The sequence below is a fragment of the Cajanus cajan genome, chromosome 10 (assembly GCF_000230855.2).
Source record: "Cajanus cajan strain Asha chromosome 10, NIPB_CcT2T_4, whole genome shotgun sequence".
Taxonomy (NCBI): domain Eukaryota; kingdom Viridiplantae; phylum Streptophyta; class Magnoliopsida; order Fabales; family Fabaceae; genus Cajanus; species Cajanus cajan.
This window is the reverse complement of record NC_138526.1, coordinates 27,051,548-27,123,636: the sequence shown is the minus strand read 5'-3', so window position 1 is coordinate 27,123,636 and position 72,089 is coordinate 27,051,548. Positions and strand designations below refer to the sequence as shown.

Below are 72,089 nucleotides of genomic sequence, written 5' to 3'. Positions count from 1 at the left end.
GAACGTAATTACCACGAGAGTAGAGATTAATTTTAATTAAACACGTCCTCGTAGCCTGAGAAGGTGCAAGGATTAAATTAGGTTAAGACTACCTTCAAGATGGAATAGAATTAATTAATGAAAATAATAATTCAATATTGTTGGAACTCTTTGTGCGAACCCTAGATTCCCGGAAATCTCCTTATCTTATCTTAAAGTTTTATCTTATTCATTAATTGCATTACTATCTCTTTTACCATCAAATCTGATCTTATCATCTCAAAACAAAAATTCAATCTGTTTTAAAATTCAAATTAAAATACTAGTAATTCTAGGTCAAACACGTAGTCCCTGTGATTCGATATTTATTACTTGACGACAACCGTACACTTGCGGTTTTCCATACATCAAGTTTTTGGCGCCGTTGCCGGGGACTACGTCTCTTGATTTAAATTACAATTATTTTAATTCGAATTTTTAAATAAAAAAAAAATTTAAATAAATAAATAATTTTTTTTTTTAGTGTTTACTTCTCCAATTCAGATTTCACGGGTCACTTTCTTTTTTTTTTTTTGCAGTGCCTCAGGGTTAATGCAAAAGAGATCTCTACGTCTTGGGAAACCAACACCACTTGATCCTGAGATTGAAAGAACTCTCCTGAGAAGGAAAAGAAACCTTTCTAGAGAATTTGACATGGCTGCACAACGAGATAATTTACCGCTTCGGGATTACTCTGCACCCGTAGCTCGTGGGATACCTGGAGGGGAGATGCAAACTGGAGCTACTGTACCAGCTTCTCTGGTGAATATGCTCAAACAGAACACCTTTGGAGGACTACCATCAGAAGATCCTAATGACCACTTAGAGGGGTTCTTGGAAATCTGTGAGACCCAGCAATTTGATGATGAAGTTTCTGATGGAATGCGACTCCGCTTATTCTCACTCACCTTGAGAGATAAGGCAAAGGTGTGGCTAAGAACAGTGCCTAGAGAAAAGATAGCAACTTGGGAATTATGTGAAAGAGCTTTTCTAGAGAAATTCTTTCCTCCTTCTAAAACTAAAGAATTGAGGAAGAAAATCACTAATTTCCAACAAGGCACTGGAGAGACTATTTATGAAGCATGGGAGCGGTTCAAAGGATATCTTCAAGCATGCCCACAACATGGCTTCAACCGTTGGCTTACCATCCAATTTTTCTTTGAAGGATTGGACCAACAAAGCACCATGATATTAGACTCAGCAGCTGGAGGATCTTTCATGGGGAAACCTATTAATGACTGCATGATTATTTTGGAAAATGTAGCCTCAAATCACAGCCAATACAGTGAAAGAGAAGTCACAACAAGGAAAGGAACTCCGGGGCGATATGAAGTGAACAATATTGAGTTACTCTTAGCAAAATTTGATACTCTTAATCAAAGATTAGACAAGATGGAAAAAGCTAAGGTTAATTCAGTGGCTACAAATCAAGTATGTGACCTTTGTAGGGAACAAGGGCACACTGCAGTAGATTGTACCTCAATTTTTACTGGAGAAAAAGAAGATACTACTGAACAGGTGGCAGCTTCTCATAATTTCTATGACACTCCTCGAAGAGAGAAGAGTAATCCATATTCCAACACATACAACCCTGGTTGGAAGAATCATCCTCACTTTTCTTGGAAGAATAACCCAGTTCAAGGAACTAGCAATCAGCAACCTAATTTCCGTCCGTCCAATCACTTCATTAATGGGGAAGGAAATCCAGTACAGACACCCTCAATTCAACAAAGTGTTTCAAGATTAGAAAACCTTATGGAGAATTTTGTCACTAATCAAAAACAGACCAATGATTCAATGGCAAATTCTATTCAAAACCTTGCTGTCAAGGTTGAGAATATTACTCTCCACAACAAGATGCTGGAAAATCAAATTGCACAGTTGATGCCTAGTTCAAACAATTCTCCAGGTAAGTTCCCAGGTAAAACAGTTGCAAACCCAGCTGAAAATGTTAATGCTGTTACTTTAAGGAGTGGGAAGAAATTAGACAGACCTGTGTCTAATCAAAATGATAATATTGAGATTGATGAAGACGCTTCTCCTATGGTTGAAAAACCTGAAAAAGAGAGATTAGAAAAAGAAAAAGTATCTTCATCAAAGCCTCAAACTGTTTATCACCCTCCAATTCCTTTTCCTCAAAGGTTAGCAAGGACTAAACTTGATAGACAATTTGAAAAATTTTTAAATATGATCAAACAAGTGTATGTAAACATTCCATTTGTAGAAGCTCTACAACAGATCCCTACATATGCTAAATTTCTTAAGGATCTTTTAGCTAACCGAAGGAAATTGGATGATAGAGAGACTGTTACATTGATCCATCATAATTTGCCCAAAAAACTTAAGGATCCTGGTAGTTTCTCTATACCTTGTCTCATTGGAAATCTAAGGTTTGAAAAAGCCTTATGTGACCTTGGGGCAAGTATCAGTTTAATGCCTTTATCAATTTGCAAGAAATTAGATATGGGAGAATTAAAGCCTACAGCAATGTCAATCCAGTTAGCAGATAGATCTATAAAATATCCCATAGGAATTTTAGAAGATGTTCCAGTTAAGATAGGTAAATTTTTAATTCCGGGAGATTTTGTTGTTTTAGAAATGGAAGAGGACAAACAAATACCAATCATACTAGGTAGACCATTTTTGGCTACAGCAGGCGTGATAGTAGATGTCAAACATGGAAAATTGTCCTTATCCATTAATGATGAAACAATGGAATTTAATATTGCTAAATCTGTTAGACAACCTTCTCTTGAAAATATTTGCTGCAGGGTTGATATATTGCCTAAAGACATGGAGGAAGAAGTCATGAGATCTATTTTGAGGGATCCCTTGGAGAATTTTCTAGTTGGAGGAAAGCACATAGATCTTGAGGGGATTCAACCTAATTATGCTTGCTTGATCGATTCAAGTCCCCCGTGTAAAGAAAAAGATCCTCTAGTAGAAAGTCTTCTTGAGTCTTCAACAGATTGGCAAGAAGAAAACTCTCCAAAGTTAGAACTTAAACCACTTCCTTCATCTTTAAGGTATGAGTTTTTGGGGGCTAATTCCACTTATCCAGTCATAGTAAATTCAGCTTTAAATGAAAAAGAAACTGAAAAACTTCTCAATGAGTTGAGAAAATTTAGAAAAGTTATTGGATATACTATGGCTGATATAAAGGGAATTAGTTCTTCATTTTGTATGCATTGCATCTTCTTGGAGGAAGGATCCAAACCTTCTGTTGAAGCTCAAAGAAGACTAAATCCCAAGATGAAAGAAGAGGTAAAGAAAGAAATTTTGAAATTATTGGATGCTAAGGTAATTTATGCTATATCTGATAGTCCTTGGGTAAGTCCAGTTCATGTGGTTCCTAAGAAAGGTGGGATGACAGTAGTTAAAAATGATAATAATGAATTAATTCCCACAAGAACTGTGACTGGGTGGCGTATGTGTGTTGATTATAGAAAATTAAATAATGCCACTAGAAAGGATCACTTTCCCTTACCTTTTATTGATCAAATGCTTGAAAGGTTAGCAATGCATTCATACTTTTGTTATTTGGACGGATACTCCGGTTTTCATCAAATCCCTATTCATCCATTAGACCAAGAGAAAACTACTTTTACATGTCCCTATGGTACTTTTGCTTATAGGAGAATGCCTTTTGGCCTATGTAATGCACCTGCTACCTTTCAAAGATGTATGACTGCAATCTTTAGTGATTTATTAGAAAAAGAGATGGAAGTTTTCATGGATGACTTTTCAGTTTATGGTATTTCCTTTGATGACTGTCTATTAAATCTAACTAAAGTATTGCAGCGTTGCTCTGAAGTGAATTTAGTCTTAAATTGGGAAAAATGTCATTTTATGGTACAAGAAGGAATTGTCTTAGGACACCTAATATCTGGGAGAGGAATTGAGGTAGATAGAGCAAAAATAGAAGTAATTGATAAATTGCCTCTTCCAATTGATGTTAAAGGTGTTAGAAGTTTCTTAGGGCATGCCGGTTTCTACCGAAGGTTTATTAAAGATTTTTCAAAAATCTCTAAACCATTATCTAATCTACTTGTGAAAGAGGTACCTTTTAACTTTGATGTTTCTTGTAAGAATGCATTCTACAGGTTGAAAGAAGCTCTCACTACAGCTCCTATTCTGCAAACTCCTGACTGGAGCCTTCCTTTTGAAATCATGTGTGATGCAAGTGACTATGCTATAGGAGCTGTATTGGGACAAAGAAAGGACAAGAAGGTTCATGCTATATACTATGCCAGCAAGACTCTTGATGAAGCCCAAGCCAATTATGCAACAACAGAAAAAGAATTGTTAGCAGTCGTCTATGCTTTTGAAAAGTTCAGATCTTATCTTGTGGGGTCTAAGGTTATTGTTTACACAGATCACTCTGCCCTAAAGTATCTTTTTAATAAAAAGGATGCTAAACCTAGGCTCCTCAGATGGATTATCCTTTTACAAGAATTTGATTTAGAGATTGTGGACAGAAAGGGAGTAGAAAATGTAGTAGCTGATCATCTCTCTCGACTTCCACAAGACCAAGCAACAAAGGAGGAACTCCCTATTAATGACAGCTTCCCAGACGAAAAGCTTTTAGCAGTTGTTGTGAAAAACAGTCCCTGGTATGCAGATTATGCGAATTACTTAGCATGTGGAGTCCTTCCTGAAGACTTTAATTATCAACAAAAGAAGAAATTCTTTAGTGACCTTAACAGCTTTATTTGGGATGAACCTTACCTATATAAGAGGTGTAGAGATGGTATCTACAGAAGGAATATCTCAGAAGAAGCAGCTCCTCACATCATTCACTCATGTCATTCTTCCGCATATGGAGGGCATGCTAGTACGTCAAAAACTGCAGCTAAAATTCTACAATCTGGTTTTTACTGGCCAAACTTATTTAAGGATACCTGGAAGATGGTAAATTCTTGTGACCAATGCCAAAGATCAGGGAATATATCCAGGAAACATGAAATGCCATTAAATGGGATTTTAGAAGTAGAAATTTTTGATGTATGGGGAGTAGATTACATGGGACCATTCCCAAGTTCTAAAGGTTACAAGTTCATATTAGTTGCAGTTGATTATGTGTCCAAGTGGGTAGAAGCGATTCCCGCTCAAACGAGTGATTCAAATACTGTCATTAAACTCTTCAAAAGAATTATATTTCCAAGATTTGGGGTCCCAAGAGCTGTGATCAGTGATGGAGGCTCACATTTTATTGAAAGAAAGTTTGAATCTCTCTTAAAAAAGTATGGAGTCACTCACAAGGTTGGTACACCTTATCACCCTCAAACAAGTGGACAGGTAGAAATATCCAACAGAGAAATCAAAAAGATCCTTGAGAAGACTGTATCTACAACAAGAAAGGACTGGTCTTTAAGATTAGATGAAGCTCTTTGGGCCTACAGGACTGCTTACAAAACACCTATTGGCATGTCTCCATTTAGGCTGATTTATGGCAAATCTTGCCATCTTCCTGTAGAGCTAGAACACAAGGCTTTGTGGGCAATAAAATACTTCAACTATGACCTAAAGGATGCTGGAGAAAAAAGGAAATTGGAACTCAATGAGCTTGATGAAATCAGATTAGACTCATATGAAAATGCTAAGATTTACAAAGAAAGAACAAAGAGGTGGCATGACAAGCATATACATAGAAGAGAATTCAAGCAAGGGGACTCGGTGCTATTATTTAATTCCAGACTCAGATTGTTTCCTGGAAAATTGAAGTCAAGATGGTCAGGGCCTTTTACAGTTCAAAAAGTATATCCCTATGGAGCTGTAGAAATCAGAAACGATAAAGGCGACATATTCAAGGTCAATGCACAGAGATTGAAGTTATATTTCCATGGGGAACACTTAGAAAAATTATACTCTATGGTTCTTCAGGAACCTACTCAAGTTTCTTAAAAAAAAAAAAATAATAATAATAATAATAATAATAATAATAATAAAATAAAATTTCAGAGTTCCAGAGAGAATCACGACCGTGATTCTAAATCACGGGCGTGATCTTCTCTGGAAAATTTTTGGAAAACCCCAGAGAGAATCACGACCGTGATTATAAATCACGGGCGTGATCTCCTCTGTTTGAATTTTTGAAAACTCACAAAGAGAATCACGGCCGTGATTTCCAATCACGCCCGTGATTCCCTGCTGACGCTCAACAGATACAACCCGTGATTTTTGAAATTCCCCTTTCCCTTATATATTTTTCCCCCTCCTTTTACATTCTCACTTCTCTCAAACTTACGAATTCTGCCCATTCTCTCTTTTCTTCTCTCCCAAACCCTAGCTTCTCACTTCTTCTTCCTCTTCTTCCCTTTTCCTCCCACATTCACTCCTTCCGTTCATCCATGGCTCCCAAGCGCACCCGTACCGTTGGTTCGTCCTCCACCGCTTCCGATACCCACAGTTACGAGGAAGAAGCAAGTGAAATTCTGCACCTTCCTCCGAGGTTCTATCGGAACGATGAACAGCGTGAGCGGAACGAGGTATTACGCTTCCGCACTATCCATCCTACCAGGTATCTCGACTTCCCATTTATTCGTAAGTTGGGTTTACGTGCTGATATCAATTTCATGTTAACTAACATTGGGTGGACAACCTTTGCTACCATGCATAATGATGTTGTTTATCCTCGACTAGTTCTTGAGTTCTTGAGCTCTCTCCACACGGAAATATTATCTGGGCCAAATTGTTCTGAAGGTTTGATTTCTTTCCGTATGTTTAACCAAGAACACGAATTAACCCTGGCTCAGTTCAATAATATTTTTGGATTTCCCACTGGAGGGAGCACGAGAACCCCAAGTTCTTTCAACCCTGGTTCTTTTTGGTATAGTTTGACAGGTACAAGTAATTGGGTCGCTGGAAAATGTAATTCCTCTGCTTTCCGCCATCCCGCCATCCGTATTATGCACCGCTTTATTGCCTCTACTGTTTTGGCCCGAGGTGATTCTGAAGGAAAGGTTCGTTTGAGCGACCTTTTACTTTTATGGGCTATGATGGAAAACAGAGAGGAGCCTATTGATTCTGGCAGTCATTTGGCACGACAGTTCCAGAGTATTTCCAATACCAGCCACGGTGCGATTGTGAATGGCGGCCTCATTACCACTATAGCCAAACACCTTGGCTATCACGCTTGGCTGGACCAGTTAGAACCACTCCCTGGAAGCCGTACTATTAATTTTGCTACCTGCTCTTCTATGAACTGCATTGCGAAAGATGAAGATGATAAATACTACTTTGTAGTAACCCAGTCGGGAGTGCACCACCAGTTACCAAATCCAACATACACCGTGAAGAACCGGGCTACACGGCAGTTTCCACTGGAGCCATTAGAGGACCTACCTCCAGCAGCTGAGGAAGCGGCTCCTGCAGATGAGGAAGCAGCTCCTGAACAACCCCCTCTACATCCTGGACCTGAGGTGGACAATGCTGCTATCCTGGCAGCTATTCAATCAATGGATAACCGGCTGAAACAAATGGATGAACGCCAGCAACATTATAATTACATGGTTGATCAAATGTATCAATGGCACATTCAACGGTATCCAGATGATTTTCCACCACAGTGAGATCTTTCTTATTCCTTATTTTACTCTGATGCTTAGGGACAAGCATTCCTTTCTGTTGTGGGTTGGTTGCATATTCATGCATTTTATAATTTTGTCAAAATAATCTATCATGCATTCATTAGCTCTTTGCTTCGGGACAAGCAAATCTTTAAGTTTGGGGTTAGGAGGATGTACGCATTTCATTCATTCATGCAAAGTAAAAAAAAATAAAAATAAAAAAAATAAAAAAAAAAATAAAAAAAAAAAAAAATCATGCATATATACATATTCAGTTAATCCCAGCTTGAATTTGTGTTTGAAAAGTAAATATTTTTAATGAAATTGTTCGTCTTTGAAAACACTGAATGTGATGAATTGAATCTTGAAGTCTCAAAACAAAAGGTTGAAAAATTAGCTGGTTTTGTGGCTAGCACTTGGTTCTTAGTATTGAGGCTTGAAATGATCGAGAATTATAAAAATAGTCTCTTGAAGATAAATTCTTTTTAATTCGTGCTTAAAAGCTTTTGGGGGGTAATAAAAAAAAAAAAAAAAAAATCACCTAGCACCCCTTTGAGGTCATAGGTTAGAGGGAGAATATTCTTAACCTTAGAAAACTAAGGGAACTAATTAGCTACTGGGGAATTGTTTAGTAAAATAGCTAGACCCCCTTTGAGGCTACGTGTTCTTGAAATTATCATCCTCTCTACACTGATTGGCTACTGGGGAAATGTTTTAGGTGAGACAAAAACAAAAATAAAAATATTACCCCTATTTGTGTCACAAGCATTGAAAAATTATTTCTGTTAAATTATCTTCGTTTGACTAATGAGCTTTACAAGATTTGACATCATGAAACTCTTAGAAACTAAGAGTTGGCGCTAGTAATGAAAGATTAAGATTCTAATTGGACCTTGTGAGACTAAGAGTGAAGATTTTAAATGCTCAGTTAATTCTTGATGATTTTTTTTTCAAAGTGCTAATTATTGTTTGAGGACAAACAAAAGTTCAAGTTTGGGGTTATTTGATGTTGTGTATTTTACTCGTATTTTAGCACTTTAATTCACAAGAATTCATAGCATAATCATGCATATCTTTCATGTTTTTAATAAATTTTTATATCATTTTCCTATTTTATGCTTTTCTTGGTATGTGTTGTGTTTTCTCTGAGCAGGATCAAGATTTAAGAATTAAAGAGGAAATGCTGAGCTACAGGAAAATCACGGCCGTGATTCTAAATCACGCCCGTGATTCACCAGAGAAAATCACGGCCGTGACTCCCAATCACACCCGTGAACGCCACTGACCCTTCATAGATGTGCTCCAGAGAAGATCACGGTCGTGATTCTCAGTCACGGCCGTGATTCACTTCGCGTCCCAGCTTTTTAAGTTTTATGTTTTATTTTTATTTTATCTTTGTAATTTTTATCTTGGTAGTTTTACCTTTTTACCCTTTTAGGTTATAAATTAGATGAGGTTAGCCTAGAACGGGGATTTTTTGTTTCGGAGACAATTTTTTTTAGTTTTTGACACTTGGAGAAGGTTGGGCGCCTGTGCCATCGACTCTAAGGTTTGCTTTTCTTTTATTCTTCTTTTCTTGGAGAACTACTATGAACTCCTGTGAGTAGTTTCCCTTTTTCTGGGATCAGGGCTTAGCCTCTGAGAACCTCTTTATTAATGCATTATTCAGTTTCTTAATTTTATTCCAATTCTTGATCTGTTCTTTTATATTTTATATATGAACTTTAATATTATTGTTTTCATAATAACATTAATTAAGGATGAACTGAGAGGAGAACTTGATTATAATTATGATAAACAATTAATCTTAATTTTCATAATCATAGATAATTAGGGATGAACTGAGAGGAGAACCTAATTATCGGAACCTAAAGGAACAGACTTGAGTGTTAAATCACGAGAGTTGATTTAAGCTTTCGAGGAGCAATAGATTAACAAAGATCTTAATGGGTTTAATTGAACGTAATTACCACGAGAGTAGAGATTAATTTTAATTAAACACGTCCTCGTAGCCTGAGAAGGTGCAAGGATTAAATTAGGTTAAGACTACCTTCAAGATGGAATAGAATTAATTAATGAAAATAATAATTCAATATTGTTGGAACTCTTTGTGCGAACCCTAGATTCCCGGAAATCTCCTTATCTTATCTTAAAGTTTTATCTTATTCATTAATTGCATTACTATCTCTTTTACCATCAAATCTGATCTTATCATCTCAAAACAAAAATTCAATCTGTTTTAAAATTCAAATTAAAATACTAGTAATTCTAGGTCAAACACGTAGTCCCTGTGATTCGATATTTATTACTTGACGACAACCGTACACTTGCGGTTTTCCATACATCACTTAAGCTGATACTTGCGAAGCCGGTTGAATAGTTTTCTCAAATATTGGATATGGTCCATTTCGTCCTTCGACTTTGCGATCATGTCGTCCACGTATACTTCGATTTCTTTGTGGATCATGTCGTGGAATAACATCACCATCGCTCGTTGGTAGGTGGCACCCGCATTTTTGAGTCCAAAAGGCATCACCCTGTAGCAGAAAGTGCCCCAGGGTGTAATGAAGGAAGTTTTCTCGCGGTCTTCCTCATTCATCTTGATTTGGTTGTACCCAGAGTACCCATCCATAAAGGAATATAGTGTGTTCGTGGCTGTATGATCCACTAGTGTATCGATGTGCGGTAAGGGAAAATCGTCCTTTGGACTGGCACGATTCAGATCCCTGTAGTCAACACAAACTCTAACCTTTCCATTCTTTTTAATGACTGGCACGATGTTAGCCAGCCATTCGGGATACTGGGATACAACCAAGAATCCCGCGTCTAATTGCTTTTCGACCTCCTCCTTGATCTTTAAAGATCACTCGGGCTTGATTCGTCGGAGCTTTTGTTTGACGGGTCGAAACCCTTCTTTCAATGGTAACTTGTGCTCGACGATGTTAGAGTCCAAACCGGGCATATCACGGTACGACCATGCAAATACGTCCTTATATTCCCTTAACAATTGGATCAATTGCGCCCTTATTTCATCACTGATATGGGTCCCAATGTTGACCTCTTTTATCTCTTGGCCCTGCCCCAAATTCACGGTCTCCAATTTCTCTTGATACGGTTGGAGTAGACGAGCTTCTTGATTTAGCAGTCTTTGCAGATCCGGAGAGATGGTCTCCTCATCACTGTCCAACTCAACCCATTCACCCTCAACTTTCGGATCCCCGTCGGAGCGAACAATCACAGACATAATTGTTTTATTGGTTCTGTTTTTGGTTTAGAATTATTAATGTTAATGAGAGAAAGGGAGAAAAGAACAAATGAGAGAATGATGTGTGAAAAATGCCTCTTTATTGATATGTATAAAAAACTGTACAAAAACCCTTATTTACATGAAAAGGGTCTCATGATCTCGGGTACTGATCATGAGTCCCAAAAAGAAAAGAAAAATGTGGAGGGGCCCTATCGTGGCTTGCTCTTCTCTCTACTCCTGCTTCGGTAGAGGGTTCTTGCTCACGTCGGGCGCTGTCGAATCAAAAGTGACCCACCCATCATCGATAAGGTCTTGGACCTTATATTTGAGAGTTCTACAGTTCTCCATTGAATGCCCCGGTGCCCCCGAATGGTATAGACATTTGTCTTGCGGATTGTACCAATCGGGGTAAGGTGGATCAATTTTCCTTGGTGGAATGTAAGCTAGAAGATGAGCTTGTACTAGCTTCGGCAGGAGGTCGCTATATGTGGTCGGAAGTTTATCAAACTTCTTCACAGGGTTGTACTGCGACTTTCCCGACTTCGAAGCGGAGGAAGATGAAGAAATATTTATGGCGTTGACTCCTCCCTCCTTCTTCTTCCCAAAGATCTTCTTAGCTTCAAATGATTGGGAAGGCTTAGCTAGCTTCCCACTTTTCAGCCCTTGTTCCACTCTTTCTCCAATGGTGATGATGTCCGAGAAGAGCGTTGTCGTGTTCCCTATCGTCTTGTCATAATAGGGACCGGTCAACGAGTTTATAAATAGGGACACAGTCTCCTTATCCGACAGCGGGGGCTCTATTTGTGCTGCCAATTCCCTCCATCGTTGGGCGTACGCCTTAAAGGATTCATCATTTTTCTTACTCAAGGCTTGAAGATCGGACCTATCGGGTGTTAGGTCGATGTTATACTTGTAGCGCTTGAGAAATGCGTCGGCCAACTGCTTCCATGTAAGCACCTGATTCCCATCCAGCTGCATATACCAGTTGAGTGCGGTGTCAGCCAAGCTCTCTTGGAAGCAATGGATTAAGAGCTTTTCATTAGTGGCATATGCAGCCATCTTTCGGCAATACATGGTGAGATGACTTTTGGGGCAAGTCGATCCCACATACTTTGGGAGATCGGGCAGTTTAAATTTGGGAGGGAATTGGATGTCCCTCACTAAGCACATGTCGACGGCATCTTTGATATCAAAATCATGCCCCTCCATAGCCCTCAACCGGTCCTCGAGAGCGTGGAATTGTTCCTTTGAAATCTCGGGCTCTCTAATTATAATCCCCGCCCCAAGGGGTACAGCTTGCGGAGGCTCTTGCTCTTGCTCCTCCTCATGATGGGACTCATGGTCACTGTGTTGAGCCCCGTGTATGTTTTGGTGACGCATGAGTTCCATCATTTGCGCCATTTGCTCCTTGAGCTGTGAGAGCTCGGTTGTAAGCTTCTTGTTTTGTTCCTCCAACGCGTCCATTTTCTTGAGTTTCTGCGCGCGCGTGAGGACAGAGAGATGACCAGCCACTTTCTAAAATGAATGCTTAATCTAATTAGTTTATTTATGGAATGAATACACTCTTGACATGAGCTTGATAACCTTCCATCTTTAAGGCGCTGCCTTTTTAAGACGGAGGTTTACCACCCTCCTTGACTTATGATCTCTCCCCAACGGAGAATCTCAATAGTCATGGGTCTCTTTCACTCATGTCAAGGGGTATTGGTGAGCCTAAAATGAATGGTTATGAGGATGCATGATGTCTTATTGGTAATGATGCACATGCTCCTCACTTTTATTATATTTTCACACATGGTCTTTCCTCTCATGTCATGACATTTTTCATGCATGGGGGTTATTCTTAGACCTTATCACGAGGTTTATTATTAATGCACAAACAATGTCACATAGACCTGTACACAAACAATTTACTCATCCACGAACAGTCACGAGCGAATCACGAGGTAGGGGTATCCTGCAGAAAAGTGCATATTCAAGGAGGTTCTAACTGTTCTCACCGGTCTGAGGCCCCCAAGGTGCCCCCATTATAGGGACCCAATTCCTCTCGTCGTAAGTCGATGGAAAGCTCCAACGCACTGTCGGACTCAAGTTCATGGTTTTCACCTTGAGTGATGTTTTCCGACAACGGTCTACGGGCACCTATAGACCCATTCGACAACCGGCCGTACTAACATCCACTCCCTATGGCTTTCCACTCATGCCCCCGGGTATAGAGGGAACTGTTGTGTGCAAAGGTTTGTGTGCAGTTTTTATTTCAAACAATTGCGAAAATTTAAACATCCAACAGTTATTAAAGCCAATTAGGTAAAAGTATTATCATACAAGCGAGGGGTAACGAAGTAATTTTAAACTATTATTTTAGAAATAATCCATCACTAAATGGGACTGACTCTCGAGGCTTCCCCAGTGGAGTCGCCATCTGTCGCCACCCGCCGAAACGGACACTGGCATTCACGACGATGGTTGGACTCTTTTTAAGTTTGGAAAAAATGATGGATTGTTAGAACGACTTATTCTCAAACTGAGACCTCATCGAACTAACAATTTTTATTAAATGACTCTCACCAATCCATGTTAATCCCAAGCGGGACCCTCCATGGATTAGTGGTTTTCGTAAAAAGAAGGGTTCTTGGAGTCGCCACCAATATTTTACTCAAAACATTGGAAAAAGATATAAGGCAATTGATTTTCGTAAATCAACTTCGGCCATTACAACCAGAGTTGGGTAAGGGAGTCGGTTACGTGCGAGGAAGGTGTTAGCACCCCACAACGCCCCTTTCGGGTTCCCTATGACGGATTATTTCATAAATAATAGTGTAAAGTTACTAAATTACCCCTATTTATTAGAAACGATTATAAGTATAATATTTACATGATGAAAGCTTAAACGTGCAATGCAACAATCAAAAAGCGGTAAATGAAAGCGGTAAAAGAAAGGATTTGGAAAGAAACCTTTGAAGCGTGCTTTTATAGATTCAAAAAGGAATTAGGAGGCTTTTTGGCGCTCCTTCCCACTACACGTTCGCTCGCTCCTTTCCCTAAAAATAATGTTTACTATGGAAATCAAAGAGATTTCCCTTCGACTTGTTCGAGTCTCAAGCTTCAAGGCTCATGACTCAAGAACTTAGTCGGGTTGGCTCTCAGAGAGGTTCCTAGGGCAGAGAATAGCTCAAAAACCCAAGAATCCTCAGCCAGAGGGTCCAGAAGTCTGGAAAAAGTGTGTGAGGACGTGCAAATGACGTCCTATTTATAGGATTGGGGCGCAATACGGCCTGGGAGGTCAATACGGCCCGTACTGGGTTTTTGAACTACAGTACGGCCATATTGAATTTGGTACGGCCGTACTGAAGTTCAAAAACTTCAGTACGGCCGTATTGATTTCACTACGGCCCGTACTGAGTTTTTTTGAACTACAGTACGGCCGTATTGAATTTGGTACGGCCGTACTGAAGTTAAAAAACTTCAGTACGGCCGTATTGAGTTCACTACGGCCGTATTGCAGTTCAAATGGCTCAGTACGGCCGTACTGAACCTCTGGGAGGGTGTATTGAGCTCCAATCCTCGCACACCCTTATTCTAAGCTACTCTAAGACTTCTAGACCTACAGAGCATCATCCTAGGGTCTTCCAGGAGTCCTTCCGGCTGACTTTCCTTCGGTCTTTGAGAGTCTTTGAGCTTTATTTCCGACCCGGACAATTTTAGGGGTCTACAAAGGAAAGCTAGTTTTTGGCTGTGTTTTGTTGGGAATGAGTTCATAAACTCATTTGTGGGTTGATGGTTTGATGATTTAGGGCTAAGATTGAAGAAATTTGTTTTCGGGTTTTTTGGAGTTTGGGTGAAAATTTGGGGTTTTGCTTGTTTGATGGTTGCATGCTAAAAATGAGGTGTTTTTTGTGATGTTTGATGAAAATGTGAGCTTTTGGATGGATTGCATGTTGGTTTTCTGGTTGATTTTGCAGGATTTGGTGAAGTTTTTCGAAAGTTATGGGTTGCTGCTGAGCTTCGCGCTGAGCGCCATTCTTCGCGTCGGGCGCGTGGCCACCTGGAGGCTCCATTTAGGCAAGCTTGTCGGGCGCAAAGATGTGTGCGCCGGGCGAGTTTGAGAATGAGAGCCTCTAGATGGCCCACGCCGAGCACGACTTAGACTGCGCCGGGAGCGATACCAGTACGTGACAAGATTTTGGGTTTCTGGCATGGCACCGGGCGCGACCATTGTCGCACTAGGTGTGGGGACTCCTTGGGAGTCTCTGCCATGGGGGCGCTAGGCGCAATTTGAATTGCGCTGGGCGCGAGACCTTGGGAGGTCTTTGCCTTCCTCGCACCGGGCACGGGTTTGGGCACGCCGGGCGTGTGAGACTCCTTAGAGTCTCTACCTGGGTTTGCGCTGGCCGCAATTTGTATTGCGCCAGGCGCGAGGGAGCCTTGGGCTCTCTGGATGGGTCACGCCGGGCACGGGTACTCTTGCGCTGGGCGCGCTGGCCCCTGGTGCTCTCTAGTTGTGCCACGCCGGGCGCAATCAGGAGTGCACCGGGTGCGGAGGTAATGTTTCATTATATGCTGTTAAATGTTGTTTTATGCCGAGTATGAGATGTAATTGATGAATATGCTGAGATGACTAGTTGATAATGCTGAATTATGATGTTGAGCTGTATTAGCTGTTATTGCTGTAAGTCGTGCTGTGCTGTATGCTGATATAAACTGTTGTAGGCCGTAAGGCTGAGTTGTTGTAGGTCATAAGGCTGAGTTGTTGTAGGCCATAAGGTTGAGCTGTTGTAGGCCGTAAGGCTGAGCTGTTGTAGGCCATAAGGCTGAGCCGTTGTAGGAGATCTCCGAGCTGATATGCGTGACGACGCATTGTATGTTTTATTTCTATTTATGTTGTATAGCTGATGAGTTGTATGCTGATGTTGTGCTGATAGTTGTAGCTATTTATCATTCATGTATGATATATAAATGTATGCTGAATTCTTTTCACTAGCTTACCCTTTGTTGTTTCCATGTGTTTGGGTTGCGATGATCATACGTTGTATGGGTGCAGAGCAGGGTTAGGTTGGTGAGTTAAGGAGGGACTGTAGCTGGCAGTTGAGTTGATTCCTTTTGATGTTTTGTTATTATAGCTACCTAGTGGGGTAGTGATGGATGTATTTTTGATTTCTTTGATGTTTAGCTCAGATTGGACCTTGTATATATATATATATATATATACTTGTTCTTTCTGTGTGGCGCCTTTTTGTTGTGTTGTGTGTAGTGACCAGCCGGGTCGTTACAACTTTCGTCTCGTTCTTGACTTATTCTCATATGATGCCTGTTTTGGTCTTGCGTCTGATCCCCAAGGTTTAGCTGATAGATTCGTCTTGTCTTGTATTTGATTTAGGCTTGAATCAACCTTAGTCTTGATACTAGCTTTGCTATCGTCTGATGTCTTGTTCAATTCGATTATGCTTGATCACACTTCGTTTTTCATTTTTGCCTGAACTTATTGTTATCCATCTGAAACACTAATGCACATGTTAGGAGTAACAATATGTATTATATTTGTCATATTCAAAACCTTGGTGAGAATTGCGAATGCGCTTCGTTTGACTTAACAACAACAATTTTTTTTTATCTCAATTTGCTTTTAAGAAGCAAGAAACTGAAGAAAAAAGGAACAATTATCAAACCCTCAATGTTGGCTTCTCTTTACAAACTGAAGCTCCTCAAGCTTGAATCTCAACTTTTACAACTTCAACTCAATTTCAAGGGAAGATCTAAACATTCCTAATGATGTTATAAGGAGAAAATGTATTTCTTGGCTCAATAGCTATTATTCCTCTAAAACCTTTTCAAAACTTAGATAAATGAACTTATAAAGTTCATGTTTTCTGAAAACCTTAAATACCTCCACTATTATAGGTCAATCTTTACCTCAAGTCAAACATCTCTAAAAAATCTAACTCTCAAAGATTCTTTAATCCTTAGAATTCTATAAACAACTAAAAACACAACATAATAACATAAATCATCATACAATATCTAAACATGCTTAAGACTAAACACACAACATTACAATATAATTTATATATTTAAAATTAATATTTATATATATATATATAATTATTATGAACTTTAGTTATATATAATAAAAATTTAGCTTGTAAAATGCTAAGGTTAAAGTTCTTGTTTATAAATAAATTTGATAAATAAAAATTAAATTAGATAAGTAGTTAAACAAATATCTAAAATCATTCTCATTAAAAAGAAGTGTCTCTAAAAATATTTTCAACAAAAAAAAATTCTTTAAAATAACACACTTTCACATGTAAATTGCGTTAGTATTTATTATATTGGGATGAATTTAAACTAATAACAACATTCTAGAGTATGTTTAGATTTTAATTTCGAACTTTTAAATCAAGTTTTAACAGCCTCATACGTTTTAGGTAAAATTACAATAAATCAAAATTTTCTTATAATTCGACGAAATTATGATTTAATATTTTTTTTAATGAATACCCAAATACACCCTTAAATTATTTAAACAGAAATCTGTTTATTTGAGAAATTTCATTACATAACCTGTGTTTTTTTTTTTTTTTTTTTTTACAATCATAACCTTTGGTGTTAGTATTTATTGCTCTCTTTAACATGTCATGCATACGCGCACGTTTGCTCAGAGTATACTAATTGATAAATATAATATTCTGTTTTATATTTATTCAATAGGTCAACATTATGCCTATTAATTTATTTGTATGCTAGGTTGTATTTTAATTCACACTGACGCCGATCTGTTCATTTATTGCCCTTTTTCCAATAGTCTTATCGAGTTCACGTAAAGGTCAGATATCTATTTTAAAATGAATCTTAATCTTTGGAAATTTTTAAATTGACATATAATAATATAACATATGAAAATTTATATAATAAATTATTATATGATGTTAAATTTTTTTAAAGATTTATAAATTTGATTTGTGTATCAAAAATTTGAATTTAATAATTTAATCGTTAAAATTTAATATAAATTACGAGTTAATAAATATAATAAATTTATCAAGATTTATTATTTGAGTAAGTGAATTTCTCTATAGGCATATATATATATATATATATATATATATATATATATATATATATAATAGATCTGTTTATTCTAGGAGTAAGTCTATCTAGACTTACTCCGTTCAATAACTCATATTTTACATCAAATTTTAATAATCTAACCGTTAAATCTAAAGTTATTAATTTATACATCAAATTTGCAAACTTTTAAAAAATTTAAAAATTATTTGATACTTCATGTCATTAATTCAAATTGACCGATAACCATAAAATCATTTTATATATTGATTTGAATTAATGAAATGAATTATCCAATGGTTTTCAAAATTTTTAAAAATTTGCAGATTTGATATATGTATTAAGAACTTTATATTCAATGGTTTAATCGTTGAAATTTGATGTAGAACATGAGTTATTGAACGAAGTAAATCTACGTATACTTACTCTTGTCTTGGAGTAAACAAATCACTCCTTATATATATATATGACTAAAATATATTTTTAATCTTGATAAAAGGAATGTATTTTGATTTTAGTTTCTATAAGAAAAATTATTTATTTTCATCCTCTAAAAATTGGAAAAGTTTGTCCTTAAAGAATGAGTAAATTTTGGTTTTACTCCCTATAATATATATATATATATATATATATATATATATATATATATATATTGTCATCTATCTAAAACTTAAAGTAAGTATATTTGGCTCCTAATGTTCACTTTTAAGGTAAATAAATAGCTTTTATTTTAAGTATTCATATTAAAGAATTTAGAGGTTTCGCATACTATCTTGATTTTAAATGTAGTTGTGGGTATTACCAAGATGATCACTTAATCTTATAATTAAAACAAAAGTAGTTAACATTGATCACATAATACTATATTACTAGGAACTAAAAACAACAATTTCAATTTTAGAAGGACAAAAAACAAATACAAAATTTTAAAGACTAAAATAAAAGGTAGCTCATTTATGGAAACTAAAAATATATTTAAGTCAAATATATTTTTACTAAAATGATACAACAATTGTGATACAATCATTTTTGTAACAACCATCAAACATGTATATTAAGTCATTAATAGATATAGAGTTATTTTATCCTAATTAATAGTCTTAAGTTTGAGAACTAAGTATATAATTGCATTAAATACTTAAAAGAAGAGTTATACATTTCATAATAGTCATACCCAACTTAAACAAGATTATTTTTTTTTATAAATGTGACTTATACAAAAAATAAAAAATATTATTAATGTAACAATATTTAATAAGTTGATAATTGGATTCTTCAAATATTTTTGGAAAATTTATTTTTGGCCATTTATATAAAAAATATTTCTTTCGATTTCAAAGATAGACAAAATAAAAACACAATTTTATTGGTCTTAACTTTTAAATATAAATAAATATCAACTAACTTCACTTCATTAATACTATTATTTTCAAAATACTTTTTTAATTGATGGATTATCATACTAATAAAGTATATATAAAAGTAAATAATATATTTAAATATATATATAATATTTAAAATTAATATAAATAAATATTTTTAAATATATAAATTATATTTTAAATTTATAATAATCTACGTAATATTATTTGAAATTATTGATAATTTATCTTAAAAAATTAAAATAGAAATAGATAAAATTAAAAAAAATCTTTAAAAATCTTCTTATTATATAAATGTGTTGTTTAAAAATGTTATTATTAAAGAAAAAATTCTTAAAAATATTCTCGATAGTCATTTGTGTTAAATATAAATAAAAAAATATTAAATTTCAAGAAAAAATAACTTAAAAATAAGTTATTTTAAAAATTAAGTTATATTAATTAAATTACTTATTTTATTTTACTTATATTAAAAATAAGACAAACACTTACGAGATGTTTATGTTTAGAATATAAATAATAAAATATATAAATAAAGAAAGAAATAAAGAAGAGATTGAGAGAGAGTAATTGTATGTAATGCACTTATCGAACTTGTGAGTAGTGACACGTGATTGAGCCAAGAACTTGGGACAATGGGACATAAAAAAACGTAAGAAGAGAACCCTGTGACAGGAGAATCGACTACAAATCCGAAACAAAAACAAAAACAAAAAATGAGAAAACGACAAATAGACGCAAAAAGAGAAAAGAAAAGCCTCAGAAAACCCACACTTCCAACGTGTCTTTCGAGGAAAGGACGCACCACTCCTCTTCGTTCAAACAACGCACAACAAACTCGCCCTTATGGGACACGCTTCCCTACCATCACCCTCACCCTAATTTTAGAACCCTCGAGATCATGACCGTTCGTCTGTGCATGATCCATTATTCAACTAAAACATTTGAATTTTTAAATACCTAAATTATTCCTCGTGTTCTACCTACTACTACTACAAGCGATCCATTCAAGTGTAATTATACAGAATAAAAAATTATATAAACTTTAAGAAAATACTTTTAATTTGATGGAATTTCATGTTTATTTTTAAAATCAATCTGATTTAATTTTAACAAAACTTAAATATGAAATTATTATATAGTGTGTACTTTTTTTTCATGGATTATCAGTTATTTACTTGAATTATGGTTTATTCGTATTTTAGCATGTATATAATAATTGATTGATTTATAAGGCTAAAAGTTATAATAAAGATAAGTTTTGAATATATAAATTATGTATAGATTTATGATGATATATACTTTATATTGTGATATGCTTTTTAATTATTATTAATTTTTTATGATATTATAATTTAATTTAAAAGTAAAGATAAAATGATAAATTGTATGAAATTAGAAAATTTAAAAAATATTCTCATTGAATACAATAGAAAAATAAATAACCTTAATATAATAAATAAATTCAAAGTTCACGCAGGTAGAGAGAATCATATTTTAATATAAACTAGATTTAGCAAAAATAACAATTACAATAAAAAAAATTAAACTACTCAAAGTAAATAAAGAATTAAATTCTAACTAGTCTTAATTAATTTTTTGGTGTCACGCGTCCTATTATAGCAAAATTCAATATTGAGAACTAAATATCATCACTGACATCCTCAACATCATGTTGATGATTACATGTAAAAATCACAAGAAGACAACATAAAAAGAAAAGGGAATGAAAAATATCTTATTTTGAATCACGATGTAGGAATGCAAACGGGCTAACCAAACATAAGTAACACATACAATATGATATAACATACACAATTACACATCATCATATTTAACTCATTCATAGCAATGATAACATAGTAAGTAATAATAGATAAGATTATAATGCATATGCAATGGACATGGATTACATGTTATCATGCATGTGATGTGAGTAAAGATATTACATATCACACTTGTGCATTACCGCTACCAACATACTAGAGTAGTCTAGAAGTACATACTAGGACACACCCTCTACGCACCTCCACTAGAAGGACATACTAATAGGGTCTCGTTAGGATAGCTAAGTCACGCAAAATACATCACATGCTCATGAGGACATAACTAAGACTTCCAAATTGAGTTATCCCCAAGGTTGGTTTCAAAGCTTTTACACAAGAGACCCTCCCTGGTGATGTATTTTCATATCGTACCCTTAAAAAACACTTTTTATGCACATGATGCATATCAAACAAACTCTATGCATAATATTCACATGATCTCATTAATTCATTTCCAACTAATCCCATATCATAAAATCATCAACCATTCTCAATATAACAATTAACAATTCAACTATATTAATTAAATATTATTAATAAATGACATAAGGAATTACATCACTACAACTCATACATAGCTCACAAGTATATCAATAACACACTCACATACTATATTTTCATAACTTAATCATTTACAATATTGCATGGATCAAACACCTTAGCTAGCATTATATATATGTTATTAAGTTGATCTTAATTTTATTAGAAAGCTAAGACAATTATATTCAACTTCTATGTTGACCTCAAGAGCTAAATATGTCATCTACTATTTTAAATAAATACAAAACTACAACGTTTCAACTGAAATTTGACAGCTTGATCTTTGGTCACTAATTTGATCATAACTTAAGTTCTAGACCTCCTTTTTAGGTGATTCCAACTGAATTTGAAAGCTAACATCCAAGGATACAACTTTTATGAAGATCAAAAAACCTAATTCTGCCATTTAAGTTTATTCGAAAGGCTTACAACGTACGAACGTTATATTTCATGTACAAAACGTGAGATACATCTTTTAACTCACATAACTTGGTTATTCCTTAACATTTTTATGTGATTCTTGAGTCTAAAATGTAACTTTAAATGTCTACTTTCTAACCCAACAATAAGAACTCAATTTCATTAATCACACACAGAGAAATCAAATAAATACCAAGGTTTATTCATACTAGAATTTTTAGAATCTGACACAACTCACATCCAAACTCTTTTCTATTAATCCAATTAGTAAGAACTCTCTATAGGTTACATTACACTTCTAAAACACATAATTTGCACGTATAACTACATACCCAATCAATCTTTTTGTACAATCACCAATTCATTTCCTTAAGGTTTCATAAGAAATCTATAGGGATCTCAAGTTATACAATTACAATTTCAAACACATGAAATCAATAATTCATTTAAGCAATTTATACCATTAATTACATACAAGAATAACAAAAAGTTAAATAGACAAAATTGGAGAAAATCCCTCATACAAGAGCATACAACAAACATAGGATTAGGGGTCAATCCCACTATCCGACATACAAACCCACACTCAAAGCGAGGTTTTTCATTCTCCCCTTATCTAGATAAGTTCTAGATGACAGGTGCACGACTCCAAAGTAGTTTTCTTCCTGCTCCTATTCTCCAAACCCTGAAATGCGTATGTGAAAATAGAGACATGAGAAGGTTTGACCAGTTAAAACACATAACCACAATTAAAATCCCCTTCCCTTTTAATAAAAAATTATAATAAGCTTTAATAAAATACTATATATTATATTTTAAAATATATTAAATAATTAAATAATTATCTAATAATTCTTATTAATAAAATAAAAAATATCAAAATTATTAATAAAACACTTTATATTATATTTTATGAAAAAACAAGATGTTGCACACATTATTCATATTATTTTGGCTAGGCATGCATGCCTAGACTTTCCACCCAGCTAAGCCATCAACTTAGGTTTCACAACATATGTAGTTGCAAGGTTCACGCGCCTCATAACATAATCATAACCATATCACTAGTCACTACAAAACTCTTAACCTTATTTTATATTTCCTCAAATACAACTATCATCATACAACCTCAAGGATTCATTAACTTAGCTCACTTCATAGGAATAACACCTCAATATCACTTGAGTAACAATATCTCACTCATTGCAGTATCCATAACATCCTTTATTAATACCAAAAGTATAGTCACTACAAGCTCAACATAAAATTAACTAATTTAATCAATAACCCAACTAATCTAACAACATTATTAATATCTTATATTGTTTCCTTAGGCGAAGCTATTCCAAGGCAACCTCAAAATCATCAACATTAGTTAACTAAGTTTGTCTCATAACAACTACTAAACATCCATGAATCAGGGGAGTCACACCTTACATGACCTTCACATAAAGCACACATTGCTCTCTAAAGATCTATTGCTCGATGTGACTACACTCACGTCCAATGTGAAAACCATAGAGCGCTCCTAGAGCTCTCACACTTGATGTGGCCTCATCTACTACAACACCCCAAGTTTTCTATAAATAATAAAGGATGTTTTAATTAAATGTGATTCATAAAATAAATAAAATACACTTTTAAAAATAATATAAAAATACTTTTATCAATATGAGATGGAATTTTGAAAACAATTAAAAGAGTTTTATTAATATGAGAAGGTTTTTTTTTATTTATAAAAAAATGTGCTTTTAAAATTAATTAAATATGTTTTATAAAGTTATGATGAGTTTTGTGAAATTATAATATTTATTATGTGTTATTTTGGAGAGTACTATATTATTTAATTAAGAGAAGGGATGTGTATATAGGTTGACTCGGGTTAAGTTTTCTAATCCAAGGGTTAAAGAGGTGGCTAGGAAGTTTAAGAAGGGTTAACAATTTTAGTTTTCATTTTACGCTTGTGAAAACTTATACTTTTTTCATCTCTTTCTTTTCTATTAAACATAGAAGCCCTTGAAAATAATGCAAAGGTCATAAGAGATCATCCCCATCTTTTATCAGACATTTATCAAGTTAAGGAGGGAGTGAAAGTTCTCATTCTAAGGTGTGAGTTATTGTTAGGTAGTGAAATTGACCTCCAATCTTGTTGTTTTCATGTTTTGTTATTCTACACGGGGACCTTGGGAGCCATTTATTTTGCTTGTGTTTCCTTGTTGTTCCTATTGCTGTGAATTACGCTTTTTATGTTGTGTTAGATGATACGCATTTGTATATTATAAATTTGTAAGAAAGCTTAAGTTCCTGAAAGAAACCTTTTTTATAAAGTAGTTCAAAGATGGATGTAATTGGGAGAAGTTACTATAATTAATGGATGTTTGAGTAGTTGATATCGTAAAAGAATGGAATTAGGCTTTAATTTGAGGTTTTACCAATTTGATTTGGATTTAAATAATTCCTTTTTAAAAATTAGTGAACTCTGATGACTGACTTTGAAAAAATACTTGAAATACTTAAAGAGGAATGTTAGCAATACACTATCTAACACACTCATCTTAATACACCTACTTTTATTAACTTGAATTTATTGAAAATTACAAAATTATAAACATTAAATAGATGTAAGACTTACCAAAATTTATATTTTTCAATAATTTCAATAAATAAAAAAAAGTGTTTAAAATCATGTATCAAAAGGTGTGTTCCTAGCATTTTTCATGCTTAAATGAAATAAACACACTTTAGTAGAGATTTTGCACATAATGTAAAGACTCGACAAGTCACTACACTTAGTATAACACAGTTCCTATACAGTGGAAATACATAATTTTATTCAACTATTCTTCGGTTTGGATATTTCAAAAATCCAATCCATGAATACCCCTAATAAATCCCTTATGAGTACATACAGAATATACATAAACTATACTATACAAAATAGTGTTATCATTGATTAAGCGTTTATACAATAACCATACTACATTAGTGTAGCATCACCAAAATATAGTCATCACTAGCATGACCTCCACCTGTCAACCAAACCATTCTTTTAATCTTGTCCTACTCCCATATAAAGTATGATTATTGTAGTCAAACTACAAGAAAAAGAAAGGATAATCTTATGAAAGGATCAACATAAACAACTTACAAATATACTTAGCTCAATTGCCATCTCAACATTAAAACATTTCACCACTTATTCATAGCAACAACTAATCATCATGTAATTCTCTCAAAATAGATGATTAACAAATGATAAATAGCTAATCAACTTCAAATACAATTGAACAACTTATACAACTCCAAACACAAAAAAGTAATAACTAACAATTGAGCAATTATTAAACAACCAATAATAACTACTAAGTAATTGAACAACAAATGTGTTGTCACGCATAATAATTAATGAATATCTCCTAAGACTAAGGTGAGCAGTTTAAGTGGCTTAATCTAATTGAATCACAACGGTTGGTATAAAACTAGAAACAACAACTAGTATAAAGCTAGAAAAATGATTGACATAGTGGCCATATTGATTTATTAGGTTTTGCCACTTAAACTAGAAAATTTTAGTACTACTATTATGGTAAAACAACATGGGTGTGAACCTACCACAACCTTAGCATGCATAACTAAGTCTCCTATGTGATTAGTCCACTAACTACAGCTCTAAATACCACACACATTTCTAGTAATCGATTAAGAATTTTAATCCTCGACTTCATACCCTTACTCAATTGGTCACTTTCCCGTATAACTCAAACTAGCTCCCATACAGTCCCACATAAAACCTAGAGGAGACAATTTTAGCATCTTCCCATTCAAGAGCCAACTACTCACTGAAGGCTTTTGACTTTGACCTCTTTGAGCACTACAACTTAAAGCCCTATTAATGAGCTAATTTCATTTTTAAAACAATTTTATTTTCCTCTAACTTTTATGTATCTCAACTAAGACATGTATCACAATACTACATGTTTAAACAACTTAACAACTTACTAAACTCTAGTCAATTATCAACTTAAAACATCATTATACATCATCCTAGATTAATGCGTAATGAATCATAATCATACATCATCATCATATTGTATACCAATAAAGAATACACCGCTATTAATTTCAAAACTTAGACAAATAAACAACAAGTTATTGTTTAACAAACTACGCCCAACACCATTCTCTACACGTCCAACGCTATCAAAGCAAATAGCCTCTGTCTCACCTACATTTGATGCCAAATCACTTGTGCTCAACGTGATGAGACAGAGAACCTAACCTCATTCAGGTAGAGAGCCTCTACCCAACTCACCCCCAATGCCATTAAACTTGCGCTCGATGTTGTCCAGGTAAAGAGTCACTATCTTGGTCACGCCCGACACCTCTCAACTTGGCTTGACATCACCAAGTCAAAGAGCTCCTTGAGCAATCACTTGACGCCTCTCATTACCATACTTGACATGACCAAGTCAAAGAGCTTCATACTGACCTGCACCTAATGCTACCAATCCTACATTCAACATGATCACGACATAGAACCCCTAACATGAGCCATGCCCCGACACCATGAAGATGCGCCCAATGTGATATGATTTTCACACATAATAGAATCACCCAATCAACTTAAACCTACAATTCTTTAGAAAACACCAACATGCAATTCATACTGTTGTATATATACACCATAAATAACTCAAAAACAATATCAATAGCAACATGCAACCATTCATAATCAAATCATTAAGTTCTCCTCAAGACATTACCAAAACTAGAACTTAAGGCACTAATCAACATATCCATATTCAACCTCAAACAACCATCAAAATATATGTATTTCAACATAATTTAGACAATACAATTCAACCAATCATTAATAATAAATTACCCTTTCCTAGTTGGTTCAAAAAGAGAAGAAACCATACAATTCCCAAAATGAGATTCTTAACTCTAGAAGCATATTGAATCTTCAACTTTATCAACTTTGATCAGCAATATGAATGGTGAAGAAGGAGTTAGTGGAAATAGATAAAAGAAAGAATCTCTTCAACTCTAAAATCCCTCTCTTTAATCTCTCTCTATTTTTCTTAAAATATAAACTTGTGAGATTTACATCTTAAGAAAAATCTTATATATCTCTCCTTTAATTAAACAACTTTAACCAAAATAATTGTAGAGACAACCAAATTCTCAATGGCCCCTTAACCTCCAAAGCTCTAAAATAACAGTTACAATAAAATAATAATAATTACAACAAAAATAACAATTAGTGAAATATTTCATATAATTAGTTAATAAACACAAAATCACACACCGCAAGGTGTTACACGTAAGGGAATCAAATCATATGTATTATATAACATTATAGATTATAATTTTACATCTTGAAAAAAATTCAAACTCAAAATTGAAACATTTTTCATTTTATAAATTAGAAATTTACAAATTGAAAATGTAGGATAAATTGAAAGCATTGTAGCCTCTTTCAAACATAGTCATCCCGAAATTCATAAAAGAATCTTTTGTTTGAAGACACACTCTAAAAGTAGAAAAAATAACAATATCGTCACAAACAAAAATCAATAAGAATAATTGAAAAGTTTTATTTATAAAAAATAAAATTAAGGACCTATTTTATTTTGAAAATATTTTCTACTTTTATTTTTGTTTATAAATTATCATCTTTCTGCTTTCGATTTTTGTTACAGAACCCAACTAACTAATTTACTAATATTAAAAAAAAAGTTAATTTTCCTAGTTAAGATCAATAAATATATCTAAAGTTTATATTTCTTTTCAAAACTATCTTTAAATTAATGAGACTTTTAACATTTTGTATTTTAAGAACAACAAAAACGAGACTATTTATATTTTATGAGATATAAATTAACGAATTTTACATAATTTTTGAATTCAAGAAATATATTTAATCTAGTAAACATTTTTGTTTAAAAAAAATAATTCTCTAGATAGTAAATATATATATATATATAATTAGTTAAATTATATTTTTATCCTTTTTTATTTTAGAGTTTAGTTTAGTTTCATTATTTTTAAATAATTCAATTTAATCCTCTAATGTTTATAAAAATGTTCAACATAATTCCTCTGTTCAAATTAATATTAACCATGTTAATAAAATTGGACCAAAAAACAACATTAAACTTAAAAAAAAATTTAGAGAATCAAATTAAATAATTTAAAAGACAATAAGATTAAATTAAATATTAAAACAATAAAAAAATCAAATTAAATAATAATTTATCTATTTTTTTATGTAAATAATTTGAATTTCACATAGTTATTGAATTCAAGAAATATATTTAGTATGGTAAACATTTTTGTAAAAAATATCGGTGCTCTAGAATAAAAAATATTCGTTTTCTATGGGAGGTTTTAGTTTTAATTTAGGGGTAGTCTCGTAGACTCAGCCGCAGGTGATAACTACCGGTGTTTTCAAAAAACGGAGTGATACAGTGACGTTGAAAGTTGAGAAAGAAAGAGTTATTGGCAGCATTCCATAAGAAGCTCCGCTAGCATCTGCGTATAAAATTAACCAAAAAACGGTGCCATATTCGCATTCTTATATTTCATTATTATTATATTATTCTTTCTTTCTCTGCTTGCGGTGCAAAAACCGCATCACACTCTTCCATTTTCTAGGGTTTCGTTTTTGCTCTCAACAATGGCCGCTTCCTCTCTCCTCAGATCCGCGCTCTTCGCACCTTCCTCTTCCGATCGCTCCAAGGTTTGGTTTCATGCAACCGTTTCTCTTCCGCTTTTTTTTTTTTTTTTTTTTTTTTTTCGTGCATTTTGTTCGAAGATATCTCGAACCGCTTGGAAATGGACTGTGTTGTGTTTCGCTTAACGTGGTGTTGTTTGTTTGGTTCTTTAGATTTGTACGTGGTTTTGGATTTGTTGAGCTCTGTTTGGTTACTGCGAAAACAAACGTTTTTTTTTTTTTTTTTTTTAAAGCAAATCGATTCTCTAACGTTATTCAGTTTTTTGTATTCGTTTTTTCCTTGTGTTGTTTCGGAAATCTGGTGGAAACTTAAAGTATTGAAGGTTTTACAAAAGGTTGTAGTATCAAGGATTAGACGGACGAAGACGGCAACTGCGACCGCAATTTGAATCCTTGAACTGTTGGCTTTTTTCTTGTTTTGTTTTGTTTATTTATTTATTTTTGTTTTTTTATTGTCTTGTTTAGTTCTCAAAGTTTGGTTTGTGATTTGGTGGGAAGGTGTGTTTGGTTGCTAGAAAACAGGGTAGGTGGGAACAAGCTGTCACGTGTTGAGTAAAATAAAGTTTGTGAGTGATGTTGAGGGTAATTTTCTGGTTGTGAATCTTTGATGGTTAAGAAGAGTTTCGTTTTTGAATTGCACTTTCGTGATTGATATTACGGAAAATTTTCTGGTTGTGAATTTTTGATTGTTCAAAATAGTTTCATTCTCAAAGTAGGCGCTTAATTTTTCTGCTTGTATATTTTTGATTTAATGGGTCTTTATATGTGTGGTGTATGATTCAGGTGTTTAGCAGTGCCTCGAGTTGTAGTTTAAAATCCAAGGGATTACAGAAGAGTGTATTTGGTGCTTCAATTCCATGTGAATCAATAGTCTTACAGTTGAGTTGCCCAAACTTTTTTACCTGGCACTCTTCTTTTCTTTCACTTGCCTGTTTCGGTTCATTTAATAGTATGTGGTTTAATTTCTTGTGGTTTTGATGTATTGGTATTTGCACAGAAACTGCAATGCTCGTGGCATTCAGCCTATTAAAGCCACAGCAACTGAAATCCCTCTTCCCACCCAGAGTAAGAATCGTACCACTTTTGTGTTTAAATTAGGGTGATTTTCCATGCAAATTTTTTATTCTTACTTGTGGGTGCTCTTGATCTGTATAGAATCAAGGAGCATTGGGAAGACGAGAGTTGGAATAAATGGTAACTTTCTTGTTATGGGACTTTTTGTGTTTTATGTATCTACTTGCAGCATTTAACTTTATGCTCTTTCAATTTCACACTGAATGCAGAATACATCATCAACTATGAATTATATGAAGCTTTGCCATACATACCATCTTTTCATTTTATCCTGGTTTTATTTTTGAAGTAATAATCACTTTAATTGAAACGCATAAGAATGGCTCAACTTTTTATATTCAAAGTGACTGTTGTTGTTGCTTATGACATTGACATGTTTAAATTGTTGTAACTGGTGGCCTCCTCATTCATGGGTAATGTTTGATTAAGGAAATCAAATATAATATTTAGAGGATAATCCTATTGTGGGAACATATGGCCTAATTGACTAGAATCTGTATGCTTTAATCCGAGAGAAAGATTTCTGTTGGATTTAGGCTCAAACCTACATTCTAAGAATTTCAAATGATATTTTTAGGAGCTGTGCAAAATGTTTGAGGTGGATTTCTCAATTAAGTTATAAATGAAAAGCAACAATCGACTATTAATTCTACTTATTTTTAGTTTGGACTTGGGAACTTGGAACCTGCATATCAGTTGCATGAATGAACCAAAATAACTGTTAAGAAGTATCATCTAAAATGTTATGTAGAAGATGAAAACATTATTTTTAAAGGTAAACTTATTCATGGAATTTCTGTCAATTTACACATACTTATGCTGAAATGTGCAGGTTTTGGTAGAATTGGAAGGTTGGTGTTACGTGTAGCTACTTCCCGAGATGATATTGATGTTGTTGCAATTAATGATCCATTTATTGATGCAAAATATATGGTATGTACATGCAGTTAACTTAATGATCCTTTTTCTTATAGTATATTGTGTTCATAATTTGGCTCTGATTATAGACTATTAAATTTGTATTTGTCTGCATGTGTTTATGCATACATATGGTGATATATCATATACACATCTATCCCAAAATTTTTTGCCTTTTGTTTTTTGTATTGCCATTTTGATTTATATTATACCATGTTTGGTTAAATTTAAGTTGAACAAATACTCACCTATTTTTAAAATGCTCTCTTGGGAAGCTGGCTAAAACAAGTGATTATTTGTTCAGAATAAGCTCAACCATACTTGTTACCTATTTGTGGTGTGACATAATTTTATCTGGTGTCTGTCATGCTGATTCAAAGGAGATGTTCTTCAACTATAGTCTATGTTGTTTTATGCCTCTTGCCTTTTTGTAGTATTGTACATATCTTGATATTTATTTGGATTATTATATAATTTTCACCTGAAGAAGCCGCCACGTCTTATCTTTAATGAATCCAATTCGTGGTTTGTTGGAAAACATATAAAAAATGGTAGTAGAACAAGTTATCATTGGAAAGCCTATAATCATGAACCGTAAGATTCATGGTCATTAATAAAAGTAGCACATATATATGTATATATTACTTAAAAGCATAAAAACTTAACTCTTGAATCATTTTAACACAAAGAATCATTAAAAGAAAAGAAAACATACATATTAGAAGTCAAATAGCATAAATAGTGACATATAACCTTCAAAACAAATAAAGATACAAATAATAATAGCCAGTAGCTACAAGGACAAAAAATGGTTGCCTGCTGCACAAATTATTGAAACAAATAGCTATTTGCTGCTGCACATTTCAGCCAGCATAACTTCCCCCCAAAAAAGTGCTGTTGTTTATTGAATTCATAAAAACAGAGGCTGCTTGCTGCTGCACAAATCCAGCAGTATAGCCTCCTAAAAAAGAAGCTGTTGCTGCATAGATTCAGCAAACAATGGCTGCTGTTGCTGCACAAACCAGCAGGGGATCACCATCAACCAGCAGCACAAAACCCACCAACCAGGAGCAACTAGATCGCAAACGAACACAAACAGAGAACCACCCCTCAGTTGCAGGCATGAATGGGAGGATAAAAGAAAATAAGAAGTAAGGAGACAAGTAAAAGGGTGTTTCAGATGAAAGTGACAGGCTGGGTCTCCTTAGAGGGAGAATATCTGCTGATTCCCTCCTGTTTTAAATAACTTTTTGATTTTTTTTGTAGGATTTTAAAATGCAGCTTGCGCATGACCTGACCTGCTTTGGGTGCAACCCATTTTGAAACAGAATCGCATGATTCAGATACAGATCATGGTTCATGCGATTCTTGCGCAATTCATGTGATTTGATGTGATTGAAGCCCAAAAAGGATATAGACAGCATGATTTGCATCATTTGCCTATTGAATTGTATGAATCGAATTGCCATACATGCAATACTAACTACTTTGTATCAAACACAACAGAAAACATTACACCATTTTAATATTTTTCAATTACTTTTGTGTTGTTTGACTGAATTTCAAATGGAACTATAAATTAAGGGGGCTTTTTTATTTTGGTACAAAATAAGAGGGCTTTATCTGTTTGCTCGATCCTCAATCTTTTTTTTTGTAATGAATACTAGCAATGCACTTTTTAAATATAATGGAATATACAATAGAGATTGAGTTAAAGAATGACAAAATCTTGTGAAAAAGCAGCAGGTCTCTTAAAATTTGTTGGGGACATGGGAATATTTGTGCCAGGATTTTTCGAAGATACTGTTGGAGTAGATAGTCATGTGTAGTGCATCTATACATGCAAGGACAATAGATTTTCTAAAACATTACAAGAAAGTGGCGAGTGTATTGTTTGCTTGTATTCCAAGCTTTCCAATAAATTCAATTTTTTTTCTTTGTTGCATTTTTTTTAAACTCATTTATGCTTGATGCTTGTTTTTTGATTTATATTAATTTATTCTTTTTTCTGATTGGAATCTTCTTATCATCCTTACAACTTGCTTCATCATTTTTCATCTAATCTCTCTCTTTCGTAGGCTTACATGTTCAAATATGATTCTACTCATGGTCCATTCAAGGGGACCATTACGATTCTGGATGACTCTACTTTAGAAATTAATGGGAAGGTGGTTAAAGTTGTGAGTAAAAGGTATCATGAGTTGATCTCTGATAATTAATATGGATGTTAAAAATGTGTTACTGGTTTACAATACTAGTGTAGGCGTTAAAAGGGTTAAAAAAATAGATTAACATTCATAAACTTTGTTTTTTTATTCAGAGATCCTGCAGAGATCCCATGGAGTGATTTTGGGGCTGATTATGTCATTGAGTCTTCAGGAGTTTTTACAACACTTGAGAAAGCTTCATCACATTTGAAGGTATTTACTTAGCTGTGTATTAAGTGTTGTCTCTCATTCTTCTCTCCTCCTTTGCCTTGCTCTCTACAGCTTTGAATTTTAATTTGAGCTTTGTCTTTTTATACTATAGGCTGGTGCCAAGAAAGTCATAATATCAGCTCCATCTGCGGATGCACCAATGTTTGTGGTAGGAGTGAATGAGAAGACATACCACCCAAGAATGGACATTGTTTCTAATGCAAGCTGTACAACGAATTGTCTTGCTCCTCTTGCCAAGGTTTGTTACACATCATGTAATGCCAAGCTATATTGAACTCTCGAGGCTTTCTATGTAATGAGTGTTTAATGCTAGTGTGTAGTTTGATGGTGTAAGACTTAACTTTAAGGTTTAATGGCAGGTCCTATTCCTTAAAGAGCAAGAGAAATAATAGGGGGAGAAAACTTTAGTTATTCTGTAACACATCCTAAAAGGAGAGGCTTAATATGAGCTTTTTGGGGGTGTCTTATACATGGACATACTTTTCTCTATTCTTCAATTTATACCACCATGTTTTCTCTCAATATTTTCTCCAGGGATAAATCCAGTTTTCTTTTTTCACCCAGGGAGAGTGTGGTAAACTATAAAAGCTGAGCTAATGAGAGTATATAATTCATAGATAACGATTTACTATCAATATTCAGTACTATGTCTCCCAATACAGGGAATAAAATTATCAATGAAGTGAATTTAATGGAGTACATACTTTTCTCTATTCTTCAATTTATACCACCATGTTTTCTCTCAATATTTTCTCCAGGGATAAATCCAGTTTTCTTTTTTCACCCAGGGAGAGTGTGGTAAACTATAAAAGCTGAGCTAATGAGAGTATATAATTCATAGATAACGATTTACTATCAATATTCAGTACTATGTCTCCCAATACAGGGAATAAAATTATCAATGAAGTGAATTTAATGGAGTAATTGCCGATCTATCTGAATCTACAAGTTATGCGTACGAAAAATGTGGCCTTGTGGTATTTGTTTCAGCCATGGTAGTTGAATCGAGATACAAATAATGTATCGGAAGGCTTATTTTTTGAATCGTGAATCGAATCGTATCGTGAATCGTAAGATTCATGATCAATAAAAACATAGTGTATATATATGCATACAAGACATATAAAAATGAAGTCATACATAAATATATAGTAATTAGTAACATATAAACTTCAATACAAACAAAGATACAATTATACAAATAAAAACAGTCTCAAAGCCAAAAGAAATGACTGCACAGTTCAACAACAAAGCCTAAAAAAAAAATCATTGTTGTTGCTAAATATATGCATATACCAAGGACTGATTGCTATTCTAATTCAGCAATATAGCTACCCAAAAAAAATATTAGTGTTGTTGCAGCATAAACTCAGCAACAAGTGGTGCTACTGCCACACAAATTCTGCCACACAAATTCAGTCATATGGCCTCAAAAAATCTATACAAAATGCCCCTATCCAAGATCATTCATCATCCCCAACCCCAAGATCTACATCACTCAAGTCATCTTCATCTTCTAATATCAAAAGTTCTTCTTCTTCATTATCTTCAATTTCATCCTCATCTTCTATTATTGATTTTCCCTTACCAATCTTGGCATTCAAGTTTCTTGGACCTATGTAATCAAAAGAAATAAGAAAATAATAAGGTCTAGTTCTAATTCCAACTTCCAAGTTCTAAACTAACTTTTAAATATAAATAATTACCTCTCTTTCTTTTCTTCTTTGGAGCTCCCTCATCAACACCAAAGCACTCATGTACATCCATCCATGAGGCATCAATAGGCAAGCAAGGATTCTCCTTTTCGGTGATCCATTCATCATCGGATTCAATATCTGACAAACATATGGGATCATAGGTATCTCCATTCTCTTCTCTACTATTTTGCCTCATCTCAAGTTGAAGATTATATTTGACATATACAAGTGCATTTAATCTTTGTTGCTCCAATCGATTTCTTCTCTTAGTATGCACTTGGTCAAATGTACTCCAATTTCTCTCACATCCCGTGGCACTACATGTAAGACTCAAAATTCTCATGGCCACCTTTTGTAACTCTTTACCTCTTCCACCGTAACTCTCCCACCAAAGAGCTACAAAAAAAAATGTATTTATTTTACAAATGTAGTTATTAATTATTATGTATTATGTTTATGATATTAATAAAGAGTAAAAATTAAAGGGATACCCGGTTGTTTCTTATCTCTAGTAGCTATTGCCATGTCCATTCCAAAGATCTCCTTAGCTCCCTTAAACTTTTCAAGTTGTTGATCTATTATAACTCTTGTCCTTATATCCGGAACCATTCTTTGAAAGGTTTCATATAAACCAATTAACACTTCACTATCCGGATTGAAGTTCTTGTCATAATGATACCTAACCAAATAAGAAATAACTTAGCTACTAGGCACAAAGAAAATAGTAGTTCTTAAAATGATAATTATTTTTAAATAATTTACCTAGGATTGAGATAATAGGCAGCTGCATGAAGAGGCCTATGAAGCTGCAGATTCCACCTAGTGTCAATAATCTTCCACACTTTTTTATACCTTGACTCTTGCATTTGAAAGTTTTGAGCAATTTTCTCTTTAGCCCTATCCATTGCTTCATAAATGTATGGTGAGGCTGGCTTTGAATCACCATCTACAAGCCTTAACACTTTCACAAGTGGAATCACGCACTTTAGACAATATGTAATTGATCTCCAAAATCTATCATCACTCAACACTAGGTTCATGACTTGCTTAGCCTCACTTTTACTAGCATGTGGACTAGTAGCCCATTCCTCCGATGCAAACATTGATCTAAGAGCATTCTTTTGTTGTTTAATGCAATTTAGTGTAAGATAAGAAGTTGCAAATCTTGTCACAGCTGGTCTTGCTAATTCCCCTCCATTGGAATATTGTCTATACAAATTAAGGACCCATGTATGCCTATATATGTAGGTAGTAATCTTCTTTGCATTAGCAATGGTATTATAGAATACCGGAAGCTCTCCAATGTCCTCAAGGATTAGATCAAGGCAATGGGCTGCACATGGGGACCAAAATAGTTTGGTTCTCTTCTCCATTAACATTTGTCCAGCAGCCACAAGATTAGAAGCCCCATCCGTCACAACTTGGACTACATGCTCCTCCCCAATTTCTTCAACAATGTTGTCTAACAATTCAAACATTTTTTTCCCATCCTTTATCACATCACTAGTATCAATAGATTTCAAAAAAACAGTCCCACTTGGACTGTTAACAAGAAAATTAGTGAGTGATCTTCCTTTTCCATCCGTCCAACCATCACACATCAAGGTGCATCCCCATTTCTCCCAATCACTTCTATATTTCTCTAAGCTTTTTTGGATGTTGTCAACAGCTTTCTTCAAAAAAGAAACCCTCACCTCATGATAAGTTGGTGGCTTCAAACCTCTCCCATATTCTCCAACAACCTTCAACATTTGAATAAAAAGAGGACTCCTTACCAAATTAAATGGTAATGCATTACCATAAATGCATTTACAAATTTCTTGAATCACAAATTCCCTATCTTTACAAACTTCATTCATTGTCTTTTGTTGGAAAATTTGAAATGTTCCCTCTTTTCCTTTTACTGTCCCATTCTCTATATTCAAGCAATCCTCTTTCTTTTTATCTTTAGTTTCCAAGAGCTTGACAAATATTTCCTTCACATCATCCGGAACACTTGTGCAAGCAATCACATTTTCCTTTGTTCCCGCAAGATGATGTTTCATCCTTGAAATACCACCCCAACAAACATGAGAACAAAACTTACATTTTACTTTGAGTCTATTTGGAGGGATACTATCACAATAGTTCCAAGTGATATCCGGCTCTCTTTTTGAATGACCCATTTTTTAATGGCCTACCAAGTACCAATAAATAGAAACTTAGACAGCAGCAAGAGAGGGAAGTTGTAGAGGGAATAACAAAGAAAAAAAGAGAGAACAAGTGAAGGAATGGACCACAAACAGCAACCCAAACAGCAACAAGAAGGAAGCCCTTACCTTGGAGTCTTGGACCACGAACAGCAACCCAAGCAGCAACAAGAGCAACCCAATCAGCAACAAGAAGGAAGCCCTTACCTTGGACCACGAACAGCAACCCAAACAAACGAAGCAGAGAAGTTGGACCACGCAAATGGACCACAAAAAGTGAAACCCACTAAGTGGGTCATGTACAGGGAGTCTAAGCGGGAGTTTCTGTCTCATTTCGTTTTTTTTTTTTTTAAAAAAATCATTTTTTTAGGGTTTTTAGAACCGGGTCGTGCGTGACCCGACCCGGTTTCGGGGGTGACCCAAAATGTTCAGAATCGTGCGATTTCTCCTATGAATCGCGATTTTCCGATTCCGAACACGATTCAAGCGATTCGCATACGATTCGTAATCAAAAACGATTCTACATGCGATTCGAATCGCGGAGGCTCTGTATCGTATCGTATCGTACGATACGTATCGCGAATCGTGCGATACTTACTACCATGGTTTCAGCCAACACATCTGTATGTAAACCTGAGTTTATATCATACCAGGGCATTTTGCGTTAGAAACAATTTAGTCCATATAAACATTTTAACATGATGCTCGCCCCTCCATCTGTCCCATATTTGTTTATCAGAAACTTGCCAAGAAGCATCTATCTAACTTTTCCTATATAAGTTATTCATCAGGTGGTTCATGAAGAGTTTGGAATAGTTGAAGGTTTGATGACAACTGTACATGCAACAACAGGTCTCTTTAGCAAACTTGTTAATTGTAGCCTCTAGTTTCTTTTATTCTTGTGGTCAAACCGTCCCTTTATATGTTCACATGTGGCATTGGTAACATTTGATTCTTTCTTTTCTCAGCAACACAAAAGACCGTAGATGGCCCTTCTATGAAGGATTGGCGAGGGGGAAGAGGGGCAGGTCAAAATATAATTCCAAGTTCAACTGGTGCTGCAAAGGTAAGAGATGCATGGACACAGATTTTATGCTTACTATTTTCAGTATATATATGAAATTGGGTTCGTTTTATGAAGGCTGTTGGGAAAGTTCTTCCTGAGCTAAATGGTAAACTCACTGGAATGGCTTTCCGTGTACCGACTCCCAATGTTTCTGTAGTGGACTTGACTTGCCGGCTTAAGAAGAATGCTTCCTATGAAGATGTTAAAGCAGCAATAAAGTATGTCTATTGGTTTTTTCCTCAGACTTTTTTACTCTGTTGGGATTGTTCTGTATTAACCTTTTGGATGATTTCGTTGCCTTTGCCGATGAAAAATATGAAGGTTTGCCTCAGAGGGCCCACTGAAAGGAATCCTTGGGTACACAGAAGAGGATGTTGTCTCTAATGACTTTGTTGGTGATTCAAGGTAAATTATCTTCTGCCAACGTTAAAGGCAGAACTTTGCTTGAATTACTTTTTCTGGCTGGAAAGTGAGACACCATAGAACATGATATGCTCAGTTTGGTTGATACATTTACTCCACGTGTTTAAAACATTTATAATCTGCTCAAAAGGAAACTGAACCTACATTTCTCTTTCCCTAGTTATAACTTGAAATTTGTTCGTTTGAGCATATTTGTTAAATAAATGGCTTATTCAATTTTTTTTCCAGGTCAAGCATATTTGATGCTAAGGCTGGCATTGCACTTGGTGCTTCCTTTGTTAAGCTGGTTTCGTGGTATGACAACGAGTGGGGTTACAGGTACTAATAATAGTGCTGATTCCTAGTCTACTTCTGAAACTAGAAGTTTCTGTTCATGCTGACCTTTAAATGATATATTTTTTAATGGTTTGCGTTGCAGCAATCGAGTGTTGGACCTTATAGAACATATGGCATTGGTGGGAGCTCACAATTGAACACCAATATTTTGCATGTGTTGCAATTCTTGTTGAATTAGGTTAATATTTGTGGCGGCCTAGGTTCAGATTTTGGTTTTGATCTGATTTTTATAAGATGCGTGGTTAAATGATCACATCATGTACACTGAAAAAAAATAAAATAAAGAAGGACGTTGTCCTGGTTAATGTTTGGATTTGTCAGCAATGAATTTTACAAACTGCCTTTTAAAATGAATGATTTATATTGGCCTAGTCTGATAGGACAACAAATTGTTTAACAATACGTTGTTGCAAATTTTGTTGACTTAGGTTAAATATTGTAATGACTTAGGTTTTCAGATATTGGTTTTATCTGGTTTTATAAGACGTGAGGTTAAATGCTCATATCATGCACACTGAATATAAAGGGTGTTGTCTTGCATGTTTTGTAATTGCTGGGGGTGTGCACGGATCCGGATTCTGAAAAATCTGATGAATTCAAACCGAAAATTCGGATTGTATTAATCGGATAATGGATTATGGATTTTGATGTTGATATCGGATCTAATCGATCAATTATTATATATTATTGTTTTTTATATTATTTTAATTTTATAAAGAATTTAAATGTGCTAGGAAATAAAATGGTTTGGGGTTTGGACTTAAAAAGACTTGCTAAACTTTCCATCTATTTTTAATATTATAGTACTTCACTCCATAGTCCACACAACTTATAAATATATACTTTCATTCTCTATCAAGTGTTAAAGTTTAAGTATATGTAGGTTACATGCTTTTAGTTACTCATGTTTTTTTAATTGCAATTGTATTTAATACAAGTGAATTTAAAAAGATAAATTTTAAGTTTTGAATCAATAAGAAAAAAGATATGTAATTGGATTGATTTGGTTTGAATTGTAAAAAGGAATTTGAGAAATTTAATTTAAATTAATTCAATTAATCATAACGGATTCTATGTCATACGTACTTCTAGTAATTGTCAACAAAGAATTTTACAAATTTAAATGATGAACAATTTTTAGGTGAATGATTTTATTTTCGCTAGTCCAAAAAAACTAGCTTATAAAAATGTGTTTGGTAAAATTAGTTTATAAAATAGTTGAAAGTTTATAAAGTAACTAAAAATTTATAAGTTTACTCTATCCTAAAATTGCTAAACACATTCTAAGAAAATATGAATATCTAACATTGATGGATTTATTTTACAAGAATTAAGATGAGATAAAAAAAATATTTGCAAAGGACTTAAAATATTAATATATATATATATATATATATATATATATATATATTAATATATTTGTTGGATCATATGCATATTGATTACTATAAATGTAAGAGTTTGATGGAAGAGCATGGGTCAAAGGCCCAACCACTAGAGCTATGGCCAGGAGACTATTTGAGGATTTGACTGCTTCAGAGATTAGTGGGCCCAATGGGCTTGGTAGGCTTAGGGTGCTTTTCATATGGACCTTACTTGAATAAACACCATGATTTGTTGTATAGGAATTTACTTTGATTTTGGTATTGTATTTTGACCATAGACTAGGTTTAATGCTCTTGGGCTTATATTTGGGTTTCTTAGACTTTGGGTTTTTAATACCCAATATTAGGCTCATTCTTCTTCTTGTATTATTTTCTTTTCATTGTATTCCTTAGACCATTGTATTTTGGTCATTAGATTAGGGTTTAAGGAGGATTAGTAGTTCATTTGAATTAGGACAAATTAGGTTAAATTTAGGATGAATTTAAGTTGCATTTAGGTCACACTTTTGGCACCACCTTGGCTGCACAAGTGTGACACCGAAATGCAACCCTAAATACATACTAAATTCAATCTAATTTGCATTTAGCTCCACATGACCGGTTATGTACATGTGACACAAGGTTTGAATTCAAATTTGAATTTGAATTCAAATCTTGGCGCCAAGTGTCTCCTCATTTTCGGTGACCTATATGTTTCCTCCTAACACATTTTGTACTCACTTTAAATCATTTATGAAATTTGTGAGCCATAGTGCCGAGTTTCTCTCTCAAAGTCTCTTAGAGTTCATCTTCAAAAACCTTAGGAATTCACCTAGATTCCTTCTCTTTGAAGTGTGCTCTCCATTGATGCTTGAGCTCGGATGCTTCCATCCTAGTTTTAGGTTGAGTTCATCCGTGAGTTCTTTAGCTTGCAAGTGTTCTTGAGTTGAAGAATCAAGTCTCCATTGAAGAAGATCCGACCTAAGCAAAACCGTGGAGAAGAACCTCCATTCACTTCTCCTAGTTTTGCTATCATTTTTGGTATCAAGAGCAAGGTCTTCAAGGAGATAAGTTCTTCATCTTTTTGTGTATCTGTGCTTGTGTTCTTGTGTATCTCCTTGTCTTGTTTGAGTTTTTTTCGGATCTATATGCTTTGATTCACATTTTATTCCATAGATCCATTGGTTGATTGTTTTTGAATTTTCTTCCACAATCAACATGTTTAGGACCTATTAGCTTGTGCTTGTTTTTGATTTTCTTTGAGTCTCTCCATTTCTTGTATGTGTCCGTGATTGGACTTCATGCATTGCATTAGATTTTGGTTTTTAATCCATGTTTTGTCTTAGTGTGTTTGTGTAGTCTTTATATGTCTTAAAATTCCTTGAATAACATTGTTGACCTAATTTTCTTTTAGTACATTGTTCATTTGTTGCTCACGTTTTTTGTTTTCTTTGTGCTTACCTATATGTGCTTTTCCTTTTACCTTATTGTGTTCATAATTTGCTATTAGTTCTAGCAAATTTCTTTAGAGTTAGGTTTCTATTGTGTACTTAAGTTTTCAATTCACTTTCCTTTGAAAATCTCTTAAAAAATTTTGTGACCTAAAATTTCAAGTGTTTAACCTATTTCTAGTGCACTTTTCTTGTGGATTCAAATTTTTTTAAAAAAAAAGAGGCTGAAAACAGAGGAAATACAGAGCCTAAAACAAAAGAAGAGTTCCAAATTTCAAAAGAAAAAGAGTACAAAAAGAATCCAAAAACAAAACCTAAAAACTAGTGCACTAGTTTCCTTGTTTTCACTTGAATTTTGACCTAACTTGTAGTCTCGGTTTCTATAGCTTGGAATCATAAAAAAATTTGAAACAAAATGCATTTACCTTCTCTGGAATCTTAAATTGAATATAGAAAAAGAAAGAATAAAAAAAAATATAGAGAAAACAATTTAAAAGGAAAAAGCCGAGAGGTGTACAAGCTAAAAAACCTACTTGATTCCTTGTTATTGTTTTGACTACAACTTGTTCTATACTTGTCCAATTGCTTTCAAATTTTTTTTGTTTTGTTCATCTATTCTAGTACCTATCTAGGAACTTTCCTATCTGAGTGCTAGCTTTATTTTGGAGTCTTTATTTTCAGTTTTAATTGTTGAACCTCTTTGAGTCTTGTCTTACACATATTACTCTTAATTTTTGGTATAAGCTTTTCAAATTGTGCTTCTATTGCTTGTCTAGTTTTCTTTCAATAATTTTCCTGTGCTGGAAGTGGCCTTAAATCCTTGCTCAAGGATCAAGCATTGCTCAACAAAGAGTAGGAAAATTTTGGACACTACAATCACCAAATTTGACCTAATTTTGTGACCAAAATCCTCCTAAACTTCCTTCACTTGAGTGACCAATTCCTTCACCTTGTGAGGCAGCCACATTAACCTCTTTGTTGTGTTTCTTTTGCAGGTCCAGGAGCATCATATTGAAGGATTAGTGGCGGATTAAACACTTGAATAAGTGTTGGAAAACTTGAACATCAATCCGTCACTAATTGGTTGCCAAAGCCGCCACTTTATTGCTTTCCTAGGCTAGTTTACATTTTTGCCAAATCTTTTGTATTTTAAACCAATTTGTAAAGCTTGGAGGGAGTATTAAGAAGCTGGTCAGGTATATCTAAATCCTTGTTAGCATCCTCACGTGTAGTGCTAGTGGAAGTGGCTTGGAAATTTCATATGTTTCAAGCTTCCACTTAGGATATCCGACTAGTTGCTTACATTGTTTCCTTTAAGTTTCTTGTCCTTAATTGTTTAATTTTGCTGCCTTGAAATGTCTAGAATTGTGTAGTTTTATTTGTTCACACTTAGTTTAAGTGTCAAAACAAACAATTTGTGAAAAAAGCATTCAAAATTTTTGTGAAAAGTTTTGGGGAATCAAAGATACCACAAAGGAGTTTAGTGATTTCCACTTGAAAAGGCTTGGTTATTAAGTGGCTCTTAGTAGCTCACCTCCCTTGATAGTGCAATTTGTACACTTAGACTTCCAAGTGCTATTTTTGTTCCTAGAAAATCTCAAAAACATTTTATAACTTTTTGCATAGCATATAAAATCTCATTGCTTAATCATGAGTCACCATTCTCCAAGTAGTAGTGATTTTGATACTCCTAAAAGTTTTAAAAAAATTGTCAAGGAGGTTGAAGCACTAAAAATTTGGAAAAATGATGAGATACTTCTAAAACAAAAAGAAAAGCTTGAAAAGGAAGTACAAATCATGGCTTTAGAACAAGAGATTCAAAAGATTAAGCAACGAGAAGAAAAACTTTTGAAAAAATTAAATAAAAATAAAAGTCAAAAAGGTTCTTCAAGGAGCTCAACCAAGAGCTCCAATGATTCTCAAAGCCAAGATAATGATGGTAGTATGCATATGGATGCTTACTATCAACCCACACCTAGGAGAGTCATTAAAGAACACAAAGTGAGGGAATCAAGGATTGATCTTCCTTACTTTCATGGAAAAGATAATGTGGACACCTACTTGGATTGGGAGATGAAAGTGGAGCAAATCTTCACTTTTCATCAAGTAGGTGAGGAAAGAAAGGTTCCTTTGGCCACCCTAGCTTTTCAAGGACAAGCCATGTATTGGTGGACATCCTTGGAAAGAGAGAGAAGACTTCACAATGATCCTCCCATCACTTATTGGAATGAATTGAGGAGTGCTATGAGAAGAAGGCATATTCCTTCTTATTATAGTAGGGAGCTTATGGATAAGCTCCAAAGACTCCAACAAAAGAATATGAGTGTTGAGGAGTATAGGCAAAAGATGGAGTTGTATCTCATGAGGGTTGGGATAAGGGAGGAAGAAAGATTGACCATTGCTAGATTTCTAAGTGGTCTTAACTTTGACATAAGAGATAGGGTTGAGTTACTCCCTTATAGGGACCTTGATGATTTGGTCCAACTTTGTATAAGGGTGGAACAACAAAACTTGAGGAAAATCTCTTTTAAAGGCAAAACTCAATCTAGTTCTTATGTTAAGAAGGACTACAAGAGGGAGGGTCAATTTGATTCTTTTAAGAAATTTGGCAAAGGTTTTGAAAAAGAAAACGAAAATGAAAAAGAGAAAAATAAAAATGTTGTCACTTCTAATAGTAAGACTAGTGACATCAAATGCTTTAAATGTCTTGGGAGAGGCCATATAGCTTCTCAATGCCCCACCAAAAAGGTGATGATTTTGAAAGGGGAAGACATTTATAGTAGTGTTGATGAATCTAGTTCTACCACTTCAAGTGATAGTGAAACTAGTGAGGAAGACCATCCAATTGAAAGTGCATATCCTTGTGATGGTCAACTTCTAATGATTAGAAGTCTTCTAGGAAGCCAACCTCATGAGTCCCATCTTTCACAAAGGGAGAACATTTTTCACACAAGGTGTAAAGTTTTAAACAATGCTTGTTCTCTCATTGTGGATAGTGGATCTTGTTGCAACTGTTGTAGCACAAGGTTGGTGGAGAAGCTTGGTCTTACTATTATTCCCCATCCGAAACCATATCAACTTCATTGGATTAATGAAGATGGGGATATTAATGTTGATAAACAAGTGAAAGTAAAGTTTTCCATTGGTAACTATGAAGATCAAGTGGTTTGTGACATAGTTCCAATGGAAGCTTGCCATATTTTGGTGGGAAGGCCATGACAATTTGACAAGAAAACCATGCATAATGGCCTTACCAATGAAATTACTTTCACTCATAAAGAAAAGAAATTTGTACTTCATCCTTTGTCTCCTTCACAAGTGATAGAGGATCAAGTACAAATGAAAAAGAAAAGAGAGGAAGAAAAAAAAAACTTGACTAAAAAAAAAAGAAGAGAAAAAGCATAAAACTTCAAAGAAGAAGAAGGAAGAGCAGTCTTTTCCAATAGAAGGAATTAAACAAGAAAATTTGAAACAAACCCTAATTGTTGAAAAACCTTCTTATCTTCTTCTTTGTAGGGGTGTGCTTAAGTGTCATAATTTAAGTCTTGAACTTGGTTCTTTACCTCCTAAAATTTCTCAATTATTAAAAGAATTTGATGATATATTCCCTAGTGAAGGTCCAAAGGGTCTTCCTCCTTTTAGGGGTATAGAACATCAAATTGATTTTGTGCCTAGGGCTAGTCTTCCAAATAGACCAGCCTATAGGACAAATCCTCAAGAAACTAAGGAGATAAAAAATCAAGTCCAAGAGATTTTGGAAAAGGGGTGGGTACAAAAGAGTTTGAGTCCCTGTGCTGTTCCTGTATTGTTAGTGCCCAAGAAAGATGGGAAATGGAGAATGTGTTGTGATTGTAGGGCCATTAACAATATCACAATCAAGTACAGGCACCCAATCCCTAGACTTGATGATATGCTTGATGAATTACATGGTGCTTCTATATTTTCTAAAATTGATCTTAAGAGTGGTTATCACCAAATAAGAATCAAAAAGGGTGATGAGTGGAAAACTGCTTTTAAGACCAAATTTAGATTGTATGAATGGTTAGTTATGCCTTTTGGTTTAACTAATGCACCAAGTACATTCATGAGGCTTATGAATCATGTCTTAAGAGAGTGTATAGGTAAGTTTGTGGTTGTTTATTTTGATGATATTTTAATCTATAGTAGGTCTCAAGATGATCATTTAGGACATCTTAGAGAAGTTATGATGATCCTTAGGGAAAACCAATTATTTGCAAACCTTGAAAAATGTACTTTTTGTGTGGATCATGTGGTTTTCCTAGGGTTCATTGTAAGCAAAAATGGGGTTCAAGTGGATCCCGAGAAAATCAAAGCCATTCAAGAGTGGCCCAAGCCTAAAAATGTTAGTGAAGTTAGGAGTTTTCATGGACTAGCAAGTTTTTATAGAAGATATGTGCCTAACTTCTCTAGCATTGCTTCACCTTTGAATGAGCTTGTTAAAAAAAAATATTATTTGAATGGACTTCAAAGCATGACCAAGCATTTCAATTACTTAAAGATCAACTTACTAATGCACCCATTTTAGCTCTACCAAATTTTGAAAAGACTTTTGAGCTAGAATGTGATGCATCAGGAGTTGGCATAGGAGCTGTGTTATTGCAAGGAGAACACCCAATTGCATATTTTAGTGAGAAACTAAAAGGTGCCTCCCTTAATTACCCTACCTATGATAAAGAGTTGTATGCATTGGTTAGAGCTTTACAAACTTGGGAACACTATCTAGTGTCCAAAGAGTTTGTCATCCATAGCGACCATGAGTCACTTAAATATTTAAGAGGTCAAGGTAAATTAAATAAGAGACATGCCAAATGGTTAGAGTTCCTTGAACAATTTCCATATATTATTAAATTCAAGAAGGGAAAATCAAATGTTGTAGCTGATGCTTTATCTAGGAGACATACTTTGCTTGTGTCTCTAGGAACTCAAATTCTTGGATTTGATAATATTAGGGAGTTGTATGAGGAAGATCTTGAATTTGGTGATAATTATAAAAAATGTCAACAAAAAGCTTTTGATGGTTTCTATATGGCTGAGGGGTATTTATACAAAGAAGGAAGATTGTGTATACCTCAAGGATCCATTAGGAAACTATTAATTAAAGAGAGTCATGAAGGTGGGCTTATAGGACACTCTAGTGTTGATAAAACCCTTAGTTTGCTAAAAGAAAAATTTTATTGGCCCCATATGCGAAAAGATGTCCAAAGGCATTGTTTTAGATGTTTAGCTTGTCTACATGCTAAGTCTAAAGTAATGCCTCATGGAAAATACACACCTTTGCCTGTTGCTTCTTCCCCTTGGGTAGATATTAGCATGGATTTTGTGCTAGGTTTACCTAGAACCCAAAGGGGAATGAATTCTATCTTTGTGGTAGTGGACCGTTTCAGTAAAATGGCTCATTTCATTCCATGCCACAAAGTAGATGATGCAAGCAACATTGCAAAACTCTTCTTTAGAGATGTGGTTAAACTCCATGGGCTTCCTAGGACTATAGTTTCAAATAGAGATACAAAGTTCCTAAGCCACTTTTGGCGTGTCTTATGGTCAAGACTAGGAACCAAACTCCTCTTTTCAACTACTTGTCATCCTCAAACAGATGGCCAAACTGAGGTAGTGAATAGATCTCTGTCTACTATGCTTAGGACAGTCCTAAAGGGCAATCACAAATCTTGGGATGAGTTTTTGCCTCATATTGAATTTGCCTACAATAGGGTAGTTCACAAGACTACCAATATTTCTCCTTTTGAGGCAGTATATGGGTTTAATCCTTTAACTCCTTTGGACTTGATACCTCTTCCTAATGTTGAGCACTTCATTCATAAGGAAGGGGCTTCAAGGGCTGATTTTGTTAAGAAACTTCATGAAAGGATTAAGACTCATATTCAAAATCAAAATGAGAAATATGCAAAACAAGGAAGTAAAGGCAAGAAACCTATGATCTTCGAGGAAGGTGATTGGGTTTGGCTTCACTTAAGAAAAGAACGTTTTCCAAATCAAAGGAAGTTCAAACTCAATCCTAGAGGAGATGGTCCCTTTCAGGTCTTACAGCGTGTTAATGATAACGCTTATAGACTTGATTTACCCTCTGATTATGGAGTCAGCACTACTTTTAATGTTAGTGATCTTAAACCTTTTGTAGGTGCTAGTGATGATGAGGAGGACTCTTCAGATTCGAGGACGAATCCTTCTCAAGAGGGAGGGAATGATGGAAGAGCATGGGCTAAAGGCCCAACCACTAGAGCTATGGCCAGGAGACTACTTGAGGATTTGACTGCTTCAGAGATTAGTGGGCCCAATGGGCTTGCTGGGCCTAGGGTGCTTTTCATATGGACCTTACTTGAATAAACACCATGATTTGTTGTATAGGAATTTACTTTGATTTTGGTCTTGTATTTTGACCATAGACTAGGTTTAATGCTCTTGGGCTTATATTTGGGCTTCTTAGGCTTTGGGCTTTTGATACCCAATATTAGGCTCATTCTTCTTCTTGTATTATTTCCTTTTCATTGTATACCTTAGACCATTGTATTTTGGTCATTAGATTAGGGTTTAAGGAGGATTAATAGTTCATTTGAATTAGGACAAATTAGGTTAAATTTAGGATGGATTTAAGTTGCATTTAGGTCACACTTTTGGCACCACCTTGGCTGCACAAGTGTGACACCGAAATGCAACCCTAAATACATACTAAATTCAATCTAATTTGCATTTAGCTCCACATGACCGGTTATGCACATGTGACACAAGGTTTGAATTCAAATTTGAATTTGAATTCAAATCTTGGCGCCAACATGTGACCTCTCATGTGGCGCCAAGTGTCTCCTCATTTTCGGTGACCTATATGTTTCCTCCTAACACATTTTGTACTCACTTTGAATCATTTATGAAATTTGTGAGCCATAGTGCCGAGTTTCTCTCTCAAAGTCTCTTAGAGTTCATCTTCAAAAACCTTAGGAATTCACCTAGATTCCTTCTCTTTGAAGTGTGCTCTCCATTGATGCTTGAGCTCGGATGCTTCCATCCTAGTTTTAGGTTGAGTTCATCCGTGAGTTCTTTAGCTTGCAAGTGTTCTTGAGTTGAAGAATCAAGTCTCCATTGAAGAAGATCCGGCCTAAGCAAAACCATGGAGAAGAACCTCCATTCACTTCTCCTAGTTTTGCTATCAGAGTTAGTCTGTAGTCTGTACTTAAAGTTGAAGATTCAGTTTTGAATGATAAATGCATAAAAAATTATCGACACTACTTGGTTGCGTTTAAGGATGAAAGAAAATTTGATTGAAGGAAGGGAACCAACATATTTTATATATTATTGTTTGATTTTGAAAAAGAGGAAAAAATGTACATTGTTGGATTTGTTAGGTTGAAAAAAGGAAAATTATAAGTAATATTATTTTATTTTTATTATTACTAATAGAAGCAGTAAAAATTAATGCAAATATAAGGGGTGTATTGGATTGAGATTTTAGCAAAAAAACAGTCTTGTGAATTTTAAAAGATTTTGTGAAAATTTAATAACTTTAAAGATTTTTTCAAAAGACTTTATAAGAATGTAATAACTTTTAAGATTTTTTTTAGAAGGTTTTTGTAATCAAAATTTTGTAATACGGATTTTAATGAATTTGTATCTAAGAATTTATAAGCTCTGAAATGGTTTTATTAGATTTCAAAGGATTATAAATTTTTAAAAATACACTACAATTAACAAAAAAGATAACATAAATGACAAGGTTTGAATAAAGAAAATAAAATCAATAAATTTTTTAATCTTTTTATTTTATTTTTATAAACAATTGATTTTGGTTTCATGTCATCTTAAATAATATTTCTCTTCATACAACTTTCTATGCATTTATATTTTCTCATTCATATTATTAAATTTGAATAATATGTTCAAATTTATCATATTCATTAACATGTAGAATTGTTAAAATATATTTTTTATATATATTTAAAATTTTGATATTTCTGTATTAAATTTTATTGTAGAAAAAGAGAGAAGCCAAAAAAAAAAAACAAGAATAAAAAAAAAGAGAGAAACAAATTTTTTTTAATAGTCCTAATTGAATACCACTTGATTTTGATGTATTCTTAAAATAATCTTATTTGTCTTAATTATATATTACATGACTTTTTATTTTTTAATCTTCTTAAAATTTCTCATTTTTTTATGACCTTAATTTTCCCCACATCTTTTCATAATGTAAATATCTCAATCATTTGGTTGAAAATGATTTAAATTAATATTAGTTAATAGAAAAAATAAAATTTTACTGCACATATACCATGGGTGATGTAGTTTTGATTTTAGTGATATTAAATTATTTTTTGTATATAAGAGGTGTTTTCTTTCCTCTCTCTTCTAGGGCAAATTTTTTCTCTCTCTCAATGATGTGAGATAACATCTAATGTGAAACACAATTGATAGAGAAAAATATAATAAAAATTGAGTATCATAATTCATATTATTTTCTTGAGTAAATCATACTTGATAAGATATACAAGTATTACAATCTCCCTTTTTTATAATTAGTTCACTTTTGAGTGATCTTATAGGTTTGCATTAGAGTAGTTTCTTACTCAGGAGAGGAGAGGTATGACAAATAATGCAATTATTATTTACAAGATGCATAAGTCTAATAAGAAAAGGGGATGTACCTTATATAAAATCTATTTGAAAAAAGTGTAATCATGTTAGTTGGAATTTCTTGTGGAATTTTTTTTTAAAATTTTGAGATTCCATTTATCATTTTTTCTTTGATAATGTATAATGTTATCTCTTCTTCTTTCTCCCTTATTTGAAATAGAATAAAACTTCTAAACTTCAAGTCCATTAGACGACCCAGGTGAAGAAACCTCCTATCCTCTTACCTTTTTGTCATTTACAAGATTTAGACACCAAAAAATATTTATTCACTATAAAAATTAATTTAAATAGTAGTTTGGAGATTGAATAAAGTTGCTTTTAAATCAATATCTATAATCATTAAAAATTGAAATCTAATTAGAAACCACATTTTAAGGGGATAATGGCTTAAAAGATTATTTATTTAATTAGAGACAAATTATTTTTACTACCATAATAAAATAGATTACTAATCAATCATAATAAAATGCGTTACTAAATAATTACTATTAACATTGGTCATTAAATAATTTATTATAATATTGATCATTACAAGACTAAATCATCCATCATAAAATGAATTAGTAAATTAGTCATCATAAAATTGTTAATGAATAAATTGTTGTCAAAAGTAGTCATTATGAAATGGATCATTAAAAAAAACATTATAAAATTGATCTTTCATTATAAATTGGTTTCTAAATCTATTAAAAAATTGGTCACTAAGTCTGTCATTATGAAATTAATCAACTAGTCTTAATAAAATCAGTTATTAAATCAAATTTTAATTTAGGTATAGATTGATCTTCAAAATCAGTAACTAGTGGTTGACCTACTTTTTAGATCAACATCTAATCTAATCACTGATTGATATAGTGATCGATTTTGTTAGTTTAGAAACCAATAAATTGGTCTAAATAAGACATTTTCATGTTGTTGTCATCTACATGGAAAAATTATCTTTGACTATTACTTTTGCAGGTCATGCTAGTAAATAGAAGTCTATACAAACTGGAAAAGATAGTATTACCATCTCCCACTTTTGTTTTTTCCTTGACGTCCATCTTTTTATCAATACAAAAAATTCTCAAGCTTGTATGGTAGCCACTATATTTTCCTATTTTAGTTAGATTCTAAATTAAAAGTTAATTTGGCCAAATCTAGGTTGTTTTTCTCTAGAAGATCTCCTTGTTAAACAAACTTTTTTCATTAGGAAATATTTGGATTTTTCAAGAAGGAAGACTTTATGTTCATTGCAGAGAAAATGCAACTCTGATTAGTGTCCTATAAACAAAATTTACTAAATAAAACACTCACATGGCCATTGACATTATTTACTGTTAGAAAATATTATTAGAAAAAGATTGAAAGATAACTATGTAGTACGACACTAGTCATTATTTTAAAAGTAAATTTTGAGAGATCTCTAGCATAATTTAAAATCTGATTTACTCTTTAAAATTTACATAATATCGTGTTTGAATTTATGCATTCAAGATCAAAATATGTTAGATTCTGATGGAATCATTCTTTGGAGAGCAAGAGGTGATATACTCAAAGATCCAAGAGGAGTGGGCTAGATATGGAAGATTGGGCCCGTCAAGGCCAAATGGGCCCTATGGGCTTGGAAGGCCCATACCAAGTTTCAACATGGGCTTATCTTGATTTGAAGATTCTTATTATATTTTGTTAGAATAGTTTGAATATATTTTGGTCTTGTATTTTGGACCACATAGAATAGCATTTTAGGTTTTAGGCTTATTGGGCCTAGTTTAGGGCTTCATTGGCCTTTGGGCTTTTGGTACCCAATATTGGGCTCATTTTCATTCTTGTAATTTTTCCTTCCCATTGTATTTGTTGGACCATTGTAATTAGGTCATTAGAGTAGGATTTAAGGAGGATTATTAGTTTAAGAGGATTAGGCAAAATTAGGTTTAATTTAGCATGCATTTAAGTTGCATTTTGAGTCACATGGATCATGCCACCTTGGCTGAACATGTGTGACTTAAATTCAACCCTAAATTCACACTAAATCAAAGCCAAATGCACCAAGCACTCATGGGACCGGTCATACACATGTGTGACAAGTTTTGAATTCAAATTCAAAATTTGAAATTCAAAACTTGGCGCCAACATGGTGGCCACTCATGTGGCGCCAAGTGTTCACCTAATTTTCGGAAGCTATATGTTCCCTCCTTCATCTTATTGTACTCATTTTGATTCATATTGAAATTTGAGAGCCATTGGCCGAGTTTCTACCTTCAAAGTCTTCTAGCTTCTCACCTCAAAACCCTAGGAGAGTTCCATTCTTTCCTTCTCTTTGAAGTGAGTAGTCCATTGCTTCTTGAGCTTGGATACTTCCCTCCATAGCTTAGGAACCTCAAGTCCGAGATTCATGCTTCCTCAAGTGTTCATCATAGTGGAATCAAATCTCTTTGAAGAAGATCCTAGCATTGGCGAATTCAAGGAGGAGAACAACGTCCACTTCTCCTAGTTTTCTCCATCAGATTCTAACAAATAATGTCTTTAATAATGCAAAGTAGAAGAAAAATATAGGAAAACTAGTATTTTAGCCTACAAACTAAATATTTATTATATATAATTAAAATTTATAATAAATTATATGCATACATACACACCACATATGTGACACCCGTACTGCTCCAACATATATATTGTAATAATGTAAATAAATTAAGGAAATAAAATTTTCAACATCGGTAAAAGGGTTCACATAAAAACCTTTAGAAACATTCTTCAATATCCAAAATATTTTGAAAATAAAACTTGGAAAATAAAACATAAGAGGTTACAAAATATTTTCAAAATAATAAGTACAACTCCATATACAAATAAAATCCATGTCCTAGAAATCCTCTGCCCTGATGTCACAATATTAGAGCATATCCATAATTCAACTGTTGGCATTCTAGATGCCACTCATAGCCAGATCTTCCTCACCTAAAACATCCACAAATTGTATGGTGAGAAAAGAAACATCTATATGTAAAGCACATAAGGAAAAATACAACATAATCTCATCATAGCTAATTACTTAATGAAATATTCACAAGCACTTCTATATATCATAACTCTATCAATCATGCATCATCTTCACGTCATAATTCGCAATCACACTAATCCATCACAAATCTTGTAACGACCTGCCATGGCCGTCACACTACGGAATTACACTACACACTACTGGAATATATACTAAAATAGTATAATAAAAATAATTACAACACAAGTTTCTAATCAAGCAACCAACAACAACCAGCTATATACAACAAAATATGCTACTATAAGGTAGCTTACAAAACAAAATCCAATTCTAGGCACCTCTTGTGGCCTCTAGCAACTATCTCCCAGCCTATCCCTGCCCTTCTCCCATACATCGTATGATCATCACAGTCCAAACCACACGAAAACATGCAAGAGTAAGCTAGAGACAATAAACAACTTATAATAATTAAATATGCAACACACCAACTATATAGTCATCTTTACATCCAACATAGAAAATAATAACACATATACTATACATCTTAACATCATTTCAACTTGATTCAACATATCACCACTGTATCAACACTTCAACGCAACTACTATACAAACCATTGAAATAGTTACCATATTCATCATAACAACAACTAACACATGTATTGCACAACTCTCAATAACACATGTTTGAAAGCAACTTACAACATAACAACACTATCATTATCCTCAACAGTGTCAACATACAACACATAATCACAGATTCACAACACAAAAACACATATACAACTCATATTAACATCAATTAAACACATCAACAGCTTATGCGTCGTCACGCATTTTAAGTCGGAGATCTCCTACAACATGGGTGAGCAATTTAAGTGGCTAGGTCCTACCAAACTGACAACAAAGAACCTTTTTGGGCTTGCTAGGTAAACAATAAATTTGGATATCAATCTACAGCACGATAACGATTTCTCAGACTTTACCAATTAAACATGGAAGTATAGTACTATGTCAGGATAGAACAACTGGGTTTAGGCCTACCACAACATTAGCTAGCTTAACTAAGCCATCTATGAGATTAGCCTACCGACTATCCTCCAAATACTATAACCCTCCGATACTTGGTTAGGAACTAAGTTCCCGACTTCGTACTTTACTCAAATTGGCCGCTTTGTAATCGGTATAGCTCGACCTGGCCCCTATATCGTGGTCACTTTGTACACGTGTGCCTCGACCTTGCCCACACACAGGACCAACTAAGTCTTAGAGGAGAACAACACAATGTCCACTCTAAGGGACAACTTTCCAAGGAGGGTTTTCAACAAATTGGGCTCTCTGAGCACCATAGCTTTCTCAATCCACACAATGAGATGAACAACTTTGAAAACATCTTTCCTAGTCCTAGTGATCAACAACTCATCAACACAACTTAATCAGCTTACAATTCAACAACACAACTCAGCTCAATAACTTAAAAACATAATCAACTCAACAACACAACTCAGCTCAACAACTTAAGCAACATAATCAACTCAACAGCATAACTCAGCTCAACAACTTAAACAACATGATCAAATCAACAACACAGCTTGTTAGAAAAGAATGACTCAGTCCAAGAGGGGGGGGGGGTGAATTGGATTCTATGACACTTTAAAAATTTTCAGAGTTCTTAGGATCTTTATTTCAATTCAAACTTTTCTAATATGAATTTTCAAAGAAGCCCCTTAAAGACTTGTTAATGAAGAATGAATCCTATATGCTTTCTTGATTAATCGTTGATAAACTTCAAGATTAAGAATAATCAATATGCAATACTTTGATTCAGTTTAAACCAATGTCATGCATACAAACATGTTAATCAAGAATGCTCAATATAAAGGATAAGGGCAAGAGAAGATTGCACAAGTCTTTTATCCTGGTTCAGCCACTCCACATGTGACCTACATCCAGTCCTCAATCATAACCTGATCAAGATTTGTTCCACTATCTTAATGAAGAAGTTTTACAAGCATACCACACATGCATACACTCCTACATTCAAGATAATCACTTTCTTGACCCCAAGAAAGCACCCCTTGTAGAAACCCACTACAAGAATTCCTTACCACTTGAGAAACCTAGTAAAGATTTACAATTATTCATAAAGAATTAAGGAATGAATTCACCTGGAATTCAGAAACAAATCTTAATCTTTCTCTTTTCAAGAATGTGATGATGATGATGATCTTTTCTCAAAACATTTCAAAAACATTTTACTTCTTGGTTTCACAAAGAAAACACTCCAAGAAGCTCACAAAGACTTCACAATAACATTTTTCTCTTTTTGATTCTCTGTTCTATCCTTTTTTGAAGTTTCAAAATGTAAGAACTATTTATAACATTTTCAAAACCAAATAATCGATTATTTTAAAGGATAATCGATTTTGTTCTTCATGATTTCTAGAAATCATCCAAGAATAATTTAATCGATTATTTTGCAGGATAATCGATTATTCCAGAGAGTGATTCCTGGGATAATCGATTATTTCACAAATAATCGATTATTGCATCAAGGCATCCTTTTTACCTGTTGCTGGAATAATCGATTATATTTAATGATAATGGAATATTTTCAGTTAGTTTTCAAAAACTCTGTTTTATGTCTCAAAATAACTTCTTAAGTTTCAAACTCATCATCATACTCACTCTTGATCAGATTACATAAAGATTAGCTTATGCACAAAGCACACACATGAAAAATAAGCTCAACAAAACAATATAATTTATAAGCTACTCTTATTACACAACATAATAGTCATATTTTTCTTCTTGACTTTGTTTTTGACTTGTTGATGTCCTTGGTCAGCTTTGATCCATACTTTGTTATCATCAAAACCTTCATTCTCCAGATATGAGTTGATTCACTACTCTGAATCTCAACAATCTCCCCCTTTTTGATGATGACAAACCATACAAGCCAAGCCACTTTGTTTTGCAAACCATAAACCATCTTTCCACATTTTAAATCCTGCAAAACAAGCTCAAAAACCTTTCTCCCCTTTTGGACATCATAAAAAACAAAGCAATATATGTATGTCCAGATTACACATATATGAACTTATGCACAATATTTATTTGCTCACAATCAATGTCACAAGACTGATTTATGCATAACATAGGCATTGTTCCAATCAACTTATCAAAAAATTTTTATGATCTTTTAAGCACAATATCTAAACCACAAGTATCATATGATCAACAAAAACATCAAATTTTCAGCCAAAATCACAATGTGCAGTACATTATCACATTTCAAAGTATCAAATATACCAGCAAACATCAATTACCACATATCAATGTTAAAAAAATAGAACATTGCACAATTGATGGAATCATGCCTAGGAAGGCAAGGGGTGACACATTGAAGGAGCCAAGAGGAGTTGGCTAGACATGAAGGTTTGGGCCAGTCAAGGCCCAATGGGCCCGATGGGCCTGGAAGGCCCAATTTGAACTTCACATGGACCATCTCTTGATATATCTATTTTTCTTATATTTTCTACATATTATATTAGTATAGGTTTCACATATTTTGGTCTTGTATTTTAGACTACATAGAGTAGCATTTTTGGGCCATAGGGCTATTGGGCCTAGTTTTGGGCTTCATGGGCCTTTAGGCTTTTGGTACCCAATATTGGGCTCATTTTGTTTCTTTTATTATTTCCTAATGTTTGTATTTCATTGACCATTGTATTTAGGTCATTAGATTAGGATTTAAGGAGGATTATTAGTTTAATTGAATTAGACAAAACTAGGTTTAATTTAACATGCATTTAAGTTGCATTTTGAGTCACATGGATGGTGCCACCTTGGCTGAACATGTGTGACTCAAATTCAACCCTAAATGCACACTAAATCAAACCTAAATACACCTAGCATCAATGTGAACCGGATTTGCACATGTGAGTTAAGTTTTGAATTCAAATTCAAAATTTGAATTCAAAACTTGGCGCCACATGTGAAGCTTCCACATTGGTGCCAAGTGTCCCTAATTCCGGATCCATTTAAGCTTCCTCTTTCACTCATTGTAATCAATTTTGATATATGAAATTTGAAAGCAAATATTCTGCCAAGTTTCTTCCAAAAGTCACCAAGAGAGAGCCATCACTTTTTAGGAACTCTAGCTAGGTTTCCTACCTTTTGAAGTGAGCTTTCCTTTGTTCCTTAAGCTTGGATGCTTCCATCCTTGGCTTAGACCTTCACTCATCCGAAAACCTTCACTCCTTCAAGTGTCTTACATTCGGATTTCAAGCTCCATTGAAGAGGTCCAAGCATTGGTGAATCCGAGGAGAAGAACACCTATCACTTCTCCTAGTTTTTGCCATCATTTTTGGTATCAAGAGCAAGGTTCTTCTTGGAGATAAGTTTCCTTAATTTTTTTGGTCCGTTTGTATTGTTGTCTTTGTGTTCTTATGTGTCTTGTTTGAGTTTCATTTTGGATCTATTTGTTTTTGAAAAAAATTTCTATCCATAGATCCATTGATTGATTGTATTTTGATTTTCTTTCACAATCAATATGTTTAGGACCTATTTGCTTGTGCTTCTTTTTGTTTTTGTTTGAGTCTATCATTTCCTAGCATGTGTCCGTGATTGGACTTCATCCATTTCCTTAGATTTTTGTTTTTGAATCCTTGTTTTGTCTTAGAAAGTTATGTGTAGTTCTTTATATATTGATAATTCCTAGAATAGCTTGTTTAGCCTATTTATTTGTGTGTTGTTTGTGTCCAAATTTTTTTGCATATTTTCTTATTGAATCTGAAATTACCTATATGTGCTTTTGTTTTACATATTTGAGTTCATGATTTGCTATTAGTTCTAGCAAATTTCTTAGAGTTAGGTTTCCTTTATGTCTTGTTAAAAGTTTTGTCAAAAAAATTACTAAACACTAATTCCTATTAGGTTTTCTTGAGTCTTATTGTGTGGTTGAAACTTTAACAAATCTTATACACTTAAAACAGAGGAAAAACAGAGGTGTTTGTGTTCTAAATGCATGAGAAAAAAACAAAAGAATGAGTGCTTAAAAATTTGACCTAAAAACACTATAAAATTGTGAAGCACTAGTTACAAAATGCAAGTGAACACCTCTTGTTTTGTGTGAAAATTTTTGCTGCAGTTTTTCTAGCCTAAGGCCAAGACCTATAAGTGTTAAAAAGACATTTAAACTCCTGATTAATCAAAGAAAAAGAAGAGAAAAATATTTTGCAAAAAGAAAAGAAAGAAAATAGAAAAAGAAAAAGCCAAAAGGAGTGAAAAATCTTGTTTACCTAGTTCTCGGTTTTGGTGTGTCCTTGTCTATTTTTTTTTTCAGTCCAGCCACATATTTGTGTCTTATTTTTTTGTTTTAATCTTAGATTTGTTTTTGTAATCTACTCTAGTGCCTTTGATAGGTGATCCTTTGTGTGCTAGCTTCTTTTTATTTTTGACTAATCTTTGAGTCTTGTCTTAAACACCTTACTCTTCAATTTTTGGTATAAGCTTTATAAATTGTGCTTTTGTTGCTTGTCTTGTTTTCTTTGATTCAAAATTCTATGCTGGAAGTGGCTTCAAATCCTTGCTTAAGGATCAAACATTGACTCAACAAAAAGTAGGAAAGAATTGGTTACAAAAGACTTTGAAATTTGACCTAATTTAGTGACCAAAACTTTCCTAAACTACTTTCACAAGAGTGATCATTCCCTTAACCTTGTGAGCAGCCTACATTAATCACATTGCTGTGTTATTTGTGCAGGGTCCAGGAGCAAGAAAAAACAAAGATTAGTGGTAGATTGGAACACTTAAACAAGTGTTAGAAATTTGGACAACAAATCCGTCACTAATTTAGTCATTAAAGCCGCCATTAATTGTTTCTTAGTGTAGTTTAAATTTTTGTAATTTCTCTTGTATTTTAAATCAATTTGTAAAGCTTGGAGGGAGTATTAAGAAGCTGGTCAGGTATATCTAATCCCTTGGTAGCTCACTCACGTGTAGTACTAGTGGAAGTGGCTTGGAAATTTCATATGTTTCAAGCTTCCACTTAGGGCAAAATGACTAGTTGCTTAACCTTGCTTCCTTTGAGTTGTTTGATCTTTGATTTGTTTACTCTATTGTCCTAATTCGACTAGTATTGTGTAGATTTACTTGTTCATGTTTAGATAGTTTCAAAAACAATTGTGAAAAGCATACTACATAAAAAATTTTGTGAAAATTTTTGTGGGATTGAAATACCACAAGGGAGTTTAGTGATTTCCACTTGAAAAGGCTTGGTTATTAAGTGGCTCTTAGTAGCTCACCTCCCTTGATAGTGCAATTTGTATACTTAGACTTCCAAGTGCTATTTTTGTTCCTAGAAAAGACAAAAAAAAATTAATTTCTTTTTTCATAGCATATAAAAACAAATTTTTTTGTTTAATCATGAGAAAATATTCCTCAAGTGGTAGTGATTCAAGCTCTCCAAAAAGTTTTTCACATCCTACTCAAAGGCTTAAATCACTAACTCCTTGGACAAAGCAAGAAGTGTTAAAAAGAGAAAAAGAAAAACTTGAAAGAGAAGTGCAACTTGCAATTTTAGAGGAAGAAATTCACATTCTTAAACAAAAGGAAGAAAAACTTTTAGCAAAAGAAAAATTGAGAAAAACAAGAGAAAAAGAAAGAAAAAAGGCATTACTCTTAGGGAAGAGTAAGGAGGAAAACATCTCCTCTAAAGGCCTTGAGAGTGAAGAAAGTTGTTCTGAAAACCAATTGCAAAATACTCACTTCACACATAAAGACCTTAACTCTAACCCTTATACTACCACTAGTCATGAAGTAGAGATTTTAGAACAAAATATTTTAAAGAAAAATGAATCTCGACTTCATGATATAGTGAAGAAGGAGTGGACTATTCCCAGTTTTACTCCTTATACTACTTCCTTGGAGGTGCACAAGGAAGAAAGTATTTCTGTGATCTTAATAAAGCACCCAATTTTTGGTTTACATTGTTTGATGGATACAACTTGTAATAATCTATATTCTATGTTTGCTCTTATTGGAAGTTCTTTCTCTTTTGATCTTAATATGATTCCTTCCCTACAAGACAAATATAGCTTATATGATTATGAGTATTTAGCAAACAATCAAATCCAAAACTGTTTAGGACATTTTCTAGTAGTTTTTTCTTTATATGTTAGGATAAGCCTAGGTTACCATTTAGGGTACTTTAGGCAAGATGTTGTGGTTTTTAAGAATCATTCTTTTCATTGTCTTAACCATAGTGTCATTACATTTTTAGGATTTCATTCTAGGTTATACTTAGAAGAGGATCCTATTTCTACTTTTAGGAAGTTCAATTTCAATAGTTTAGTTTCCTTTGCTAGGCTAGATAGAAGGATTCCTCTTAGGATCCACATTCCATTTTCATCTCATAAACATGTCACCTCTTATACATGGTATGTTGTGCATGTAGGTGATGATTTTTCTCCCATGAATCCTCGTGATTTGAGGACAAATCCTTTTCAAGAGGGAGGGGATGATGGAATCATGCCTAGGAAGGCAAGGGGTGACACATTGAAGGAGCCAAGAGGAGTTGGCTAGACATGAAGGTTTGGGCCAGTCAAGGCCCAATAGGCCCGATGGGCCTGGAAGGCCCAATTTGAGCTTCACATGGACCATCTCTTGATATATCCATTTTTCTTATATTTTGTACATATTATATTAGTATAGGTTTCATATATTTTGGTCTTGTATTTTGGACCACATAGAGTAGCACTTTTAGGCCATAGGCCTATTGGGCCTAGTTTTGGGCTTCATGGGCGTTTGGGCTTTTGGTACCCAATATTGGGCTCATTTTGTTTCTTTTATTATTTCCTAATGTTTGTATTTCATTGACCATTGTATTTAGGTCATTAGATTAGGATTTAAGGAGGATTATTAGTTTAATTGAATTAGGCAAAACTAGGTTTAATTTAGCATGCATTTAAGTTGCATTTTGAGTCACATGGATGGTGCCACCTTGGCTGAACATGTGTGACTCAAATTCAACCCTAAATGCACACTAAATCAAACCTAAATACACCTAGCATCAATATGAACCGGATTTTCACACGTGAGTTAAGTTTTGAATTCAAATTTAAAATTTGAATTCAAAACTTGGCGCCACATGTGAAGCCTCCACATTGGCGCCAAGTGTCCCTAATTCCAGATCCATTTAAGCTTCCTCTTTCACTCATTGTAATCACTTTTGATATATGAAATTTGAGAGCAAATATTTTGCCAAGTTTCTTCCAAAAGTCACCAAGAGAGAGCCATCACTTTTTAGGAACTCTAGCTAGGTTTCCTACCTTTTGAAGTGAGCTTTCCTTTGTTCCTTAAGCTTGGATGCTTCCATCCTTGGCTTAGACCTTCACTCATCCAAAAACCTTCACTCTTTCAAGTGTCTTACATTCGGATTTCAAGCTCCATTGAAGAGGTCCAAGCATTGGTGAATCCGAGGAGAAGAACACCTATCACTTCTCCTAGTTTTTGCCATCAGCAATCAACCAACCAAAACAAAAATATTAACTCATTCTAAACACAATATAACACCAATAAACCTTCACATTGTATCAAAATATAAAGTTTTTAGCAAAATAATCCAAGACAATTGTTCAGAAATTAAACGAAATTACAACCTAATTGAAAAAAAAACAGAAATTTAAAACTAAACTTCCTAATTCAAAAATAGAACACTAAATCACTCCGAGTCTTCAAGCATCCCAAGTTGAGCCTGTGATGTAGCAAGTTCAGGCTCAAAAGCCCAATATGGGTGATTCAGTAGCTCAGAACGGGTCGTTCCTAATTTGGAATGGGCCATTCCAAGTTATTAAATTGACCTGTAAGTCGTAGTTGAGAACGGGCCGTTCTGGATGGAGAACGGGCCATTCTGGATGAGTTCCTGAACTGGCCGTTCTGATTTTAGAACGGGCCATTCTGCATGTGATTTTTGCCCATGATGAAGGGGTGCAGAATGGGCCATTCTGGATTCAGAGAGAGGAATAGAGGTTTTTAGAGAGAGGTTTTAGAGAGAAGGACTCTGGACAAGGAAGCTTGCTTTGGGTGGATTGAAGTTCCGGGTTGAGCTTCGGAAAAGGGAATTTCGCTTCTTGGCTATTTTGAGCCAATTTTCAGGTAAGGGAAGCTAGATGATAAAGTTGTTGGTTGTATGTGAGTTGGGAACTCATTTGGGTACTTAGGTTGATTAGTATGAGTTGTATTATGTGATGAAAATATTATTTGTTGCTAATATATGATTAAATATTTATTAATGATGTTGTTGGAGATGCATGTTGTAATTAAGTTGTGAAGTTATTTACAAGTTGTGTGTTGATCTATGACATAGTTGAAGTTAGTTGAAATTAAGTTGATAAAGTTGTTATATGTTATGTGTGAACATGTATATGTTGTGAAGTACATGATGACAATATTGTTAAGTTGTTAGAGGAGACTTGTATGTTGCTAAAAAGTTGTATGTTGTGCCATTTGTTGTTTAAAGTTGAAATGAAATGTTGTGTTGTTAAAATGTGTTGTTAAATAACGTTGATGAGTTGTTATGCTGATATACCATGTTGTTTAAGATGTAAGTTAATTAAGCTGTGATGATAAGTTGTTGATCACTAGGACTAGAGGAGATGTTTTCAAAGTTACTCATCCCATTATGCAGATTGAGATAGTTGTGGTGCTCTGAGAGCCCAATTTATTGAAAACCCTCATTGGGAAGTTGTCCCTTGGAGTGGACATTGTGTTGTTCTCCTCTAGGACTTAGTTGATCCTGTGTGTGGGCAAGGTCGAGGCGCACATGTATAAAGTGACCACGGTATAGGGGCCAGACCGAGCTATACCGATTACAAGCGGCCAGATGTTTATTATTGTAAAGTGTTATGGTGTCTATTGTTGTAAAGCTGAAAAGTTAGGGACATATGGTGAAGATATATGTCCTATGTTGAGATACATAATACTAAGGAGATAAGTTGAAAGTTGTTTTAAAGTTGAAAGTTGTTTTAAAGTTGAATCCCTTAGTACTATGTGGGCGACATGGAAATAGTCGATCCATGTCATGGTTGAATGACCAATTTGAGTAAGGTATCTAGTTAGAGATGTAGTCTTTGACTAGGTACTGAAGGGTGTGTGGTACTTGGAGGACAGTGGGTGGGCTAACTCCACATGTGGATTGGTGAAGCTAGCCAAGGCCGTGGTAGGCTCATACCCAAACTCTTCTGTCCTGACAGTAGTACTGGACCTCTGAGTCTAAGTGGCACACCTGAGCAATCAACTATTGTTGTCTATACCTGGTTCTCTTTGGAGTTCCTAACGCTGTTCTATACCTGACCTGGTTGAGATAGGTCAAACGCTAGATTCGGTAGGGTTTATTCCACCTAGATTGCTCAACTTTAGTTGTTGGAGATCTCCGAGTTGAAATGCATGACGATGCATAAGTTGTTGATGAGTTGATTTGTTGTTGATAAAATTTGTATCTATGTTGTTATGTTGTTAATATGTGATTGTGTTGTAAGTTGTAATTGTGTTGTATGTTGATCCTGTTGAGGATGATGATAGTGTTCTTATGTTGTATTGTAAGTTGTTTTAAACATGTATTTGTTGAGAGGTGTTGATACAACGTTGATATGTGGAATTAAGTTGAAATGATGTTAAGATGTATATATATATATATATATATATATATATATATATATATATATATATGTGTTGTTTATCTTTTGTGTCAGATGTGAAGATGATTATAGTTGTTATGTTGCAGATTAAATTATTATGAGTTGTTTATTGTCTCTAGCTTACCCTTGCATGTTTCCATGTGGTTTGGACTGCGATAATCATACGTTGTATGGGAGCAGGGCAGGGATAGACTGGAGATAGCTGCTAGAGGCCACAGGAGGTGCCTGGAGATAGATTTTTTTTGTAGGCTACCTTAAGGTAGCATATTTTTTTGTATATATTTGGTCGTCATTGGTTGCTTGATTTGCAACTTGTATTGAAATAGAAATATTTTATTATACTCTTTATATATATATATATATATATATATATATATATATTTGAGTAGTGTATAATATTTTTCGTAGTGTGACATCCATGACGGGTCGTTACAAAGCCTTAATTCGGTTAATCTCATGATCAAGGTTATCAAACCGATCAAGAATACCCGAATAAATTGACTCCTGCCTCCTAGACATCTCCATGACTGCATCAAGCTTATTAATCATAATCTGCTCAAATGGAGAGAATGCTTTAGGCTCTGCTTCTTGTTCTCTGTCAGGTTCAACTTCAACCTGTGGTCGTTGATCTTCATCATGAGATGGAACACCATCTTCATCAGTTGCCGGTTCAGGAGTTGGAGGGACATCTCCCTTAAATACCCATTTATCTTCCTGTTTCAGCATCCCCATGTGATGCAAGGAAGATTTTTCAATCTTATTAGAGGCATGGAGAATGATCTTTTTCTCCCCTTTCAAATCCACACCTACTTTCTCAAAAATTTTAGACAACAATAAAGCATATGGTATTGGACGGTCCTCTTTCCTCCCGGCCTTCCACATACAGTCGTTCACCACAGACACCCAATCAATTTTAATCTTTTTCTTGATTACATGCATAAGCAAAATGTCATCCCTTGACATTTGAGCATGATTATGCAACCAAGGCTTAAGCATCCAAGCTATGATAAAAGAAATTAAGCAGGAATTTTTCTTCATACCTCCAGCCAGAAACTTTGTATAGTTGGTGGTCTCCAGGTTCCTCTAACAGTCTCTAAAAGTTGTCAGCTCCTCAAAATCTCCAAAGTTGAAGGGTTGGGGCTTGGTACTTCCATCTCCGCTCAGCCCGACAACTTCCTTCAAAGTTGGACTGTCAAGCTTTATGAGCTTGCCGTTCACCACCGATTGCATTATCCCTTCATTGCTTGAGGAAAAGCATAGGAACAACTTTATAAGCTCAGGGTAATAGGGTCCTTCTAGTTCCAAGAACTTTCCAAGATCCTGGTGCTCTAAGAGAGTAGGAAAGTTAAACCCCTCGTTCTTGAACCATTCCAGCTTCAAGGTCTTGGGAGGGATGATTATTCTACTCGCATACCATTCAAAGTAGTATTCTTGGATTTTCTCATCAGCGAACCATTTTGAAATGAGTTGCTCCGTGGGTAGAGGTCATTTGCTCCCCCTCACTTCTAGTTTCTTTGGCCTTTTGGAGGATGAAGCCATTGTTGGGTTAAAGATTGGTTCTTTGGTAAAGATGAAGAAGATGAAGAGAATGAATGGGTTAGGGTTTGAGAGTTGAGAGAATGTGAGTATTTGGAAAATGAGAGGGTTTGGAAGTTATAAAAGCCCTAGCACCGGTTTTGGGTAAAGGAGAGGTTCCACAAATGAAGAATAATGGGAAGTTAAGGGTTGGCGCGAATAAAACTGTTCAAAATAATTGATTATTTGTATCAGTAAAATCTTTTGAAAAACCCTTTCAGCACTAAATAATCGATTATTTTCAGAATAATCGATTATTCCAGAGGGTCAATTCCTCCAACTTACCTAGATAATCGATTATTTCCAAAATAATTGATTATTCCATAGATTCTTTGTATTCTTCTTCCTAGATAATCAATTATTGCCCAAATAATCAATTATTCTAGAGAATTCTGGAATTCCTCTTCTCCTAGATAATCAATTATTGCCCAAATAATCGATTATTCTTATGGGCTCACTTACAATAATCGATTAAATTTTAAAATAATCGATTATTCTAGAGAAGTTTTGCTTTTCTTACTTCTAACTTTTTTAAGCCATTCCAAATCTAATTCAACTCTTAAACATTCTTTTTTTATGCATTATTCATCAATGTTTTACACATACATTAATCATTTTCAACCAAACAATCAATCCCAAATACACAATCACAATCACTTCAAACAAGACTCATTGATTATGCCTAGTTCAATTCTCAATTGATTAAATCTTTCTCTTGGTAGAGGTTTTGCAAATATGTCAGCTAATTGCTTACTAGTTTCAACAAACTCTACAACACAATCATTTTTCTGAACATGATCTCTTAGAAAGTGGTGTCTTATTTCTATATGTTTTGTCCTAGAGTGCAAAATTGGATTTTTGGTTAGATTTATTTCATTTGTATTGTCACATCTCAAGGGTATTTTACTTAGCTCAGTTCCATAATCTCTTAGTTGTTGTTTTATCCAAAGAATTTGAGCACAAAAACTCCCAGTAGCTATATATTCAGCCTCAACTATACTCAAAGCAACACAAGCTTGCTTTTTGCTATGCCATGAGACTAGTGCACTTCCTAGTAGGTGACTACTCCTATCATGCTCATCCTTATCTCATATGAAAGATAAGAAGATTTACTACAACTCTCATGAAGACACCAAGTCCTAATTCCTTCATCTACCTTGTTAAAAATTCTAAAAACCGCAACAGCTATAACCAATGCTGGCAGCTTGACCCCTCTTCACTAAAACAGCCATATCTGGAGTTCGAGACCTCCTTTTTCGGTGATTCCAGCGCCAATGGAAAGCTAACATCCAAGGCTACAACTTTCAAGACTTAAAGACCAACATACTAATGCCCAACGCATTAGTATCACGACCGGTGCAAACTCAAACAGAGGCTCACAATAATCTCCACGCCCGGTGCGACTAGCCACGCGCCCTGCGTGATTTAACACCGGTGGCCCCGGATGAATGCATTCCCGGAGCAAAGAACTACACCCAGCGCATATTCAACCAAAAACCTCAAAAATCCCTTCAAAACCTGAAAATCAGCAACTTCAACCACATGCAATCCATGAAATGCAACATATAGACTCTGTACAACTCAAAAACGAGTTCAGATTCAACATGTAACCAATCAATGCATCAAAATTGACAAAAACCCCATTTTTCCCAAAAACCCCAAAAATGAGGAAATCACCTGATTCAACCACTTATTCTTAAATTCCATACATCAATGGAGTTCCTAAACTCTCATGCAATTAAACAACATACATTCTAGCTTCCCTTACCTGAAGATTGGCTCTAAATAGCCAGGAATCTGGGAAGAAGTTAACTTTCCTCTAAGCTCGACTCTCGAACTTCACTCCTTGAAAATCAAGCTTCCTAGCCTGAATTCCAAGAGAAGACAGAAAAAGTTAGTCATCTAGATAAGAAGAAGAATCAACCAGAGAAATTTGAGAGAGAAAGGAGCTCACAGACCCAGAGTCCTTCTCTCTAGTTTCTTTGAGAATAAACTTATGAAGTTCCCTTCTCAGAGAAACCCTTATATACTTTTCTCTCTCTAGAGTCAATTAAACTCAAAAATCTCCTCACTATGTTACAAATCTTGCAATTAACACTATCATTTTCACATTCATAATCCACACAAATCTTACAATTAATACTATGCCAAGGCCACGCCACAACTGACATAAGTGATACGAGTTAATTGCCTCACTCATCCCACACTATGCCAAGGTCATGTCGTCCTTGTAGCATCACTTACCCAAGAGTCGTTTCATCCCTGGTCATTAGTGTGAGGAACCATAATCACAATCATGATCCACACAAATCTTACAATTAACCCTATGCCAAGGTCACGCCACATCTGACATAAGTGATATGTATTAATTGCCTCACTCATCCCACACTATGCCAAGGTCACGCCGTCCTTATAGCATCACTTATCCAAGGGTCATGCCATCCCTGGTCATTAGTGTGAGAAACCACAATCATATTCACATTCATACATCTCATCTCATAACTCAATTCCATATCACATAACCACAACAGATAATTCCAACAAAAATAGTGGTTCACATACCCCTCAAGCAATTCACCATGAATTCACATCTAGATCATCAATTTTTACTAATATAACAATAACATTTATAAATTAATATAATACTCAACTGAATCACCAATTTAATATAATCTAAACTCAAATAGTAAAATCCCCAATTTTTGCGAAACCTAACTCACAAGCACTTTTCTAAAATTTCGTTTTCTCTCCCAGATCATCTTTTTTACAAATTAATCATATATTCATAATCCTAAACACATACAAAATCTCATAATACTAATAATTCTCCAAACAGAAATAATTATAAAATTATTAAAAATTCCACAGTAACTATTCTCCATTCATTCCCTCATGTGACTCTACACATAAATCTCTCATTTTCCCCCGTACCTCGATAAGAAGTAGCTGAAACTAAAGAAGGATCTGATTGGTCTCCTCCTCTAGGTTCCCCTTGGTCTTCAGAGAATGTAGAAGGAAAAGAAGTCAGAATTGAAAGAAGTCAGAACGAAAAGAAGTCAGAACTGAAAAGTGTGCTTTTTGAGAGTGCCAGAACACTCTATTTATAGGCATCAGGAGTGGCTAGAATGACCTGTTTCAAATCCAGAATGGCCTGTTCTGGACTCTTCGTCATGTGTAAAATTTCATATCCATAACGACCCATTCTAAAACAATAACAACCCTTTCTAGAGTTATATTTTAACCCATAACGTCCATGTTTGGAACGGGTCATTCCCAACTTTGGAACGACCCATTTCCAACTAGGGTTATAGGCCATTTTGGTGGTTTGGAATGGCCTGTTCCAATTTGGGAACGACCCGTTCTGGGCTACCAAAAATAGGTCTTTTTAGTAGTTTGGAACGACCCGTTTCAGTTTGGGAGTGGCTCGTTCTGGGCTACTAAATCACCCATATTGGGCTTTTGGGCCTTTCTACAATCTGTGAAAATCAGGCTATTACAATTCTCCCCTCCTTTTAGAAATTTCATCCCCAAAATTCACTTGAATCAGAAATAGGTAGGCTCCTCACATCTTGCTTGGTAATTCGTTAGTCATAGTCTCTCCAGTCCCCTTTCGAAAACTCTACTAGTAGGAAAATTCATATAACCTCTCTATCTCACTGATGTACATCTCTATCAATCTCTCTAAAGAATATCTAATATCAATAAGGGTAAGGTGAGCCACCTTGGTGAGTTTATCCACTATATCCCAAAAAGAATCAAATTTCTTAAGCATCTGTAGGCAAAACTACAACTAAGTTCATAGATACAGAGTCTCACTTCCAAAATGGGACGTCTAAAGGCTACAAAATTCCTAATGACTTCTAGCATACTAAACACGAGTACACAAATTCCTCTACTCCTCTCTTCACCTTATACCTCAACGCTTCCGCTATGCCACTCGGATACATATTAGTAGCTCCTAAATGAATGCTAAGAGTACTCTTACGTTCTTCTTCTAAGATCATCTTCCTTAATTCAGGATTACTAGGCACATAGATTCTATCCTTGAACCCCAAAACACCATCAACTTCCACTCGTAAAGGGCTATCTATACCCCTACAATCCTCTCCACTTGGTTCACTAAGAAGGATCTAACTCCTGGGCTTCTCTAATCTCATCCATTAATTCACTAGTCACTTTCGACATACCCAATCCAATTCTCTTAAGGGTGAGCTCACACATCACGCTTAAGTCTCTAAATTCTTTTATTAGATCCAACCTTTAAATCATAAAAAATGATAGGTGAATAGTCATTCTAATCAAGGCATCTGTCACAATATTAGCTTTACTTCTATGCCTCTCTTCAAAGATCAAACACCTAAGCATAGGTTCACTAGGTACACATGCTCGGTCTCAAAGTATTACTACTCCATCTATACCTATGGCAAACTCTTATCCATTACCTTGTCCTATAGCCTCATATCTTGACACCAAAATGAATCAACTAATTATGCTTCTCCAATTTCTTTCAATGATCCACTTGTTACCTGAGTCATGCCTAGTTTCACACTATTAGGAGTAATATTGTCAATCAAACTTAAATCCCTAATTTGAGCCAAAAGATCCATCTCTCTAATTATAAGGGAAGATAAATGTAAAGGTTTCCTTCTCAAAACACTGGTCACCACATTGGCTTTGCCCAAATAACAAATAAGATCAAAATCTTATTTCTTAAGAAATTCTAACTATCTCCTTTGTCTCATATTCAACTCCTTTGGTTATGATCACTAAATACCTCAAGCTTAGAATCATATAGGTAGTGTTTCCAAATCTTAGTGTAAATATTACAACTGCTAACTCAAGGTCATGGGTAAGGAAATTCCTCTCATGAATTTTCAATTTCCTAGAAACATAAGCTACTACCTTTCCTTCTTGCATCAACACTCCACCCAAACCCATCTTAGAAGCACTACTATATACCACAAAAGGCTTACTAAAATCCGGTAATATTAACCTTGACAGACTAGTCAATCTTGTCAAAGGTAATGCTATCTTAAGAATTTCCTCAATAACTCTCCAATAACAAAGAACTAACCCAAGAAAACTCCTAACCTCACCAATTGACTTTTGGTATCTCCCACTTAAGCACAACTTCTACCCTAGGTAGATCTACGTTATACCTCTGTTAGAGATTACAAGGCCTAGAAAACTCACTTCATATAACCAAAAATCATACTTAGATAACTTAGCGTAAAACTGTCTTGGATATATCTTCATCCTCATCTCCAATATGATGATGTGACATCCTAAGGTTAGTATTGCTAAACACACAAACACCCACTAATTGATCCATAAGGTCATGTATCCTCATATCAACATACATGCATATCAAATCATATTAGAATACCTATTTAAACTTTCATATATATCCTTCCCAAGCATGTACGAATCAATCATCGTTTACTCCATATAGAATGTACATGAACCAACTTTACCACATAACATCATACAACCTTAAAAAACCTTTCAATCCATATGACAATGCCTCAAAACATCATAACCAAATCAATTTTTATTCTTGCATTGCCTTACAACTCAAAACATCATGACACCGTACATATCCCTTCAACAATTGTCAAAGAAAATGATACCTAGAGAGTTATACTCATCCAAATGATCTCAAACCTATCTCAAAAGAAACATAAGAGAATAAAATACAAATCTTATGAAGATATTAGATTCTAAAAAAGATCATCTTCTTAGCTAAAAATTCAAAAACCACAATAGATATATTCAACGCTTACAGCTAGACCTCTGATCACCAAAGTAGGTATAATTGAAGATATAGACCTCCGTTTTACTTGATTCTAGTTCCATTGGAAAGATAACATCCAAGGCTACAACTTTTATGAAGACTAGAAAATCTAATTCTATCAATACGGTACTCATAATGACACAACAAAACTGCAGCGAGAACATCCTCTACACTAGACAGCAATAGTGTATCAATATCTAAGGCCACAAAAATACCTCAATCCTTCCAAACTCACTCCTTTCCACCTCAAACTCATATCCAAGTTCCCAACAACTCACATATTCAGCACAAAAAAATTAGAGAATAAAACTCACATGCTACCTAAACCATAAAAGGTTAACATTCAAGCACCAACAATCAAGGAAATTACCAACATTTCAATCTCTCATCGAGAATACCAAAACTCCAATTCTCAACATACAACCTCCTTGGATTTGATCGCTACAACTATAGATTACTAAAAGTCCGTCAACCATAAACTCCCAACACACTCGACAAATTAATGTCTCATCCACATCCAAGGTTCCAATAATTTCTAGTTGATTAGCACAATATCTCGTCTACTACTACTCGCACATATGCTTGCAACACAAGCGATATCACACATCCACTACTT

General features: G+C 34.3%; 2 protein-coding genes, 1 long non-coding RNA gene and 1 other non-coding gene across 5 annotated transcripts; 2 read left to right on the top strand and 2 right to left on the bottom strand.

Moving 5' to 3' along the window:
- Positions 1 to 1,041: 1,041 nt before the first annotated feature.
- Positions 1,042 to 1,148, bottom strand: LOC145952965 (small nucleolar RNA R71). Its single transcript, XR_014430469.1, has one exon. It is a non-coding gene; the product is annotated as a small nucleolar RNA R71 (small nucleolar RNA).
- Positions 1,149 to 28,497: 27,349 nt separating this feature from the next.
- Positions 28,498 to 39,251, top strand: LOC109791482 (glyceraldehyde-3-phosphate dehydrogenase GAPCP1, chloroplastic). Of its 2 annotated transcripts, XM_083065764.1 has the most exons (15): positions 28,498 to 28,629; positions 28,727 to 28,811; positions 29,589 to 29,683; positions 29,803 to 29,870; positions 29,961 to 29,999; positions 30,712 to 30,812; positions 32,876 to 32,988; positions 33,118 to 33,217; positions 33,327 to 33,473; positions 37,913 to 37,973; positions 38,090 to 38,187; positions 38,263 to 38,405; positions 38,509 to 38,592; positions 38,839 to 38,928; positions 39,029 to 39,251. In XM_083065764.1, exons 2-15 carry the CDS (start codon positions 28,749 to 28,751, stop codon positions 39,081 to 39,083), a joined length of 1,257 nt encoding a protein of 418 aa, XP_082921890.1. In that variant the 5' UTR covers positions 28,498 to 28,629; positions 28,727 to 28,748; the 3' UTR covers positions 39,084 to 39,251. The 2 variants fall into 2 exon arrangements, with proteins under 2 accessions (XP_082921890.1, XP_082921889.1); XM_083065763.1 differs by lacking the exon at positions 28,498 to 28,629 and having other exon boundaries at positions 28,637 to 28,811.
- LOC145952782 (uncharacterized) lies at positions 30,819 to 32,815 on the top strand. Its single transcript, XR_014430269.1, has 2 exons — positions 30,819 to 31,948; positions 32,064 to 32,815. It is a non-coding gene; the product is annotated as an uncharacterized LOC145952782 (long non-coding RNA).
- Positions 34,229 to 37,723, bottom strand: LOC145952781 (uncharacterized). Its single transcript, XM_083065762.1, has 4 exons — positions 35,695 to 37,723; positions 35,424 to 35,611; positions 34,942 to 35,328; positions 34,229 to 34,850 (listed from the first exon to the last, which is right to left on the bottom strand). The coding sequence occupies exons 1-4, from the start codon at positions 37,095 to 37,097 to the stop codon at positions 34,699 to 34,701; spliced, it is 2,130 nt and encodes a 709-aa protein (XP_082921888.1). The 5' UTR covers positions 37,098 to 37,723; the 3' UTR covers positions 34,229 to 34,698.
- Positions 39,252 to 72,089: the final 32,838 nt, after the last annotated feature.

Excerpts from the sequence above, each read along its gene's own strand:
- LOC109791482 (XM_083065764.1), top strand. The coding sequence starts at position 28,749 with ATGGCCGCTTCCTCTCTCCTCAGATCCGCGCTCTTCGCACCTTCCTCT. Across the intron at positions 33,474-37,912 it reads GTCTTGCTCCTCTTGCCAAG|GTGGTTCATGAAGAGTTTGG; the intron begins GTTTGTTACACA and ends GTTATTCATCAG. Across the intron at positions 38,593-38,838 it reads GACTTTGTTGGTGATTCAAG|GTCAAGCATATTTGATGCTA; the intron begins GTAAATTATCTT and ends TTTTTTTTCCAG.
- LOC145952781 (XM_083065762.1), bottom strand. The coding sequence starts at position 37,097 with ATGGGTCATTCAAAAAGAGAGCCGGATATCACTTGGAACTATTGTGAT. Across the intron at positions 35,612-35,694 it reads GCCTATTATCTCAATCCTAG|GTATCATTATGACAAGAACT; the intron begins GTAAATTATTTA and ends TTATTTGGTTAG. Across the intron at positions 34,851-34,941 it reads AAAGAAGAAAAGAAAGAGAG|GTCCAAGAAACTTGAATGCC; the intron begins GTAATTATTTAT and ends TTGATTACATAG.